This window comes from Silene latifolia, unplaced genomic scaffold (assembly GCF_048544455.1).
Source record: "Silene latifolia isolate original U9 population unplaced genomic scaffold, ASM4854445v1 scaffold_367, whole genome shotgun sequence".
Lineage (NCBI taxonomy): Eukaryota > Viridiplantae > Streptophyta > Magnoliopsida > Caryophyllales > Caryophyllaceae > Silene > Silene latifolia.
In genome coordinates, this window is record NW_027413296.1 from 10386 (window position 1) to 82474 (window position 72089).

The 72089-nt window shown below is 40.1% G+C and overlaps 2 protein-coding genes across 2 annotated transcripts; one reads left to right on the forward strand and one right to left on the reverse strand.

Moving 5' to 3' along the window:
* The first annotated feature begins 884 nt into the window (after positions 1-884).
* Positions 885-13476, forward strand: LOC141639389 (epsin-3-like). The gene is made up of 4 exons (XM_074448528.1): positions 885-1155; positions 12071-12193; positions 12376-12537; positions 12651-13476. The coding sequence occupies exons 1-4, from the start codon at positions 1061-1063 to the stop codon at positions 13216-13218; spliced, it is 948 nt and encodes a 315-aa protein (XP_074304629.1). The 5' UTR covers positions 885-1060; the 3' UTR covers positions 13219-13476.
* A 246-nt stretch (positions 13477-13722) lies between these two features.
* On the reverse strand, positions 13723-16709 carry LOC141639390 (large ribosomal subunit protein eL14z-like). Its single transcript, XM_074448529.1, has 5 exons — positions 16491-16709; positions 16290-16391; positions 15467-15596; positions 15262-15374; positions 13723-13959 (listed from the first exon to the last, which is right to left on the reverse strand). The coding sequence occupies exons 1-5, from the start codon at positions 16491-16493 to the stop codon at positions 13906-13908; spliced, it is 402 nt and encodes a 133-aa protein (XP_074304630.1). The 5' UTR covers positions 16494-16709; the 3' UTR covers positions 13723-13905.
* Between the last annotated feature and the right edge of the window lie 55380 nt (positions 16710-72089).

Consider the following 72089-nt stretch of genomic DNA (forward strand, 5'->3'; position numbering starts at 1 on the left):
AGCATGTTGTCATTCCCTTTCACTTTGTTCGTGAACGCATACGATCTCAGCACTTGCGTGTTCAACACATTTCTAGCAACGATCAACTGGCTTACATTCTTACGAAAGCTCTTCCTCGTTCTCGGTTCACTACACTCTACTCCGAGATTGGCCTGTCCTTCGGAGCGTCCATCTTGCGGGGGGCGTGTTAGTCATTAAAATATTATTGTATATATTTCCGTATCTTTCTACCTTGATCGTTACTCCATGTATCTTTCTTATAATTGTTCTTTCCATATCTCTTGTTTAGCTTTAGGTAATTGTTAATAGGTTTTCCTTATTTCGTGTATATGTACTCCTATATATATTGTATGATATTGAATCAATGAATATACAATATTCAAACCAATTCTCTCAAATCTAACAAAAATAACATACCATACAGTTAGTGAGTCATTCTATTAGTCCATCGTATTCCCTCCCCAAAAACACAAAATTCCCAACTTAGAAACTCTAGAAAACGAAGTCATTGACAGAGTCGGTGTGATAAAAACTAAATCCCATTTTAGTTCGGCTTTAATGTCTTCTTGATCATGCTTTCTTACATTTTGATTACAGGTTTAACAAGCCTTCTTATTCTTAATGTCCACAAACAATAACAAAATGTGAACTATATCTATATTTGAGTCGCTACAGCCTACGAGTAACCAATAGTCGATTTGTGGATCCATCATATATGACCCATCTCGACAATTGAAGATATAACAAACCCAAAATTTATTACAAATGAGCCATCTTAATTTAACTCTCATCTCCATCCTACATTCATATTTTCCCAAATATAAAGCCTATAAACACTCCTCTCAAGAGGCAACATATAACACATGTCCTATCCAAATCCATTTTACTCAAAAATATGTTATTTGCCCATCATATTCATGATTCAGAGAAAAATAATGGATACCCACAAATTAAAAAATTCAATTCAATGGCTTAAATCACATTATTTTTACATAATAATTACATCAACACATCTAATTGCACATTACACAAAGAAAATCTAAAGAATTGAAACATAACCATGGGAACATTGTTAATGAGACAAGCATCAAGTTATCTTCAAGAGAAATATAGAGCTGCTAGATTGGCTTTTACTGATGTTTCTGAAGCTGAATTGTAAGTTTTTTTTTTCAATTTCTTAAATAACCCATATGATTAACAACACATAAATTAACCGAGGATGTCGACTAATTAAACAGAGATATTATGGCTTTTACTGATGTTTCTGAAGCTGAATTGTAAGTTTTTTTTTTCAATTTCTTAAATAACCCATATGATTAACAACACATAAATTAACCGAGGATGTCTAGTAATTAAACAGAGATATTATGGACAATAGGTCTCAGGTTCAAATTCCCCCTCCCCTATTTTAATACGACTAAATATGTGTTTCGTTAGACAAAAGAAAAAAAACACATAAATTAATGCACATCAAAGTTTATGTTTTTTCATCAACTTTTCAATTTTTCCTATAGATATGCGACCTAGTTATAAATGTTTTGGAGGATCTAATGACCGCATTTTCCAATATTGACTACATTTAGCGAGATTGATACTGCGACTGTGACCGATACCGAGATTTAATACTATATCCATATGATCAACAATACTTAAATTAAAAACCATCAAATAAATAGACATCAAAGTTTATTTGTTTGTATCAAATTTTCAATTTTTTCCATAACCCACATGATTAAAGAAATTAAAACCAATCGAATAAATGGACATCAAAGTTTATTTCTTTGTATTAAATTTTAGATTAAGGTCAGCTAATTTAATATAATGAAAACAGAGGAGATTACCTGAGAATCTAATAAGATGAGGATGTGTGGCACCACCGAGAATATCGTGGGTAAATTGTAACAGAAAATAAGATAAATCTGTTTTATCCTATTAGTTCGGTACTTGGGTGTATTTATTGAATTAACCCATTTTACCATATACTACTTGGTTTTAGAATAAAAACCGTCTTATATAAATATTTATTTATACAACAATAACAACATTACTTCAGTGTCTCAATAGCTCCCGCAAATTGCGGGGTAAGGGGGGTCGGATGTACGCAGCCTTACCCCTTATGTTTGCAACACCAAGAGGCTGTTTCCGAATGACCCAAGTATATAAATATTTATGGGAAATTCCCACTTGTATCCCTCTGGTCTGGACTAATCCCACTTGTACAGTTGTACCTCTTCTTTTCATGAAAGTCCACTTGTACCCTACAATTTCCTAGTTATTCTCACTTATACCTTCAAGTATAAGTTAATTTCACTTGTACCCCTACTTTTAAGTAAATCCACACTCCAACATCCTAGTTACATAGAAATCGTGACCATAAGTTCATAATACTAAGCACCAACAATTAAGATGTGAAATGAATTCTCGCTTGTCATTATGAAGTGGAGAAGAAGTGTTAAGTACCGTCAATGCGTCAAGTAAGATGTTAAAGGCTTCGTAAACGATATGAAGAAGCATATCCTAATTGAAATATTTGTTTTCTTTTCAACAAACATCGTTTTTCCCTCCAAATTCATTTTATATGACTCCACTTCATCTTCAACATTCATCTTTTTTCCTTCTTCCCCACTTTATCCTCAACATTCATCATTTACTATACTTAAAGGGTATAGGTGAGAATAACTAGAAAGTTGGAGGGTACAAGTGAGCTTTTTTTAAAAGAAGGGGTACAAGTGAGATTAGTCAATACCAGAGGGGTACAAGTGGAAATTTTCCAATATTTATTTATGAGAAAAACAAATCATTCAAAAAGAAATATTAGTTGCTAGAAAAAAAAAAAGAAAAAAAGATAAACACATAATTGTGAAATTGGTGGTGTAGTTATTGCTAATATCATGCATGTTCGGGAATGGTTTGTGTTTTTTACATACGAATTTTACTTTTTCACATATATCTTTTACAAATTTACCCTTGTCATATTTTTCCACACAACTTTTTTTCCCATCCCTTGTTGACACTATTGTGGCCATGTCCTCAACCTCTCCACCACCACCATGTCAGCTCACCACGAGACAACCACCGCTGCCGACTTGCACCACTTATTCCCGCACACCATCCTCATTGTTGCCATTTCGCACCACCAACCACTGTCTAAACCCACCGCGGTTTCCACCAACAAACCCTTGTCCCTAGCCGCGTACCACCCTCACCACTACCAATTCGCAGCAACAACACACCAACGCACCACCCTCACCACTGCTTAATTCGCACCAAAACTTCAACCAACACACAACCCTAACCACTCTGCACTAGCTTAACCACCGTGAACCACCCTAGCCATTGTGCACCACCTTCCATCACCATTCTACGGCAGTCACCCCAAGAGGTAGACGTCGCAGCAGTCACTCCAAGTGGTAGACGCCACGGCAGTCATCATCAAGAAGCAGGCGCCGTCGCAGTCACCCCAAGTAGTAGACGCTACGGCAGTCACCCCAAGAGGTAGACGTCGCAGCAGTCACTCCAAGTGGTAGACGCCACGGCAGTCATCATCAAGAAGCGGCGCCGTCGCAGTCACCCCAAGTAGTAGACGCTACGGCGGTCACCCCAAGAGGTAGACGTCGCGGCAGGTCACTCCAAGTGGTAGACGCCACGGCATCATCATCAAGAAGCGGCGCGTCGTTAGTCACCCCAAGTAGTAGACGCTACGGCAGTCACCCCAAGAGGTAGACGTCGCAGCAGTCACTCCAAGTGGTAGACGCCACGGCAGTCATCATCAGGAAGCAGGCGCCGTCGCAGTCACCCCAAGAGGTAGGCGCCACGGCAGTCAATACCAGCACAGCTGATACTCGCAAAAGCGATCAACATGCCTTAGGAACGTTAAACACAGTTGAGATACGCACTCTAGACTGCCTCGGCCAGGCCGAGGCAGAAACAAAAGAGGTGCTCAACTAATAACGTAAGAAGACAACTCAGACGAAGACCAGAAAAGACCTCGGCCAAGCCAGAGGCAAAGTGAAAACGTTAAGTACAGTTAAGATGCTCAACTATTAGCGCAAGAAGACAACTCAGAAAAATGAGGCAAAGACCTCGGCCAAGCCGGAGGCAAAAGAAACGAACTCTTATTAAAGATGTTCAAACAGGTTACAAGGAATACAGACGACGGCCGTCCCCATAGGGATAAGCCAAACACTACCTACCAGAGTTTTTACAAAAACACAAGGAAAAGCAAAAGGTTACAGACATAATCATTTAAGCGCCAAAAATGGCAGGGAGGAGAGGCTTAATAGTTGGCCCCCGAACAACTGCAGCTATCCGAGACGCCGGGTGAGCCTGGTGACGACCGCCCGTCTCCCTATGCCTGTTGCTGCTTGCCATCAGCAGCAGTAGCAGCATCATCGTTGATGAGCGACCCAGAAGCTGTCTTGACAGCCTCAGTCTCTTGTGCCTCAGCCTCAGCCTTCTTAGAAGCCTCAGCCTCAGCAGCCTCAGCTGCCTTCATCTTCTCAGCTTCCTTCTTGGCCGCCTTAGCCTCCTCAGCAAGGGCTGCCTTCTCCGCGGCCGCCTCTTCCTCCTTCTTCACCCTTACCGCCTCCTTGGCCCTCTCCTCCGCGGCTTTCTCCTTAGCCTCGAGCTTGTCATCAAACAGCTCGTCAAATTTGTCCCACGGAAAGGAGCCATCAAGAGGGAAGAGCTCCCCAATCACTTCCCTGGCAGCTTCTTCGGTCAGGTCTCGGTATAGGGCGCACATGTTAGGGAGGATTTTGGTTTGGAGCGTCTCAATGTCCTCCTCCCTTTGGGCGATGATAGCATCCTTGTTCCGGACCACCTTTCCCTGGACCTGAAACAAGCCCCTAAATTCGTCCCTCTGCGTACGGTAAAGGTCGGCGTGCTTCTGAACGAGGTCACGCCCCTCCAGCAGCTTAGCAATTTCAGCCGCCGCAGCCTCGGTCTTGGCTCTCTCAGCAAGGACCTCCTTTTCAGCGTCCTCCCTGAGTTTTCTCTCAGCACGGACTGCCTCCTCAGCCTCAGCCTTGGCCCTCTCGGCTTCCTTGTTCGCAGCGTCGAGTTCGAGCCTTAGCCGCTCAAGCTGTGGAGCAGCTTCGGCCATGGTCTTCTCTTGCTCCATAATAAGAGCATCGGCTGTATCAGCCCACTTCGCCAGTGACCTGATCAAACTTAGACCCTCCGACTTAATCTGGAGGGGGGTAGGCTCCGGGAAGGAGGTGACAACGGTGGCACCTTGACCACTTGCTTGCGCAGCTTTCCCCTCGGCACGCCGTTCAATAGTATGACCGGTAGACGGCAGCGGTTGATCTACAAAAATTCAATTAAAGCATCCGTGTCAACATACATGGACATACCAGAGAGCCTGTCATCAGGAACGCCTAATGAACCGGCTAAGTCTGAGCCACAGGATAGATCTGTACCATGCTTAGCTTTCTTGCTCGGACGGCGCATTTCCTCGCCGGCAGCAGTTGTCGCAGTAGCAGCGGAAGCATCAGCAGCAGGGGTAGACCCTTTCCTTTTACGGACAAGGGGAGATCCCTCCGCATCAGAATCCTCCCCATTGGTAATGTCAACGATCACCACCGTCTCCTTCTGAACTGAAGGGATGGGAGGTGGAACTGACGTCGACGCCGTCGCCGCTGAAGACTTTGTTTTCCGCGTTCGACGCGGCATGTTACTAGCAACCTTCGCCTGAGCCGCCTTCACATTCAGGCCTTTCAGCTGCTGATCCATGAGATCATTCGGCGACGTCCTGCGATCGCGAGCCAGAGCCTTAGGATGCAAATCAGCAACGGTCTTATCCTTGTGCAGCCCCATTCTCCGGAGGATATCCTCAGACAGGTCCGGTCCAAAGTGGTCTGCAAAGGAAACAAAGCAAGAGTTAAGTAGAAGAAATAAGTCAAAATTCAAGAAACAGAAACGTTGAAAGCAGAGATGGGCCTCACACCGACCCCACTCACCCTGCGCTAGGGCCGGTATGAGGCCGACATGGCAGAGCAGCTCATCCTGAAGAATGATCTGCGTCGGGGGAATCCATCTTTTCGACATCCCACTCTTGTCCGTCTCGAAGAGCCTCATCGCCAGCTTCTCATCCTCATTAAGGGGGACCTTCCTGGCATCCATCTTAAGCTTTTTCCGGGTGACCCATCTGTCATGCTCCGCCTCAGTCTCGCACCGCAAATTAACTTGGTGCTGGAAGGACCGGGGCAGCGGATAGTCATCCGGCACCTCAACGTACACCCACCGATCTTTCCAGTCCTTGCAGGAAGAAAGCTTGTCGACGGAGATGTAACCCGGCTCCACTTGTACGCTGTACCATCCGACACGACCGGGAAACGACGGCCGAAGGTGGTGAAGCCGACGGAATAAATTAACCGTTGGGACCTCCCCCTTGAAGAGACAGAGCCAGACAAAGCCGACTATGGTCCTAATAGCCAACGGGTGTAGTTGGCCCACGGCGACGTTCATGGCTCTAATGATGGCCACGACGTAATCATTCAGCGGAAACCGGAGCCCGTACTCCAGGTGCCGGATGTATACGCCGGTGCAACCCGGTGGAGGGCAACAGATGGCCTGGCCCTCCTCAGGGATAACAATTTTGTATCCCCTGCCAAAGTAGAAATGGCCCTCGAAAAATGTCTCGCCGGAACAACTGGCGAACTTATGGGCCCAAATCCGGTCAGGGCCGACCTTACAGGCCTCACCGTGATCCATGACGTACTGCCTCCCCTCACTAGGATGAGCCCTTTCAGCATCATCATCGTCATCATCATCAACATCATCATCGTCCTCCCAATCCTCCAAAGCCTTTGGGTCAATTTCGGGAGACGGAGACCTAGGGCCCCCAGACCTTATAGGGATGGCATCTAGCATCTCCTCCTCATCAAGACGCGACGGGGAACCCCCCGGCGCAGGCTTACTAGGCCCGGCACCAGCAGAAGACATGTTTACAACAAAAGTTACAAGTTAAAAAGAGAGAAATTTGTTTGTTTACCTTGAAGAAAAGCACTAGCCGAAGCAACGACTGAAGATTAGAAGAGAGAAGCCCTTGAAAGTTTAGAGAGAAGAAAATTTTAGAGAGAATGAAATTGGTGCCCAATTTCAGGGACTAACTGCCCTATTTATAGGGGCAAGCCCATGAAGAAGGACCAATCAGGGCACAGCCCATGAAACGTCAGCCAATCAGCGAACAGACACGTGTCAGACATGCAACCACGGAATGTCAATCGTTACAACAGTTGAACGTCAATCAATGCAACAGTGACCAAGCGTCTTCAACACGCCCCTTCAAATCCCTCTGCCTACTCATCTTCCTCAACAAAATCCTAAGTATCTGTTCTCCGCCGGCCACACGATCAACCAAGCTTGTCAGCACCGGCTGGGGGCAATCAAAAGCACACGGCGCTCACAACCTCGATCTCGGCCAGCACCACTTTCTTTTCCACATCGGATGCCCATTACACATCCATGTGGAGGGGGGATATGATACGGCCTAAGCAGAACCAAGCCGAGGTAGAAGAAGCCGGGGCAGAAAATTTTCCACGCGCAGAATATACGCTCAACATACATCGGAGCCCATACCACGGCATAGACTACGCTGGGGGCAAATTGATGGGGCATATTCTGCACCCTCTGACCAAGTCAACATATTGAGCAAGGTCAAAGATATCCACAGCAAGTCAACGGCTTAGACAGCCTAACCGACGCAACCCGTCGGCCTGTCTCTTGGGTCTCGGCTAGGACAACTAGCCAGCCGGGGCACACATCCGCGAACTCATATCCAAGACCCCTCGGCGGCGAGTCAACAGGGCCCGCCGGCCTGCCATGGGTCCCTCGGCCGAGGGTAGACCAGTCTTTCCACCTGCTAGCCACTTGGCCACTACGTGACAAAAGAGGAAAGTCTATAAATACTCCTCAACCCTCATTGAGGAGGGGATCCACAAAATTAACCTAAGAATCACTATTCATCTGGTAATATCTTCCTTATCTCTCTACAATACATACTTCGCCAAGAACAACAACTTATCCCACTAAGTTTACTGACTTGAGCGTCGGAGTGAGTTCGCTCGGTCCAAAGCCGAGCCCTCGGTTTGTTCACTGTTTCAGGAGACCGAGAGGAGGATTCAACCAAAGACGTCATTCTACAGGCACGGGTAGTAACAAATAACTGCTCTGGAATTACACCCGGAACAATAATAATTGATAACGAAACATATTAATTTCACTAATAAACCCTTATAATTTTAACGAAAGAAATTAATAATTGTTAAACAACTAATTAAGGGGGCGTTTGGTTCAATAGCATGGAATGGAATGGATTGGAGTGGAATATGAATCCATAATGGTATGAGATTCTAAATCCATTCCCTCATAAACTTGTTTGGTTCATCTTAAAATTGTAGAAGAGAGGAATGGAGTTTGATACCAAGGGGGAAAGTTGGGTATGAGATTCTAGGGGGTTGGAATGGAGTTAGAATCCATTGGGTATCTAACTCCATTCCAAAAGACTCCAACCAAACATTGAAATTGAGCAAATCCATTCCACTCCATTCTAAGAGAGTCAACCAAACACCCCCTAAATTACTTCAATAATTGGAGATTTATGATAAATTGTTTAAATTTTGAGAGCAATTAGATTCAATTTGGGGGAGGGGGGGGGGAATACTTATAAGTGTTAATTTGTTTAAATTTAGGAAATGGTATGATCTGGAAAGTTAATGCAAAAGTGTATGTGAACGAGTAAAATTCATATGTAAAAGAGTAGTTTCAAGCAATTTATGAAATGTTTGTGAGTTTGGAAATTTCGGTCTTCATCTATAGATAGTTAGTTTATAACCCGTGTAATGTTGCAGAAGCATATATAAAGACATTAAAAATACATTACATACAATTAATCTAATTTAGATTTATAATATCATATAAAGAGATCGGCCTTACAGTTTGGTTACAAAAATCAAAACAACAAAATTACAATGAAGATTCAATGGAGTATTTATAGGTTTTTCTATCTTATCAAAGGCTAAAATGGTCAAGTTACGAATAATTTTGATGTCTTACAACAATAAAAGTTCTTAAAGTTTGTGTCATGAAGATCAGTGGACATTGCGCAGAAATTTAAGAGTTACCAAAGAAAACATTATCATGTCTTACTTGATCACCTCTACAATAATTGAGACATCTTAACCCATTTTAATAGTAATTTTATATGTTAAGTTTATTGATATCTAAATGATACTTAGTAGTAAAATTGATTTTGATTGTGCATAAAAGCCTTTGCGAAGAACACATACAACACGAAGCGAATATAGCTACTTATTGCGCCTTTGTTATAAGAACTTATTCCAATTGATTCGGAAAGAAAGAAAAGAGTGGATTACATGAAATCGAGAAAAATAATTAAGAGAAACGAGACGAGAGTAAAGTTAGCATATGGAAGTATGGAAGAATTAATGAAGAGATTTGTAATCATAACATAAATAATTAGTTGATCTATTTCTGCAATGACAGACATTGACAATTCAGTTTAGGAACCTGTGAATCTTCGTTCAATTTTGGACAAACTAATATTTCATTCTTATACGCGTGTTTGACAAAAAAAAATATATAGAATATTTTGTATCTCATATGACATAACTCATATATCGCCCACTTTTGATTCTAGTAACCAAATATTAAAGGAGGTTTTTCCTATCAAAAGTTCAATACCTTGCATATTAAGATTAGGTTGTATATTCAATTTGTTAAGACACGATGAAACGTACTACACCCATTCATATACCAAATCTTGTCAAAAATATAAGGAAATTAGTGATTAACAAATAAGTATTGTACTTTTAAAGGTATTGACCATTACACTAAAAGATGACGAATTAATTTTAAAGTCAAGAATTAATTACAATATTCAGTTTCAAGAGATTGAAGCAGAAGTGAAATTGAACGTTTAATCTAAAAAATTGTACTGTTAGAAATATAAGGAAAATCTATATAAAAGCAAACGTTTGATAAACAGCAAACAAAATTGAGAGATCTTTCATCAAGCAATTTATATGATGTTGTAAATGAGTCTATTACCTTCATAAGTGGAGAAATTTGCGGCTAAATTCGTCGATGTTAAATACATGTCTAGATTACAAATGAAGGAATATATAATGAGGATATGGTATCATATAGATTATGGAAGCAATAACTATGAAGAAAATGAAAAATGACGGCGGGGAAGAAGTAGAAGAAAGCAGTGAATAATAGGGGTTCGCCCTTTTTTCCCTTTCCTATTAATACTGTGGGTCATTGAATTAGTGGGCCTAAACGCAGAAGATTGGTAAAATAATGTTTTGTGTGAGATGTAATACTTTTGTGGGAAAACACATGTGAGTAGTTTGTAATTTACGGAGTATTATTTTATGTAGATATAGGTAAATAGATAGATTAGATACTCTCCTAATCTGGAAATATAAACTCCCTCTATTCCCTAATATAAGGAATCGTTTGGTTGATCAAGAAACTTCAACTTCCTAGGAACTTGCAATTCATGGGAATTAAGTTCCATCATCTAATTCGGATGAATTTTGCAAAATTGTTTGGTTGCCCATACAGGAATTAAATTCCACAGGAACTTCCAATGACCAGGGAGGAATAGGTAAGCCACCTCTCACATCATATAGGCATTGAAAGTTCCTGAGAATTTTCAATTCTTACATTCTCCCCAAAAGTTGGCAACCAAACAACCTTATTTTTTAAAATCATGAGATTTTCTAATGCATGTATTTTTCAAGTGGTAACCAAAGTTGTCTTAGGTACACGGATTAAGAACTATTGGGAAATGTGGTATTATGTAGTATTCGTTAGGTGTTATAGATGCTCTTTGAAAATAGAAAGATTAGTTCATAAGAATCTATTTGGAATTTTTCCCTAATTTTGTAATATAAATACTCCCTGAGTTTCTTGATATAAGTCGTTTTAGATTATTTCACAAGAATTAAGAATTTATTGGGAAATGTTGTATTATTTTTTTGTTTTTAAAGAAAAGAACAATTCATGAATAGAACGTCATACGGCACTTACAAATGATAGGTATAATCGCAAACCAATCTAATGGAAATCAAAGAAAATAATTTTCTTATATACTAGGGATCTCAAAACATGATCTCACAACCCGGCTCGTCGTATTATCACTATCTTCATGTAACTTTTGAGGGGATCTTTCGTTTGATTCATTATGAGATAAAATTTACCCCTGACTGGTTACAAAGATCGTTGATAAATCACTTGTACCCTTTGAAAGAACACGCTATGAATCATCAATGAACTACTCTTGACTATATTACTGTGAGACTAAACGCACGAAAAAATAGAAAACCCCGGAAATAAGGGACGGAAAAACGGTTCTCAACAAAAGTGAGACTTTTATAGTTTTATTAAATAGAAGATATATATATGCATTCTATTGAATGAGATATGACACAATTTTGGGGCTTACCATCGATTGAAAATTAATGAAAGCCCCGCGTATAATTGGAGGTTAGGGTTTTTAGAGGGGGTTTTTTAGAGAGAGAATAGATCATGTCCGAAAATGTTGTATTATTAGTTAGGGGTTATAAATGCTCTTTTCATAACCAATAAAATGGGCTTAAATTACCTCTTTTTTCCTAAAAAGTAGTTATACTAAGGAACGGAAAGAAAAATATTCACACAACAAACGATTTATAATTTCTTAGTTTCTAAAGAGATTATTTATGTAGAGTACGTTAAACAAGAACTCGTGTTTTATTTTGCAGTAAATATAAATACGTGACCGCACAAAGACTACCATCTTGTTAATATTGTGAATATCTTATTTTATTTTATTTTTGTTCAAATGAGCGCACTTATATCACGGGTGAGAAGATAACCTCAATTTTAAGGTTAGAGTAAGAAAGTTCTTACCATTTGAGCTAACAATTGTTCTTATTGTGAATACCTTATTAACAAGCTATTTTTTACACAAATTTTAATAAGAAGAAATGTGTAGTTATGATATTGTGTAGAAGGTTGATGTAAATTTGCATCTACATTTTGTTAAATTGACAAGGTTTGCCGAACAAGTGACTGATAATAATCCTTGGAGTCCCGATACCAAGACAATGACCCTAATAGCCGAGGCATCCTATTACTTTGATGAGTACTTGAGAATTGTTGAGGTCCTCCATAAGAGGTATGCTTAGCCTACTACTTTTCGTCAATCATTTGTTTTTTTCTTTTTTTATTCGTATAAGACTAACGTTATAAATGAGATTTAACAATACTTATAAGATTTTATAATTTCAAAAAGGCATATGCTCATTTGAAGTTGAGAGCAACTTATACAACTATGACAATAGAGACTTATTTATGTAGATTTGCAACCATTAATTGGAAGAGATGGAGGCAATACTACAACTCTCTAATATTGTTGGAGTTTCTAATTACGCACGGATCCGAGGATTTTGTAAATGAGTTTAAAAGCGATATTGGGATCATCAAAGAACTCGGGACATTTGAGCACATCGATACTGACGGGTAATTTCATAGCAATCATTTGTCATACTCCTTGGATCAAAATATCAGTCAAAATCAACATCGTTTGATTAGTCAATATATATACCAACATATTGTCGATTCGATTGGACCAGGGTAAGATGGGGAATTTATATGAGGAGCAAAAGTGAAAGGTTAATAAAACTACTTCAAGGAGGACTATCACTTCAAGAAGTGCGTTCAAAGGCAATTAAACTAACAAATGAAATCCATGGATTTGGAAGTTCACCTACTTCATCATCTTCATCTTCTTCTCCAAGAGGGTCATGGACATCATCATTCGATTCATATTCATCTTCAAGTCCGTCATGGCAAGACATGCATGATAGTCCAAAATGTGAAGAAACAAAGCAATCTTTTGAACAAGACACTTTAAAAAACTTGCCAAAAAAATTTGCCACACATACTATGCCCATCAATTTCCTTGATGACAATGTTGATGTATACGAATCATTAGATTGGAATACGATTCAAGAAACATTCACTGATATTGATTTGAATGACGAGGAGGAAAAAAAGGTGGGTTTTTTCCGAGGATTTTGCTCCAAGCATATTGGTTATAGTCCATTGAAGAATGATGGCGAAAAGAAGTTGTCCAAATCAGTTTCTGATGTTAAGGATGAAAAGAAGAAAATGCTTCTTCATCAACATTCGATGTCGTAAAGAGGCGGATCTATAACTTGGACTTCTATTCGCTAAGTATGCATTCAGATATGAAATAAGTGAATGTAAATCATAGTTTACTCTTAAATTGGGCGCAAATAGTTGTAGCTAGTACACTTTGCACACAGAATACCTAGGTGAATTGATGTATAAGTTTTCGGTAATAAACTCGACAAGAGTACCTCATACGAAATGCAAGCATTAATCGATTATGCCAACATTGCAAGACTGATTTCTATGCAACAATGGTTTTCCCAACGGTTTCTTCAAGACTAATAATTTGCGAGTAATAACTACATTCAGCATCGGCAAAGCTAATCCTGTCGTATTTCAAGTGACCATTCAATAATTATAAACACGCATCTTTGATTATAATGACATCACAATCCACATGGAATTGACTGACCGGAGATTTAACGAAATGGAGAAAACAGGGGATTTTGATCTTGGAATCTGTAATACGGTAAAATTACAAGAAATTGGTTGATGGGCACTTGAAAAAAGTTGATCCAACAAAAAACGGTAGATTCATTACTTAGGCAAACAAGTTCTTGGTATAACCAAAAGTAGCACAAGAAATCCTCGACAATGGGCATCTGAACTGAAATATCTTCGTACAAAAATTCTCTAAAGCTGACAGGCGAAGGTCACATAATTAAAACAAAATATTGCATTCTACAAACCAACTTATGCAGCTTGTTTCTTCAACTTTGTAAGCTCTTGCCTTACTACTCCAGCTTTCTGCAGTGCATCGTTAAACAGTCAAAGATCAGGAAATCAATATGCCGCTTGTATAACAAAACACAAAATCGCGAGTAAACCTTCTATTAAGAGGGTATTGCAATTAGGATGCAACCTCTAGCTGGCCTAACAAATCATGGACTAGTTCAAACATAATTCATCATGGCAAATTGGCACTTGCTTAATGTCTCTATGTATACCTTCTAATAAAGGGATACTGCAACTAGGATGCAGTAATGCACATGTTTATTTTAAGCAAGCTTATCAAATAGAGACCGGCAGACCATTTCCAGCAAGCCATATGGCATCAACTGGCATACAAAAGCAGAAAACTATAGATCTTCTCATCTTCCTAAATCCTACCACCCAGACCATGAAGAGAAACAGGATGTGTAAAATTGCATACATGAGAGTTGCAAGTTCCATATTAATTCCAAGACGACTTTAACCCATTTACCCAAGTAAGGACGTTGATCGCAGAGACCAATTTCGGGTAATTACGAAAGGGAATGAAACTCCCCCATTCCCTTTGTAGGTGTTTGTCTAGCACTTTTTTCTGTTTCCCTTTCCCCCAATTCAGGAATGGGTTTACCACTTTAACCCAAATCCCTCTAAATTGATTCCCCACCTCCCCAAAGGTTTCCCATTCCCTTTCCCTACTATCTTCATACACCACAACTCAACCACATATACTAGTCATCAATACCCACCATCACCTATGACGCCGGCACCAACCACCACAATTCTCACGCGACCACCTTGTCTCATATCAGCCCTCTTCGAACCCACCAACAGCCCATCGGAGTTCCTTACCGCATGATTGGCCACGATTGGGACGTAGTGGTGGCAGGTGATGTTGGGTCATAGTGGCGGTAGATGTTGGTGGTCATATGACTTGAGGATGGTGCAGGAAGAGGAATCCCTTTCCCTTTTAATTTTATAAACCAAAGACATGACTATGATCAGGGTAATCCCTTTCCCTAACCCCTTCCCTTTGTTGAACAACAGGTCGCCTAAGTCATTTCGTTTATTCAGTCATACAAAAGCCAACAGAAACGGACAGATTGGCTGGCTGGAATTGGAAATGGAAATGTTCTACACTTCTATTCACGGCTATGTGTGAGAAATTACCGAAACCTATTTTTTACGGTTAAATTCAACTCAAGCATGGGTGGCCTTAAGGGGAAAGGATATATGACTTCAGGTGCCCAAAACTAGTTACATGTACTATACATGTGATCACAACTGAGACACCCAAAAAAAGGAATTCCGTTTAGATTAATTCGAATCAAGAGCACAAACCTTGATCTTAGCCAACATGATCTTGAATCTGTCGAAGTCATTTAGGGCAGCTCTCTTCCTCTGCACAATCAGCTTCCTTCCCCATGAGCTGTTTTCCCACTTGTTCTTAACATCTGCATATATATATAGCCATTTAAGATTTTAAGCAAACACACCACATAAATCACAGCCAACAGAAACTAGCACAAGGAGCACGTTGCAGTACCAGCAGCTTCCATTGCAGCAATCAAAGTGCTCTTCTTAGGGACCTTCTCAATCTCAACAGTGATATCGGTCAAAGAAAGCCTCTTCAAATTCATTTGACCTCTGACCATATCTGGGGCATCGACAAGAACCTGCAATTCAATATCAAAAAGAAACCACATAAGCAAAGTTGAGCAGAAATCAAAATTCACATTAGCAGGATAAAATAAGACATCACATTATCACAGATTTACATGAATCATCCTCAGCTCGCACATCCGCTAAAGATGTTATTAACAGACTGTATTAACTTATTTTTAGATTCTAGCAAAAGCAAATGAGTCAAACCTAATAATTGGTAAAGCTTTAAATCGATAAAATCAGTTTACTAACATGAACAAATCGGCATCTTTAACTACCATTCCAAACATCAGGTAAACAAAACAAAATAATCATACAGGTGTATTATCTTATACACCACAAAACTATCCAAAACCTAACTTCCAAGTTAACACCATTATTCTTCCAACTAAAATTAGGATAAACCAAAAGTATAATGGAGGCAGTCGCGTAACTAGGCGGGCGGAGGCTAGCAGGGAAAGTCAGCACCTATACAGTAGAAAATTTACAACTTCCAGTAAAAAAATCTCTAAAGTTACTATATTGTCCCCTGAAATATTTCGGCCCACCACCTTCAAATCTTGGTTCCGCCATTGAACCGATGAGCACCAAAGTGTAGCTTACTAATAACAAACCGTTTGTGGGGCGTATTTTAATCAAAGGTAAATACTGTAAAAGATTTAGACGGAGGGAGTAGATAAAAAGGGAAAAAGAAGAAAAAGTACTCTGTTTTGGTCAATGACGTCGACGATGACGACAAGGCGGCCATAATCTTTACCGTAGTTGACAAGTGCAACTCTTCCGACCTCCACGTATCTCTTGAACGGCTACATTTAATCCGTACAACATTAACAAAAAAAGTCAGAGAATGTAATGACGGCAAAACGATGTCGTACGCGAAGTTAAGGAGAGAGAAGAGAGATTACCATTTTGGAGAGCTATGGAGGTGTTTGGCGGCAGTAGCTGGTGAAGGAGAGTGATGAGAAATTAAAATGAGAATGAGGCGATTAGGGTTTTGATCACCTCTTGACTCTTGTGTTGTTAGTTCATATACCAACCGAATGGGCTATTGGGGCGTTATGTAACCAGCAAACTCTCTCTTTGAAGAGGCCCCGTAGTTTCTTGTTTGGCCCAATCTTGTGGGTGTGAGTTTTCGTTAGATTCAATTATTTATCAGACTCACACTTATTTATCCCGACCCGAATATTTATTATCGGAAACTAATGGTTATTCCTAAATTACTTAAAAACAACCAATCAGAAAATCAACCGACACAACCCAAGCCAAATTCTTGCAAAGCCGAATCCGAATTTTCGATCCGATTGACCTATTTGCCAGGTTTAAATTCAATCAAGTGGAAATGATCTTGTTTAGTGGTTAACAACTTAATATGGATTTCTCAAAAAAAAAAAAAAAAAAAAAAAAAAAAAACTTAACATAGAGGTACCCAAAAAAAAAAAAAAAAAAAAAAAAAAAAAAAGTTTATATATAAGTTTATATATTTCTATTGTATTGTTTTAAGGCTCATTTAACGCTAAAAAAAACATAAGTTCAATCAAAAATAAAAAAAACTTTAAAAGAATATTTCAAAATTTGTTTTACTGACAAATTTTGTTAAATGTTTTTTTATAAACATTTTGTTTAATTAGTATATGTATATTTGCTAAAATAAATTGTGTCTTTTAATTTACAAAGATGAATTAGAATTGATGATTTTCATTGTCATGAGTCATGGTAGCTAATTACTGAAGCATAAATAAGAGTAATGCAAAAGAGAATCTATATATATAACGTAGGTGTGGTATGGTGAATATACTACATATAAATAGTAGAATTGTCCCGCATCAAAAGATTAGTATAAGGTGATGTGATCCTATGATTATAAATAGGAGGCATATTTGGAACTTATGTATCCACCCAAAATTTTTTGAGTCTCATAAATATTGTTTTAAAGAGCTCTTAAGATTTTCTATCATTATCTACGATATGATATATGGAAATTGTGGGGAACTTCCAGGGAAAGAGTTAAGAACATGAACAAGAAAATCAAAAAATACAAAACTAAAGGTTTTACTAATGGTAGTCTCCTGACACAGTACAAAACTAAAGATTTTACTAATGGTTATCTTTTGAATGCAGTAATAGAGCGTTAATGAGTCGTTATATGTACGATGTATAGATCTCTATCTAATGATCGAGACTAAGTGGTTTTACTTTCAAAGAAAAATAATATGTATACAGTAGTGGTTTTTTTAAGAAGAGACATGTACTTCTTGGTATGTTATATCTTTCACATTGAAAAATAATGTAGACATGATGAACATACTACGTCTAAATAATTAAATTATGTATCTCACATCGAAAGAATAGTATACGGTAGGGTGATTCTATAAATATAAATAGGAGGCATCCTTGAAACTTAGATATTAACCCAAATTTTTTTGATATAAAAGATATGTACTTTTAAGTATGTTATATGTCCCACATTGAAAAATAATGTAGGTGTGGTGAATATATTATGTATAAATAATAGAATTGTCCCATATATATACATTTTCTATATTATATTAAAGTGAAGTTTATAATTTTGATATAAAAACTTTATATTTCGTTTGACAAAAAAGTATCGTATGAAAATTATATAATTAGATTGTGACAGAAAATGCTATAATTAGAGTGTAGATTGTATTATATTTTCTCATTATTAAATCGGGTTGATGTCAAATTAAGTGCGAAAAAAATGGTGTACTTTAATACCCGTCCTTTTAGGGACCCGTTGACCGACGTTGACCGACCTTAGAGGCGTGTTGTCACCTTTGGGAATTCGTACAAGCGGTGTCTCGTGTTGTGATAGGCCTTGGGATGAGTGGTACACGATCTAGTCGAGGCTACTCGATCGAGTAGCTTGGGTAGGCTACTCGATCGAGTAGGGGCCGCTAGATCGAGTGAGTTGGTTACTCGATCGAGTAGCGTCTTTTCAGCGAGGGTTTATAATCGTGTTTTGATAGAATCGCAAATCATTTCCGCCTCTTTCCTTCAGACCTAGATGTCGCCTTTCTTCATTTCCTTCACCATAATTCCTTCCATGGGAGCCTTTGAGGATGCTTGTGCCTTGGGGATAGATTGCTTGAGTCGGGTAGCGGTCTTGACGCCGATATTCTATGCGTAGGTATGTCATCATCGTCATCTTTGTCATTGTTGATTCTTATAGGGTTGTGGTGATAGTAATAGGCGGTTGTACTGTTTTGAATAAGGGTTTTACTTGCTTGGTCGATGTTATGTGAATGGACGAGGAATCGCTGTGGTTGGTTAAAGGTAGGTTCGCCTACTCAGTTCTGTTGGTGGTCTAGTGTGTCTTTGGTTGTGATTCGATTGTTGTGTCAGTGGATTTGGTTGGTTGGTATGGTTGGTTGGTGTAGTGTGATTGTGTTATCATGGTTGTGGTTCAGTTTTCTGTGATTGGTTGTCTCTGGTTCTCGAGGTGCGTCCTCGGCTGAGTGGAGTCACTTGCGGGAGTGGCTTCACGCCCTAGTTTCGCCCTCCGTGGAACCTGCCACGGGAGGGGATGTGCACATTAATGGGACAGGGTTATCGTTCAGTATGATGAGCGGGGCTTAGGTGGGAATGGTTGCGGTTCCCCACTGGCAGGGCTGGTCCAGTGGACAGTCGGTGACGGTGATTGATCGAAGATGTGGTGTGTGTGTGTGTTTTGTGTACTTGTGTAGTGTCTGTGGTTGTTGGTGTGTTGCCTCAGTTACTGACCTTGTGTGGTTTTGTCTCTATTTGTTCTGTTGTGTCTGTCGTGATCCCTTATGGTGAGCAGTCAGTCTTAGCAGGTGATGTCTTGGATGATAGCTGGATACTTGGCAGGATGGGTCTTTCGCAAGTTACGTCAGTGATAGTTCACATAAGGATGTCGAGTTGTATCTTCTGTTTTGGTAGTTTGGTTAGATCACTTGTAATAATTGTAAATGTTCTTTTATCGACTTTTGATCATTACTTTACTCGGGTAACCGAGATGGTAACACCTTTATATGCTAGGGAAGGTCTTATTAAGGCTCATTGGTATATGGGGGTGTTACAAAGTGGTATCAGAGAGACGATTTTGGAACCTGTAACAAATGAGCCTAATGAACGTACTGAGTCAAATAAAATGAACCTAGTGTATGTGTATTGGGAGCCCCTGCTGATGCTAGATTTTGGGTGAGTAGGCGCCCTCATTTCAAAATCATGGCCCCATTATGCTTAAGCCAGTCACCGGGTATGGGGATGTTGAGTCGACAATTATGTGCCTAATGTGTATAATGGTTATGCTAGAATTGTTTGTGATGAAGCTTCTGTTGAAGTTAGCATGTGTGTGATGATAATGAGAAACGTGAAGGTTTGTGCACGAATAGAAGTGTGTGTGAAAAGAGTAGCAGTGGTGAAATCTTTATAGTACGAGACAGTGTATAGAATGTGGTGATGGTAGTGTTTGCTCCAAATAGTTGGCATTAGCAGTTGATATAAAGAGTTTGTGAGTCTTGTAAGTAGTAGTAATAATGATAGTTAGTAAGTTTTGAATTTGTCGTGATGGCTATCAAAGCAGTATTGGAATGGATGTGATAAGTGCATGATTGAACGCTCCCACGATATGACAATTAAATTGAGTAAGTTAATTGTTAATTGTTGTAACAATGTTAGATTATTAGTAAGCTTGGCTGATAAAGAATGGTTTAATGTTAAATGTATGAATAGAGTGATGTGATTAGAAGTCATTTCGTTGAATTTACAATTGTATGATTAGAAATAAAAGAAACATATTGAATGAAAGTATACGTGAGGAAGCTAAAGGTGTAGTCTCTTGGTTGCATAATTATGGTTATAGGATGAAAATGGAAAGTTGAATGAGGTAATGTAATTGTGAGATGATACGTTGCAATTGTGTGATAGTAATACGATGTGAATGAGTACGTTAATCTGTGCCGATGTCCGAATTCGTTTTGGAATCGACACGTGTTACTGTTTTGCAGGGAACTTTAATCAATCTCGTATTTCCGACCGTGTATCTAGCCTTGCTTGACCGAGTACAAATGCCTACTAGACCGAGTAGACCTCATTCGATTTAGTTAGGAAGCTATAACGTCGAGAAAGTTGGAAATTCCCTACGGAAACTCGACCGAGTAGCTCCAACTCGATCGAGTGGAGGCCACTCGATCGAGTACCATACTTACTCGATCGAGTAAGTGCTACAGTACCTGGAAATTTGCGGGTTCATAACCCTTTCCTTTTGTTCTTTCTTCTTATTTCTCCTTCTATTTCCGCAAACCCTAACCTCCTATCCCTCTCAAACTCTTTGATTCTTGTGATTGTGGTGCTTCAACTTGGTGATTTTCTTGCTTGAATTCGTTCTTTTTACTTACTAATTGATCAAGGTATGAATGCTCACTCTATTTTGATGTTTTTAATTAGTTAGAATCATATAGGATGTTGGAAAGTGTTGAAAAGTCGATTTAAATGTGTTAAAACTTGCTTCTAATTGTTGCAATATGATCTAGATGCTTTCCTTTGATGATTATTGTGGATAATTATGCAAAAATCGAAGCAAATTGAATGATGATGTGAACCAAAAATTTTAGAGTTTGAGAAATTAAATTGATTTTTGGTTGTCTATTGTATGTAAGAGGATGAAAATTGGGTAATCTATGTCGTATATATCATGTATAGAGTTGATTTTCGTGATTTTCACTCAAAAATTTGTCTTAAAACTCCGTCTTAAAAGTGCCCCAAACTGAAATTCGTCTCATGTTATTGTGACTTGGGTTGTATATGAAGATGTTTTGAAGGTTGGAGTCCTAAAAGTAGTAGTGGTTAAGTTAATTCATGCTAAATATGTCAAAAATTTTACAGCTGTAGAGACCGTCTGATTTCTAAAAATTGAGAATTTTGCTTATAATTTTTTGGATTGTCGGTGAAAGTGTGTACTTAGCTATTTTTTTACATGATAATACACGTATGTTCTATGTGGTTTTCTAGTATATGTGTGGCTGTATATTGAAATTGTATGCTGAAACAGCTGCCGAGACCTATAGTGGGGATCAGACAGAATAAGAGGGGTAAGACTTCTGAGCCCGAAATTGGGGAGGGGAGTGGACCGGTAGTCCCGGCTGTACCCGAATACCCGTATGTGGTATTTGTGGATTCACACAAAGAAAGAAGTTTGTGGCTTTACAGACTCGTAAGATGAGACCGACCCGCTGCATTGACACGACCCTTTTGGATGATCTGGGTTGTAATACCCGTCCTTTTAGGGACTCGTTGACCAACCTTGACCGACCTTGGGATCAGGTGGTATCACTTAGCGATGCGTGCTAGAGTTACCGTTTGCCTTGTTTGCCTTTCTATGTGGGTGGTGCTCGATAGAGTAGAGGTTACTCGATCGAGTAGCTTGGACACTCGAGCGAGTAGGGGCCACTAGATTGAGTACGTTAGTTACTCGATCGAGTAGCGTCTTTTCAGCGAGGGTTTATAATCGTGTTTTGTCAAAACCGCAAATCATTTCCGCCTCTTTCCTCTAAAACTAGATGCCGTCCTTTCCTCTTCCCTTCACCAAATACCTTCCATGGGAGCCTTTGAGGGTACTTGTGCCATAGGAGTGCATAGCTTGAGTCGGGTAGCAGTTCCTTTGCCAGATTTCCACATGTAGGTATGTCGTCAGCATCATCTGTGTCTTTGTGTTTTCAGTTTAGGTTAGAAGGGTAGTGATAGAGGATTGTATTGTGTGTATAGGTTTTGCTTGATTGCTGGGTGTTGCGTGTGCGGACATGGAATCGTTGTAGTCACTTAAAGGTAGGTTCGCCTACTCAGTTTCTGTTGATTGTCTAGTGTGTCGGTCATCGTTATACCTTGTTGTTGTGTTCATGGGATTGAGTACATATGGTGGTTGGTTGTGCGGTTTCGTTGGTTGTTGTTTTGCAGTTGTCTGTGATTGTCCGTCTCTGGTTCTCGAGGTGCGTCCTCGGATGAGTGGAGTCACTTGCGGGAGTGGCTTCACGCCCTAGTTTCGCCCTCCGTGGAACCCGCCATGGAAAAGGATGTGCACATTAATGGGATAGGGTTATCGCTCAGTATGATGAGCGGGGCTTAGGTGGGAACGGTTGCGGTCCCCCACTGACAGGGCTGGTCCAGTGGACGGTCGGTGACGTAGAGTGGTGGAGTGGTTGTATCTGGTGTGTGTGCTTGGTTGTGTTTGTAGTACACTATTAGTCGATGTTGTGTCTCACCTCAGTTACTGACCTTGTGTGGTTGTCTTGTTTATCTGATGTGTCTGCCGTGATCCCTTATAGTGAGCAGTCCGTCTTAGCAGGTGTTGTCTTGGATGGTTGTTGGAGTCCTGGCTGGGATGAGTCCTCACGGGGCATGACAGAAGTAGTATATAGTTGAAGAGTTGTATCTTTATTTAGTAGTTTGGCTGTAACACTTGTAAATAACTGTAATTGTTCTACTATCGACTTTTGATGATTACTTACCTCGGGTAACCGAGATGGTGATGCCCTTATATGTTAAGGAAGGTCTGGTTAAGGCTCATCGGTATATGAGGGTGTCATAAAGTGGTATCAGAGTGACGATTTTGGAACCTGAACAAATGAACCCAATGAACGTAGTGAGTCTAATAAAACGAACCTGCTGTATGTATAATGGAGCCCCAGCTGATGCTAGATTTTGGGTGAGTAGGCGCCCTCATTTCAAAATCTTGGCCCCATTGTGCTTAAGCCAGTCACTGGGTATGGAAATGTAGAGTCGGTAGTCATGCGTTTAATGTGTACGGTGATTATGTTGAAATTGATTGTGGTCGAGTCTCTGTTGAAGTTAGCATGTGCGTAATAGTTAAGTTAGAAGTCTATATGGTAAAATTTTGTTGGAACTTATATGTGAGTGGGATGATAATGAGGATCGTGAAAAGGTCTAATACGATAGAAGTACGTGAAAGAGTAGAAATGTGTGATGTGATCTGGAATGTGGTAACGGCTATATTTGCTTCAGCTTGTTGGTAATGGTAGTTTCATACAATTTTATAAGTTCTATAATAGTGCTAATGTTAGTAATTAAGATAGTTATAGAATTGTAATGAGAATTATAAAACGTTAATGGATGAATGTGATACATGTATGGCTGAAAGTTTCCGCGTATAATGTGATTAATTTGAGTAGATTAGTTATTTAGGTTGATGCATAATCATGTTGCTAGTACATTTGAATGATACCTGTAAATTCAATGTTAAAGGAGCGATTAGAGTAATGTGTTTATAAGTTCGTTGGCGGTATGGTAGGCAAAGGTTTAATGATAAGGTAATGCGTTAAATGTATACAGGAATGATTTAATAATGTGGTAAATAATGTCATGTGAAGTTCGTTGTAGAATAATATGATATGAATCCGAGTGATGAAACCATTGCGATACAATTGAGTAGTAACGGTATAATGTGTATGAATATGATAACAAGTGACGACTTCCGAACTTGGTTTGGAATCGGCACGTGATATTGTTTTGCAGGAATCTTTAGTTAACCTTGTAATTCCGACCGTGTACCCAACCTTACTTGACCGAATGTGAGTGCTTACTAGACCGAGTAGACCTCATTCGATCTAGTTAGGAAGCTATGACGTCGAGAATGTAGGAATTTCCTACGAATACTCGATCAAATAGCGCCTACTCGATCGAGTAGAGGGAACTCGATCGAGTACCCTAGACACTCGATCGAGTAAGCTACAGTACCGGAAATTATACGGGTTCATAAACCCCTTTTATTCCTCATTCTTCTTATTTCTTCTTCGCATCTCGCAAACCCTAGCTCCTAAACCCCTCTCAAACTCTTGAATCCTTGTGTTTTTGGTAATTTATTTGGGTGATTTTCATTGCTTTTGTTTGCTCTTTTACTTCTTATTTGATTAAGGTATGATTTCTTTCTTATTTTAATGCTTTTTATCAATTAAAAGACAATAAGGTTGATAGAAAATCTGAAATTTCGAGTTATATGTGAAGAAATTTATTTGTAATCGTTGTAATATGATCTAGATGCTTCCCTTTCATGATTATTGTTGATTAAAAATACAAAACTCAAATAAAAATTGCATATGTTAATGACCGAATTTCTAGGGTTTGAGAAATCAAATTGATTTTTGGTTGTCTTTTACATGTTGAAGGATGAAATTTGAGTAATGTATGTTGTATATGTTATGTGGGGAGTTGATTTTTGTGATTTTCACCTCAAAATTTGCCTTAAAACTCCGTCTTAAGAGTGCCTCAAATTGAAATTCGCTTCACATAGTTGGGATTTTGTGTTGTACATGGAAGTAATTTGAATGTAGGAGTCCTAGAAATTGTAGTAGATGAACTAATTCATGTTGATTGTGACAAATATTTCGCATCTGTAAAGACCATCTGAACTTTGAAAATTTGAATTTTACTTGTAAATTTGGGAAATTGTTGGTGATAGTGTGTACTTAGATAATTCTTTCATGGCATAATTTGTGTAATTAGCATGTTTTGGTGCATACATGTTGGTGTATTTAATTTATATGTTGAACAGATGAGGAGACTAAACTTGGGAACCCGACAAAGTAAGAGGGGAAGGGCTTCTCAGCCCGAAGTTGGGGAGGGTAGTGGACCAGTAGTACCGGCTGTACCAGAGTACCCTTTGGTAGTTTTTGTAGACTTTAACCAAAGGAAGAGGTTTGTAGCTTTACATTCTCGGAAGATGAGACCAACTCGTTGTGTTGACATGACTATCTTAGAGGACCTGGGTATTGAGACGAATGTCCGTCACATTTTCGAGACTTTGGGGTTCACTGGGCTATATCGTCTACGGAAGCATTCTTATACTTTTCTGACCCTTGAGTTCATGAGCTCGTTTAAATACAAGCCGGTTGAGCAGACTGTACAATTCCGTCTTATGAACACCAGTTTCCTTTTAACCATGGACCTGTTTGCCTCCCACCTTGGTTTGGCTAAGCCTCCCAAGGGATCTCTCCGTGACATTGCAGCTGAGTGCGGGGTTTGCCGCCTTATGCCCTGCATTACCGGGAAATCAGCTCCCACCGCTAGTGACATGTTGATTAACGATGTGCAACATGTTACCTTGAGGATCTTCCTACGTGCTGTGTCGAGCCTTCTTTACGAGAGGTCGGATATGAGTAAGTTGAACTCTCACGAGTTGTTGCTTCTGATGGCCTATCTTAACCCGGAGCGGACCGAAAAAGTGGTCTTCAATGCTCCCGCTATGGTTTGTGCCAGCCTTGCCTTGATGGCCTCTTCTAGTACCAGGTACCTGAGTTGCGGTGCTATTGCCACCCGGTTAGCTGAAAAGCTAGCTTCTTTTGAGGCTTCCTCCGAGTACGTTCCCTTAGCCACCCCAGTGCCTACCATGGATAGAGATTACTTCCTCGGCCTGAAATGGTTGAGAACTTTGGCGGATGGTAGCCTAGCATGGAAGGTGTGGGGTATGAACTGGATGAGGATACCGGCTCCTGAGCACCTCCCACCGACTGAGCTGTTAGATGCGGTAGTGGTAGCTGCTGATTCTGATGAGGAGGAGGATGAGGATGTACCTCGGACGAGACAGACGTACCTCATAAATGATACGATCCTTCAGGTTATGCCCGAGCCGAGGAAGGGGGAGAATGTGAGATCGGCGGATGATAGACCTAGGTTAGGGAGGGGACCACGTCGTGTGAGGGAGAGGATGGCCGAGACCCAGCCACAGCCGGCGGCACCACCACAGCATCCGTTTCCTTGCTACCCCTACCTTAATACCCCGGCGACGCGTGACAGCTACTTGGCAGAGAGAGTGTCCTCTACCTTGACACTCCAAAACATGCACGAGATGGCATATGCTCAGGGTATTGGGACCGAGGGACTGTATCCCGTGTGGTGGAGGGGAGTTGGTGACTACAGCGGGGTTTTCCACTCCTACGGGGTGGACATGACTACATGGGGAGCACCACAGTCTTATCCTTACGGTGGTTTGACCCCATGGTATGTGAGTCCAGAGGTTGGAGCAGGGGATGGTGCGGGTCTTGGGGCTTCAGGGACAGGTACTTCAGGTGGTGACGGAGCGGAGGATTACGTCATGGAGGAGCAGCAACAGCAGGACGAGGAGTGATACTCCTTTCTTTTTATATTGGTTATGGTTGTTGGTTATATTGGATGTTGGTTTATTCCATTTCGCACTTATTACGTTGGTGTGTATGGGTGGCCATAAGGCCGTATTTGCTTAGCTTAGACTTGTTTACAGGATTTTAGGTCGGGTTATCATCCCGACTCGCGGTTATGCGATATTATACATATATCTTGTGTGATGTTAGGAAGTTTTCGAGGAGTTTTGACCTGTGGCCACTCGACCGAGTGCCCCTCACTCGATCGAGTAGCTGCAGGTGTGACAGGTAAGGAGTATTCTGATCTCGGGCTACTCGATCGAGTAGCTAAGACACTCGATCGAGTAGAGGGCACTCGATCGAGTACCTCATACACTCGATCGATTAGCATTATGTGGACAACGGGGGGCCCACGGGGGCGCTTGGGAGGAAGAGAACAAGCGTTTGCATTTGTTGGAGTCGCCACCAATTTTTATGGGAAATTGGAACCGTTCGAATACCTCGTGTCATGTCAAGACACAAAGTAGAGACATGAACACAAAGCAATCGTTACCCTTAGCATTCTATGTCTAGAATGACTCTCGTGGATGCCAATGAACACGGGTGTTCACAGAGATCTGGAGTAAGGGGTGAGGGTACGTATTAGGAAGCTCTTTTGATTGAACACCTAATCCCGCCCGCCTCGATAGCGGCCTCTACTAATGATTAGGGACATCATCTATACTCGATATATCGTCGATTATATGCATGCAATGCAACATCCAAGTTTTAATTCTAGCATGTGAGAATTAGACTAAGTTGGTGAACACATAGTTTAGCATACAATTGGGTCGAAGTAGGATTTAATGCTCAATTACATGTGAAAACATACAAATGATACAAGAAATACGATAAAGAAAATTACATAAAAGAAAATTACAATAATTACATCGGGTTTCATTGATTTATGTCGAAAATACCTTTAAAACGGATAATTTGAGAAAAAGAATAAAGGAACGAATTAACGAACAGATCAGTAGGTGATAATACGGTTAATAGTAAATTATACGTGAGCTAATTAAATTAGGTCAAGCAACAACGGAGTTCGAGGTAAATCATCTGGAACAGCGCGAAGCAGATCGCGCCCTCTGGAAGAGGCGCAGCGATTCTTTGCGTCTATTCCAAGGGTGGTGAGTTCTGTAGGCGAATCGAATCGCAAATCGTTAATGTAAATTGGTGATTTTAATGAATTGATTAATATATTTACTCGGATGGAAGTGATTAACAGGTTATTTACATGTGATTAATGGTCATAAAAGCAATAAAATATGGATGAGACGGAATAAAGACGGATTAATTACATGAATGAACGATCGATTAATGACATGGGTGAACAAATAGGCTAAACATGATGAATGAATGACAAATTAACGACGAATATGACAAAAGACAGACGAAAATATATCAAAGATCGAATTCCAGAAACCCGATATGAACAAATCGAATTCCTACAACCCGGATTGAGTTTAATGACAAAACCCGCAAATATTGGATTACTTGGGATTTAAGTCGGATTTAATGATGAATTATACGTATGAATGAATGATAAACAATATACATAAAATTATTAGACTATTGTATCGAAGAATTAGAGAAAACAAATCAAACAAACAAAGACGAACGAATTACAGAGGACGAAGGAAGAAGAAAAGAAGCAGGAACTGCGGCAGCCTCACGAAGAGGCGCAGGAGGAACTGCGCTCCTTCGAAGAGGCACAGCAGTTGCTGCATCCTTTCTCGACGGTTTGTCTTCTGGAAATCCGTAAAAAGAGATTTTAAAGCACGGTTTTAGAAATCGGTTTTAAGAGGTGTTTTCGACATAAACCTTACATTAGTGATACAAAAAGTAAATAACAATAAAAAAAAGAGATTATACACCCTCAGACTTACATGTTTGACGAAACAAGAAGAACTAAGTTATCGATTAGTGATGCTCGACTCGAATGTAGACGAAAGTGCCCTCGTAAGAGGAAAACGATTAGATTAATTAAGTTGATTGATGTGGAGTGGGTCAAATTGGTCGGTCATGCAAATGAGGCTGGTTGTGACACCCTTAAATTTAGCCTTAAATAAACACGTAAAACCTACGGAAAAACTGACAGGATATGTTTGTAATTGGTTCAACTAGACAAAACCTGTAATTTTTAAAACTTTCCTAAACCAATCACAAACATTTCCAACATTCCCAAGAGGAGGGTGCCAAAACCTGCAATGCTAACGAACTAATTTACATGCCATAGCTAACGATAAGAAAATATAATGATACAACCCAAAGAAAAAGAGGGAGACATATGTCCCTTCAAAATATATACAAAACCAAAAGTCGAAAGGTTTACTATAAAAATAGCCAAAACTAGGTCCAAGGTTCCTTTTGCTCACTAGCTGTCTCGTGACCCCATCTAAATCTTCAACTTTGTCAATCGCATTTTATACAAACACGAAAGCCACAATTCAAAGTGGGGAGTAACTTCGAGTCCTCCCACCACGAAACGTCATATTTAATGTAACATGTAGTGAAACATGTAAACAAAGATGATAAATCATTTAATTATCAAGTATTCTAACATATGACCCCTAAACTGACCAATTTAAACTATCATGTGAAACATATAACAAGTAGTAATCCAAACTTTATCAATCAGAACCGCTTACATCTCACCTATTACGATTCATAAAGTCACCATACAAGAAAGGGCAATATATCAAAGACAGACATAAGTTCTTAGCACCGTCAATAGTCACTCAGAACTCGAGTCTATACCACGAGGTAGGGAAGGTAATCGAACCGGTATCTTGGCTCGGCGGTTAATATTAATAAAACATGGCCAAGACACAACACAACCCTAGCCTAAAATCACAAGAGACCTAGACATGCGGATACACACCACCGCACCCAAGACCCACAATTTTTCTAAAACAAAGTGAGTACCCTAAGGAGTCCACCAAAGGGTTGACTAGTACTTAAGCTGACCACTTACTATCAAAATAAGTAACTGAGGTCATGCCCCAACTTGGATATAAATCCACTAGTCAGGAACACAAAGGCTATCAAGCAGTGAACATATACTCGTCAAAGACTATAAAGACCTATCTATGATGAAGGCCGAAATACTCACCTAGGACCTAGTCCCAGCTAGTCCCAGCTTGAATACTTTAGCCCACACCACACAAGACAAGTAAGACACCCACTTAACCATAAGAGGGCAAAGAGTCCAACTTACCAACATAAATGCTAACATTCTATCATGTGAAAGGCTATATAAATGTCTATTCAGCAGACAATCCAACAATATCCTCAATAAGTATTCAATACCAATTTCCAATTCTAACAATATTAACCATATTAAAGGTTTCGGGGAATCTAGGGCCGTTTCTACAATATAAGAAGCTACTTAAATCAACTAACTACACATGTGAAATAAAAATATAATAAATGGCCTAAAACAAGAAAAAGGCCGATTATCTAATTCATTCAAAATTTCATCCAACCGAATTTTTACCCGCAACCCCAGCCCTGCGACAGGTACGGGTTAAATTGCGGCTGACCAATCACACAATTGACTGACATCGAATCAGTCAAAGGGACCAAGGCTCAGTTTTCGGCATAATCATCCAACATTACAATTATCGCTATATAATTCATTCTGAGCCTATTCTTTACAATTTCATTTTCTAACCTATACTAACATGTGCAACTACCAATATAAACATAATTTTTACCTTTAACATAATTTTTACTACTAATATGATTTAATTCTAAAGTGTACTCATACTAACTATGACATTAATAAACCCGAAATGACAAATATTGCATGGAAAACCGCGAAACATGCAACGGACCAACCCGGGCCAGCCGTGGGCTCGCTAGTGGCTCGCCGCCAATCCCACCCCTCCATTTCTCCATTTTTGTTCAGTATAAGACCGTCTGAAACATAATTAATCGTCCCCAATACTAACATGTTAACTTAAACTAACAAAAATACATGAATTAGCCATGCATGCAACCATTTTATCATATGGAATTAACTACTTAAATAAAAATCACAAAACATACAAAAACAACAAAGATTGTGACGATTATTCGTCGAGTAACTCGAAATATGTTACCTTAAGCTAGAAAATGAGCAATTAGCACCTTAAAAACCAAACCCTAATATACACTAGCCGCTATCTTCCACAATATACGAGTCCCCAAACTCGTCTTCCAATTCTTCACCTAAATAAACAATAAAAACACAACAATAAGTATAAATACCGAGATTATGCCAAAATTCGTCTTAAAACAACTTCAAGAAAACTGAAATTAAATTATACCAGGTTATAGATCTCGACAAGGGGATTCCGGAAATATAAATTTCGTGAAAATCCGATAAGAAATGAAGAGATTATGATGAAATTAAGCTTTGATTTTGTATAAAATGGTGTTTGTTGATTTTGGGAAATGTTAGAGAATGAAGAAGGAAAGGAAAATCAGAAAAAAAAAAAAGAAAGGGGAAGGGGGATGCCGCGGGTAAGGGAGAAAGGAAAGGAGGGAGACGGGTTTAAGTCGGGATTTTACGAGTCGGTTTTGGCTCGTTTCGATAATAATTAGAACCGCTTGTCAAACGAAAATTCCGACAAGACCAAAGTTCTTAAACACGAGATTACAAGAAACTTGAATACTCACACGACCCATTTCCAAAATCGTTTGCCCAATTTTCAATAGAATTGTCATTTTCCCCGAAATGCCCTTATTTCGAAATAAAAAGTTTTTACACGGTTTAAACTATTTTTAAACATCTCGAAACTATCAAAATAAATACTTTACCTCAAAATATAATAAAATTATATTTCTTTGAATTATTTTTACTTTAAATACATTAATATCAAATTTTATTTGATTACTAAATTATTTTCAAAATATATTAACGGTCCGAAATTACGGGGCGTTACAATCACCCCTCCTTTTAAAAAGTTTCGTCCTCGAAACTCAGAAGGAGAAATCATAGTATACAACATCTTAATAATATAGTTATATGAAAATACAAGTATCTTTTCAATGAAACGGTGATTCTCTCGTTGATCAGACAAGAACATCCACATTCATATCAAGATATAAAAATATTTTTACACCAATAAATGAGAAAACCCATTATTGGGACGTCACCAACAACGAGATTAAACATTCACTAATGTTAAAATCATTAAAAATCATAAAAGCATTTTCAAACTTTTAGTTTAAAATTCTATAATAAGAATATTATCTTTACTAATTATGATTAAATACGGCTTAGTAACTCGGAAAAAGAGTAAGAAAAGGAATACCTTACAAGAATAATTCAGGATATTTAGCTAACATAGAAGCTTCAGTTTCCCAAGTCTCTTCTTCGACATTTCCACAACGCCAAAGAACACGGACTAAAGGTACAACTTTGCTCCTAAGTTGCTTATTGGCTTTTTCAAGAATCCGAATTGGCCTTTCTTCAACCACCAAGTTAGGCTCCAATTCAAGAATCTCTTCTTGGATGATATGGCTAGGGTCACTAATGTACTTTGTGTTCCTGACTAGTGGATTTATATCCAAGTTGGGGCATGACCTCGTTACTTATTTTGATAGTAAATGGTCAGCTTAAGTACTAGCCAACCCTTTGGTGGACTCCTTAGGGTACTCACTTTGTTTTAGAAAAATTGTGGGTCTTGGGTGCGGTGGTGTGTATCCGCATGTCTAGGTCTGCGCAGATTTTAGGCTAGGGTTGTGTTGTGTCTTGGCCATGTTTTATTAATATTAACCGCTGAGCCAAGATACCGGTTCGATTACCTTCCCTACCTCGTGGTATAGACTCGAGTTACAGAGTGACTATTGACGGTGCTAAGAACTTATGCCTGTCTTTGATATATTGCCCTTTCTTGTATGGTGACTTTATGAACTGTAATAGGTGAGATGTAAGCCGGTTACAGTTGATAAAGTTTGCATTACTACTTGTTATATGTTTCACATGATAGTTTAAATTGGTCAGTTTAGGGGTCATATGTAAGAATACTTGATAATTAAATGATTTATCATGCTGTTTACATGTTTCACTACATGTTACATTAAATATGACGTTTCGTGGCTGGGAGGACTCGAAGTTACTCCCCACTGAATTGTGGCTTTCGTGTTTGTATAAAATGCGATTGACAGGTTGAAGATTTAGATGGGGTCACAGACGAGCTAGTGAGCAAAAGGAACCTTGGACCTAGTTTTGGCTATTTTTATAGTAAACCTTTCGACTTTTGGTTTTGTATATATTTTGAAGGGACATATGTCTCCCTCTTTTTCTTTGGGTTGTATCATTATATTTTCTTATCGTTAGCTATGGCATGTAAATTAGTTCGTTAGCATTGCAGGTTTTGGCACCCTCCTCTTGGGAATGTTGGAAATGTTTGTGATTGGTTTAGGAAAGTTTTAAAAATTACAGGTTTTGTCTAGTTGAACCAATTACAAACATATCCTGTCAGTTTTTCCGTAGGTTTTACGTGTTTATTTAAGGCTAAATTTAAGGGTGTCACACTGGTACTCAGAAGGATCCGAGCTTACATGGTCGAATGTTCAAGCACGTAGACGCCAAAAAGTAAGAACAAAGGTCTAGAATGCAAAGGGAGAAGAGAAGGGCGGACACTCGCGTGAGAAATATGAGGAGCGAAGTCTCCTATTTATACTAATCACGTGAAGGAATAGGGTTTCGGAGAGTCTTTGGAAGTGAATCTCGGAAAGATATGAAAAAAGATACGAAAAAATACGCAGAAAAGGACCTGGGAAGAGGCGTAGCAGTCACTGCGTCTCTTGGAAGAGGCGCAGCACCTGCTGCGTCTGTTCCCAAGTGGTTTCCTCCTGCAGAAGAAAGATTTCCGTGTTTGAGTTATAGAAGGACGGAATAATTTGGTTTTCCTTAATATCTTGTATGAATATTTCGGGAAATTGTTTACCAAAGATTAAAAGATTGTGAAATAATTATAAAATATGGAATAGAAATATCCGGAACATTCCAGAACATTCCGACTCGGGATTTAGCGGTTATCAGAAAATGAAGACGGTTTTAGGCCCGGACTCCAAATGTACTCTAATTACTGTCAAAACGACCATATCGGCACGTAGATGACAACTAAGAGGTAGACATTAATATTTGAGCAATCATTTGACGAATAACTTACGAACTGTCACAAATCGTTCCGCGTAGCAAACATGCGGCCTAATCATCACCAGGTGGTTTGCGAGAGGTGCAGAAATGAGGTATCTACAGAGCCCCCACTTTGACTGAGGCTTAGACAAGGCGAAAGTCAAAGTATAGCCATCAGGTCAATCGAAGATTACAACCTGACGAATATGGCAACGCGAGGCGGCTCAAGGGGTCTGAGCCAAGGACCTGTCGTCGGGAACATTTTAGAGTCTGTCGACTATCGGGGAGGGTCGTTTAAAGTCTATTAGACTACGTAAGGAGGCTCGCCAGCCATAAAAAGAGATCATACCTGAGACTTCTGGACGAAACGGGACTGAAGGCGCTTCGGCAAAACTCTTGGGCCTGAATATAACTTGGTGTCTGAAAATACGAAGGCTTATTCCTGAAGAGGGGCATCTGAAGGATATGAGGAAAGACAGCAGGACACAGTCCGGAACTGCTGGGAGAAATTTGCTTGTGTTCAGCTTCAAACAAACTTCGGAAGAATTCGGGGTTGATGTTGATCTCCATGTCTGGAGAGGGAAAGTCTATCCACTTACTCTCGTTGGGGAACATAATCGGAAACTAATCTCCATGTCTCGAGAGGGAAAGTCTATCCGCTTACTCTAGTTGGGGAATATAATGAAGGCGTGTCGAAACACCTGTAAAGGAATAAGTGCTCGCTGTGACAAGCAAGGTCTTGGAAGCGATAAATAACGTATGATAGTCTGCTGCTGGCTTAGAAGTGCGGGACTGAACGAAAGATAATCATCAAACGGACTAAAAAGATAAAATAGCATGGGGAAGAGGCGCATCAAAGATGGGCCCACAAATAACGAACTCATAACGAATTTTTGAAAACTCGTATGGAGGGAACACCAGGAAGAGGCGCAGCAAGAGTTGCGTCTCTTGGAATAGGCGCAGCGCCTGCTGCGTCTGTTCCCAAGGGTGCATTTTCTGCGTAAAAACGCGATAAACAGAGGGATTATTTCATTTGTTTCGAAACATAAATCACACAATACTCTCTCAAATCTCAACCATTTACGCCAAGGTTTGATCCAAAAGCTTGCATTAATCATGACTAATCGAGGTATGTGTCTCATTCTTGCATTAATCTTCTATATTTGCTCAATTTGGATCGAAAAAATTAGGGTTTTCAACCCAATTATTTCGAAAATTTGGGGATTTTCCCCCAAATGCATTTGCCTTGTAAAATTGACACTAGAAATGGATAATTGGTAGTATAAGAAACATAACCATGTATTTGTTTCGAATTTTCGTTGAGTTTTGAGCATTTGAGTGAAATTGAGACGGTTTCACAGCTAGATCGTAAATTGCTTCGAAAATAGCCTTAAGATTGCCCATTTGCGATGAAACTTGATATTTGGGATCCTTGGATGATGGGTAAACTTTCTACCATCTCGGAATTTTGGTTTGTGACGGTTTTTTCATGACACTTTTCTAGGGCATAATCGCCGTTATAACGAAATGCTGCCGAAATTTCGACTCGAACCCGGAACTAGGCTTCAAATTAGGCTTAACTTGACCCTAATTACCACATGAGTGATCGGGTTTGTGAGAATATGGCCAAAGATGGCGAGAAAGGAGCGATTTCAGGGCTTCCAAAGGCTAGAAAATCCCTTAACCAAGGCTCGTCGTCATGTGACGCGGCCTAAATTTGCTTTAATGTTGCAGGTGATGAGGCTTCTACTTCTGGGAGGACTCCCATGGAGATAGACGCTGCTGTTGTCGAGGAGGCTTTGAAGCAGGCCTTCACCGCCGCGGTGATGGCTGCTGGGGACGAGGTCCACGAGAAGGAGGCTGTTGAGGAGGAGGAGGCCCCGAGGCGGGCCAACGTCGGACGAGGAGGTCGTCAGCTGAGGGGAGCGCCCGCGTGGGCCGAGACCTGGGAGAGTAGGCACCTGCTCTGGGCTGCAGAGGGTCACCTGTCCTACAGGACGGTGAAGAGTTTGGTAATTTTGAATTCATTACTCATCACTCACCTTCTTTCATTTCATTTGCTCATAGTTTTCCAACTTTCATTCAAAACTAAAGATAGCTTTTGTTTCAAATCACAATAGGAGGCCGGGAACATCAGGTCGTTCTCGGGTTATACGACAGCGATGGAGTGCTACGAGCGGCTGTCAGCGGAGGAGCGCGCCATGATCGAGCGTGGAGCGTTCGGTGCCTTGGTGCAGGCCTGGAGGGATATCGCGGAGAGGAAGTTGCGGGCTAACCTTAGCTTGGTCCGCGCTTTCTTGGACCGATTCTGGGACACGACTTCCACGTTTCACATGCCTTTTGGTGAGGTGGGAGTCACTTTGGAGGACTACGGCATGATTTTTGGTCTCTCGTGTAGACTAAGGCGGTGGAGTGGCCGGAGACTGCCATGAGGGTGGACTCGGCCGAGGCGAGGAGGTTGATCGGCTGGAACTTGTCGCCGAAGGCTGTTACAGTGTCGGGCTTGGTGCCCAGTTCCTACGTTCGAGACTACTTTGCGGGAAAGATCCCGGCGCTGGTGACGATTGACGGGAGGGAGACGGCTCCTCCTCCCTGTACTGCTGAGCAGAGGGCCCGCTTGTGGCTTTGGTGGTTTATGTCTTCGATTTACCTCGGAGACAAGGGAGAGAGGCTGTCGACGAAGCTTCTTCCCTTCCCTTCTGACCTGAGTTCCCTAGGGCGTTGGGACTGGGTCACTGCTGGTTTTGCGGTCCTCATTCACTTCATGAGGGCCATGGTTCGTCCGGAGTTGATGGAGAAGGGGACTTCTCCTGGTGCTGTCGGACCTGGACTGTTGTTGGAGGTATGAACCTTCATTGAGACTAAAATCAATTCTTTTCCTCATCTAATTAAATCAATCAAATTACGAAAGATCGTTTATTGACTATCTTGTTTCACAGGCGTGGGTGTACTCCTACTTTCCGAGCCTCTCGCCCAAGAGGACGGAGCCGCTAGAGAAGGCATATCTCGTCGTGAGGGATTGGGTGATGTGTAGGACGAGGAGCAAGCGTTCCTCTCACGGTGTTTACCGGCGGGACGTGAACGCTCTTCAGCTGGACAGTGTGAGCATCTCACTTATATTCGTTTTGCTTCTATATTGCTTTTAATCGATCATAAGAATGATTCCTTGTTTGTCTTGTCCCAGTGGGTGCCCGGGCCTTGGGCGGAGTACGCTGGCGCGCCTCCTTTTGTGGATGAGGTCCTTCGACCTAGGAGCTCGAGCCGGCTGCTGTTGAGGACGTCGATGGGTCCTGTGTGGTACTTGGGCGAGCGCTTGGCTCGTCAGTGCTCTCGGGACGTATTGACGGTTCCCATCGATCCTCCTAGGACGATGTTCAGGGAGCCTTCCGAGGCAGAGAGGGAGGCTGACCTGGCTGGCGTCGGTGGTGACGCCCTCCTTCTTCCTGGCGAGGACTACTCGGCGTTCCTCTACGGGAGGTTGGCGTACTGGCCGGTAGTGATGAGTATCTCTACTCTTCTTCTTTACTTGATTTTAAAACTACGATGAAAGATCACCGATTGATGAGAAATATTTGACTTTGCAGGAGGTTGAGGCGGCGGGCATCGAGCCCCCAGAGTACCCCGAGACCCTCGAGTACACTGACGCGACTGGGAGGACGACGATCTCTGAGCTGCGTGACTTTGACGCGGCTGTGGCGGATCCGGCCTCGGACGATCGGCAAGATTCGATTCGGAGGGTGAGTCTCTAATTTACATAATATTTGTGTAAGAACACATTTGATTGAACTTATTCAATTATTGAGAACTGAAGGAAAAGTAGATCTATATACTTAACATATTCATATATGTTTTATGTTAATTTAATCATAAAATTAATTGGTGATCTTATGCATGCAAACTATAAACAATATAAAGAATAAATCTTTATCTTACATTGGAATTTCGGTTTATAAGGGCACAAGAGAGATCTCCTTCTCTCTTGTTCTTGTGCTTTCCTTAATGGAAGAACTAAGATCCAAGTATAGGATCTCTCCCAAAGTATAATACCCAAGGCACACTCTTAATAAAATTAATATTATGAATACTAGTACAATATTAATTTAGTGATAAAATTGACCCAAAAATCTTTGGTTTTGGACTCTTAAAACCGGTTAAGAGGAGAGGAAGAAGAAAAAAATATTTTATCTCTCTAAAATGAATTTTTGATGAATGAATTGAATAATACACAACAACAATTATGTTATGTATTGTATATCAAAAATATAAGGCAAAAACCCTTTGCTTTTCTTTGTGTAAAACCGGGTGGAAGAGGGAGAAGAAGGAGCCAATGCATGCTTGAGTTGTTCTTCACAATGAACACTAGGGTTGCATGGCTAGTCAATTAGGGTAATCATCATGCTTACCACTCACATAATAAACACAATATTATCCTAAATCCTCCCTTAATTTCGGTACATATGTAAAATGGAATCCATTTTATTTTTGTCAATTTGTCTTATGTCACATGTCATATGTTTACATAAATTTGTTATTTATTTTTAACATATTAAAAATCAACGTATTAATAAAAATACGTCATATACAAAAATCGACTTAGTAATTCGCAATTACTTGTACCAAAATATTTTACCAATTATAAATCACAATAATTTGTATTTATAATAATTCATTCAATTTTAATTGTTTCCTTAAACAATAATTTCATCTGAGTAATGAAACAATTCGACATTTCGATCGTATCTCATTTAATCAAATTTCAATGAGACACGTAAATATTACTTCCAAAATCGTCCGTCAATTTTAAATAATTTAATTGACTCGTAACGTTATACGATCAATTAATTGATCAATTAAGAGTGTTACCCTTTAGGTATGACCTAGGGGATCAACTGATCACCACCGTCGCACGACAGTAATGTCAAACCCTAGTCAGCCAATCATTACCGATATGTGTGGACCAGTTGACAGTAAAAATTACTTCCCAATTGTATTCTTTATAATGAGACTTAAACATGTGATCATCATGATCAACAGTTGTGTTCGCATTATTGTCGGAGGACACATATTCCAACAATCTCCCACTTGTCCTCGACAAGTGTGCGTCACCAATTCTCTTGTCCTATTACTATCTCCCACTCAATGCAAGGTGTCTTTCAGGTCGTACTTGCAAGTGATCATATCGAGAGTGGTTTCCTCGATCTGGAGAATAACTGATTGACCGGATTAATCCACCATGGATACAATCCGAGCGTGGCCACGCATTTCCAGTTCATTACTCCTCGAGTGGCCCTGAGATATTGTTATAACCCTGACTAGGGGTGGACAATTCCTATCGCACTCATTCCCTTCGACTAGCCACAACCATCATAACCCAAAATATGCCCATTTGACCCCATTTACGAAGGTCGTAGTAACACAAATCAAAGTTAATATGAAACTGTGCCATCTTAGGTGAATAGTCTTTAGTCAAAAGAATCGACTCACTAGAATACTATAGCAGCTCTCGCCACGACCAAGCTATATAAATTTGCCAGAACTCTATAAGCGGTCATTAGGCTCGACAAAAAGTTCCTAACAGTCTGCCTATGTGATCGACTAGTCATCTCACATGACTCTATGGCACTTGAACTTGCCATCAATCGCATCACACTCTAGTCACTTCGAGACGTCACCTCATACAAGTGACTATGGGCAAATACAATGCTAATCCATGTTCACTTTAACGGGGTTCAATTGTCTCCACAACCTGTTTGGATGTAACAAAGTATATGGTGAGTTAATAATAACTCAAACGACAAATGTCGACATCAGACTCGGGTAGTCAATGCAAGATTACAACCTTGTGATGCATATCGTAAGTGTGTAAACACTTGTTGATTTCAATAGAAGTTTAACATGTTACGTGTCCATGTGTTCAAACTTCTTAATCGTATTATCCTTTACATTCATGTTATCACTCATAGCATGAACCTTACCAAGTACACATCAAGGTTCCCGACCTTGGTTTCGGTTCTTTATCTTGAAAGAACTTCCTTATCGATTATCACATAACGAACGAATTTGTGGTGAATGATATAACTTGTACTGATCAAGTGCTCCATCCACACACAATGCACTAGGTATATGTTTTGTAGAGTCTTTCAACAATTTGTCAAGATGATTAGTCTAGCATTTCTCACAAGTCCTAGCATATTAGGAAAGATTAGTTTTGAGCAACTTCTTATTCAACTAAGTATCTTTCCAAACTTCTTATTTCTCGTTTTAGCTTGAAAGACTTAGGATTCTCATAAATCCTTATATGTGCTCGGATTTTCATTAATATGTGCAACCTCTTGTCACATAACAGAGCATTCTATCAAACACAGAAATCGCTCATCGGATTCTACTCGAGAATTCATGACGTTTCTATTATGGCTTACCAATGAATCATCATGCTCTTATGCATATGATTCACCATTGGACATGTGCATGATTATTCTAATGGCGGAAACATTAGTTACTAATGATTATGAGATCAACCGTTCTTAGGTTCAATGAACGACCATGACTACTAATGGCAATTCCATTTTCATTTACATGAATAACCTATGTGTATGTTGATACGATGTGTATTTCTTAATACTAATCCAATATTTCTTGATGTAATTGGATTCATCATAGTCCATATTCATCCAGAATTGAAAACTCAAATACTTCTTTGTGAAAGAAGATATTAGCTCGTCATTCCTAATGAGTAATGAGTTGTAAACATTCAAAGGATGATAGCTCCCACTAAATTCCATCTCTTCACATGATAATTTCTAAACTCCCACTTAATTCCACATGTTTCGAAATTGATTACTCAATCGAAAACTTTTCAAAATTGGAATGTATGTTGCTTTGCAAAGTTATTAAGATGAAGCCATATATGTTCCCATCATATCCTTTCAAAATTCCTATTTTGAAGAGGTCTTATCTTAACCTTATGGAAAGAGATTTTAATCTCTAACTCACACATGTCATAATGATGTGTAGCAATGTCATTATTCAAATATAAATAATAACTAATACACGTCCTTCAAAATATCTCTTTTAGAAGGAGGTTTAACCAATTTATTTTCATAATGTGGTTAAGTAATGACATCTGCGTGGTTAAAACTTGGCTATTGAAGATATCGGTATATCAATCCTTGCAACCTCTAGTCATAAATCTTGTTTATTTACTAGGATGTTACTTTGATTCATTTAGGCTCTTAAGTAAAGTTTGAAACTATTGGTCAAAATTTTATCATAAACTAGTCAATTAAGACTTTACATTAGTCATTCTTGTTCCAAAACTTTCTTTTGGTCTCCTCGTGTAGTTATCTTGAGAACATACTCTTATGATTACTTCACTTGGTCTCTTTAGTCATATAGAACTTACTTGAGACCATAGATCTCATCTATTGGGTATACTATATAAATAGATATACCTTCATTCAAATCATTCTACCTTGCGTAGTACTCATTTACACAAGTACACAAATTTATCTTGCCTCGTGTGTTGTGTCTCATTTTTCTCCCACTCTATCTTTAGAATAAATACACTATAGATTCAAAGATAGCATATGAGACACAAATAATGAATTTGAAGTATAAGGAGAACTATCTCATAGGTTGACTAATAGTTTTAGATATCGTAAGTGTACTTGGTGATTGACATTCCTTTAAAAAAGTTCATAGACTCAAAATCACTTTGTAAATGATCATACACAAGCCTTAAGCATGTGGACATATAATGAATCCCGTCATTATATTTGTCTATTAGATCACTTTAAGTGAATAATCATATGTTTCTAAGAGCAAGCATTTAAATACGAATTTTAGAACAAAGGATAAAATGATAAAACGGGTGACTTGGGTTGCAAACCAAGTCATCATTATCCAAAATACAACCAATTATCCAAAATACCTTTCCATGTCGAACACGGAAACTTAAAGGTTCTAAAATCCAAAACATAATTAAAATAAGACAATAAAAAGCGAAGCTCCATGAAAGCTATTCCTAGCCTCTTGATGGTTACTCAGGCTTGCTTTTCTTTTCCCTTGTCTTTGCTTGGTGGAGGCCCTATTTACAATAAAAAGGGAGATACATTATCACAACTTTGTATCACAATACCATAGTTGAATTAGAAACATAAAAGAAAGGATAGTCATTAACCTACTGGAGTGATCTTTCCAGCCTTAATATCACCAAGGTATTTGGAACAATTTCTTTTCCAATGTCCAACACCATTACAATAATGGCATTTATCAAGGACCCTTCTTGATTTTTGAAGTGCTAGCTTCATTAGTCTTAGTCTTGGTGAAAGTGGGAGCTTGTTTCTTACCCTTCCTCCCATTCTTCTTGAACTTCCCCTTGCTCTTAGTGCTTATGTTAAGCACATCCTTTGGTGGGTTCACATTTAACCCCATGTCCCTCTCGGCTTGCACAAGTAACTTGTGCAATTCTTCAAGAGACACATCCTTGTCTTGCATGTTAAAATTCACCCGGAATTGAACATACGCTTTGACTTTGGATAAGGAGTGTAGAATCCTATCTACAATGAGTTCTTTGGGGATTTCAACCTTTTGAATCTTCAAGGTCTCGACTAGCTCCATAAGTTTGAGCACATGAGGGCTAACCTTTTGGCCCTCTTTGAAGTCGAGATCAAAGAATGCCGCGGCCGCCTCATATTGGACGATCCGCGGAGTTTGTGAAAATATTGTCACAAGTTTGGAGTAAATCTCATTAGCGGTACCCATTTTAAAGGCTCTCCTTTGGAGATCCGCCTCCATCGCAAAGATCAACACATTTTTCATTGCGGCGGACTCCTTATGGTAAGCCTCATATGCTTCCCTAGTAGCGGCGGTCGACCTAGTAGTAGGTTCAGGTGGAGAGGTCTCGGTAAGGTAACGAAGCTTGTCGTCACCTTGGGCGGCTAATTTGAGTTGGGCATCCCAATCGGAGAAATTTGACCCATTCTTTTCAAGTTTACATCGATCCATGAAGGATCGGAGCCATGATGAATTAGCAAGAGGCGTGGCGTTAGGGGTTGGTGTTGCCATTTGTTATGAGAAAAAGAAGTGGTCTACAAAACAAAAAGAAGGAGTAAAATAAATGTCGTTTTAATAATAACACTCGTAAAAATGTATAATTTAAACAAGTTTTATGCATTTTTCTAGTGACCTCTACCCAACTAGATAAATGATTCCAAGACCCAAATTCATATCGATTTAGGCACGGTAGAGCCGATACATCCTTTATCAATATAACTCAGTGGATTAACGTTTAATCGATTCTACTTTTAGAACTCTTGGTCGATAAAATTACTCTAATAATTATCTATAGCCCGGAACACATGCGACTACGGTCACGAATACTTCCGTTGAGCTCAATCCAAATTTCGAATAAATGTGTCCATGATCCAAATCCACATCAACTTGGGCACGGTAGGGCCGATTCATCCCTTATCAATATGAATTCGGTGGATAGACATTTATCACCCACTTCCCCTACGTAACAAGTTTTGTACCCCGGTAGAGCCGAGTGCACTCCCTCGCGAAATAGGTTTTCATGGTTTCTACTATTTGGTAAGACTATGTCTCAATTGATTATTTTAGCGAGAGGTCATGTCAATTTATTATCTATCACGTTTTAAGTGAACTAAAGCGGTGAACTACGATAATTTTAATTGACACGGTCGATAAACTCGATAAAATGACAATGCATGTTTTAGTTATGGCGATTTAGCGATGCATGCGACATATAAATAAATGCAAACATAAAATAAATCCTAGTATGGCCTTCCTAAAATATAAAAACTATGTAACTATTACATATTCGGAAACCAACTCCATTGGTCCCTTGAACTTCGGTTGTGGCACGCATCTCGAGGTAACACCGTCTTTATGTATCGCCATCTTGAAGAAATCCGTCTTTGGGAACTCCGAAATAAATAAAATTATATAACAAATTACATAATTTCCTATTATACATTTGTAACTAAAATAAAATAAATCTATTAAATTACAAAACGGTGATACGAGATCACAATAAATTACAACCGAATCGATATTCCCATACATTTCGGGTAATACCAATTAAAAACTAAGGCCATACTAAGTAAAATTACATAATTCAAAAATTACATAAAATAAAATTATGACAATCATAAATAAAATGAAGCATTATAATATGTATGAACATGCCCAATTTTATGCTAAATCGCCTTTAAATAGCCAATATCGTATATTACTCGGTTTTTACGGATTTGCGTGATTCAACATTTTATAATCACAAAAATTACATAAATTCATATTTATGCATAAGTTAATTACCCTAACCTCTTAGGACTCAAAATTTAGTCTTCACTAATTATTTGACCATAATTAACTCATATTTCTAAAATTTGTTCATTAATGGACCTAAAATTATAAAAATAAGCTATAAACTTCAAATAAATCACAAAATTTCAAATAAATTCAAAATTTGAAATTTAAACTCATGAACATTCTGGAAAAATACCATGACACTCATAATGTTCAAAAACTTAGGTTAAAAATTTCGAAATTTATCCGGAAAAACAATGTTGCGGTTTATAGGTTTTAACAAAATAATCATAAAAACATGAGAAAAATTATATTCATCAACTTTTCAATTTTAGATCTGAAAAAGATAATAAAATGCAACATATGATGTTTTTCCTTAGTCATAGAGTATGTTTTATTAATATTTCACTAATTAAGTCACTATTTATGCTATTTTTCTTCAAAAAATCATAAATCATGCATAAAGACTTCAATATAGCCTATTATTTTACACACATCTTGTAAAATTGCATGTGACAACATACTAAATTTCTATGACCAGATTCGAAATTTATCTCATATTAACCTATTTTTCATCTAAATCCGATTTTAATAATGAAAAATCCATTTTTCGAGCATAAGAAGTCCAAAAATTATGAAAATTTACAATTTATCTCAAAATAATATATGTGACAACATATCCAAAAATCACTGGAAAATTCGAAGTTTAGCTAATTTTAGTCCGAAAATGACATTTTATTCATAAAATCATATTTTAATGCCATTATTATATAATATGAACAATAAAAATCCATAAATTAACCAAAATATCCTAAAAACATTTTAGGACCAGAAATTTTAACATGCATAATATTATTTCGTGATATATCATAATAACACAAATTAAACAAGTTTTATATGTTAATCGTATAACTCGGAAAAACTTTTAACCGATTTGCATGCAAACAACCATGGCTCTAGATACCGATTGAAGGAAAAGTAGATCTATATACTTAACATATTCATATATATTTTATGTTAATTTAATCATAAAATTAATTGGTGATCTTATGCATGCAAACTATAAACAATATAAAGAAGGAATCTTTATCTTACATTGGAATTTCGGTTTATAAGGGCACAAGAGAGATCTCCTTCTCTCTTGTTATTGTGCTTTCCTTAATGGAAGAACTAAGATCCAAGTATAGGATCTCTCCCAAAGTATAATACCCAAGGCACACTCTTAATAAAATTAATATTATGAATACTAGTACAATATTAATTTAGTGATAAAATTGACCCAAAAATCTTTGGTTTTGGACTCTTAAAACCGGTTAAGAGGAGAGGAAGAAGAAGAAAATATTTTATCTCTCTAAAATGAATTTTTGATGAATGAATTGAATAATACACAACAACAATTATGTTATGTATTGTATATCAAAAATATAAGGCAAAAACCCTTTGCTTTTCTTTGTGTAAAACCGGGTGGAAGAGGGAGAAGAGGGAGCCAATGCATGCTTGAGTTGTTCTTCACAATGAACACTAGGGTTGCATGGCTAGTCAATTAGGGTAATCATCATGCTTACCACTCACATAATAAACACAATATTATCCTAAATCCTCCCTTAATTTCGGTACATATGTAAAATGGAATCCATTTTATTTTTGTCAATTTGTCTTATGTCATATGTTTACATAAATTTGTTATGTATTTTTAACATATTAAAAATCAACGTATTAATAAAAATACGTCATATACAAAAATCGACTTAGTAATTCGCAATTACTTGTACCAAAATATTTTACCAATTATAAATCACAATAATTTGTATTTATAATAATTCATTCAATTTTAATTGTTTCCTTAAACAATAATTTCATCTGAGTAATGAAACAATTCGATTACTCAGACTGTATCTCATTTAATCAAATTTCAATGAGACACGTAAATATTACTTCCAAAATCGTCCGTCAATTTTAAATAATTTAATTGACTCGTAACGTTATACGATCAATTAATTGATCAATTAAGAGTGTTGCCCTTTAGGTATGACCTAGGGGATCAACTGATCACCACCGTCGCACGACAGTAATGTCAAACTCTAGTCAGCCAATCATTACCGATATGTGTGGACCAGTTGACAGTAAAAATTACTTCCCAATTGTATTCTTTATAATGAGACTTAAACATGTGATCATCATGATCAACAGTTGTGATCGCATTATTGTCGGAGGACACATATTCCAACAAGAACTTCTTTCTTGAAAATGCAGGTCGCGCCGTCTCGGTTCGTGGCGTTATGGAGGGTGGCCAACCGGCTGCGAGCTACTGCCGTCGAGGCACTTGTCGGCGGTCGAGGTCGTCGGGTACGAACCTTGTGCCTAATTCATTTTTGAATTTTGATTTCCCTTGTAATTGCTTGAAATGATTGACATGAGCCAATTTTGTTGTTTTAGAGGGACTGTGAGCTGGAGCGAGAGTTGGCCCAGTCTCGGGAGGAGACAGCTCGCTTGTTGAGGGAGCTCGAGGTTCGAGATGCCGAGATTGCTGCTCTCGCGGCGAGGGTTGCGGAGCTGGAGGGCGACCGACAGTAGTTTTTTTTTTGTTTTTATTTGTATTTTGCACATTTTGTACATTTTGACCTTCATTTCGGACATTTTGGACTTTGCTTGGGGCTCGAGCCCCCAGTTTGCTGTACATTTCCTTTTCTTGGTTGTATATATGACGGCCTGAGTGCCTTTGCTGCTGGGTTGTGTTGCTTGTATCTGTAGGTTATCTTTGAACAGGTTTGGTAGATGACGGTTTACGCCGTCATGCTGTGGACATGGGCCACGGGAGCGCTTGGGAACGAACAAGCGTTTGCATTTTTGTATGGAGTCGCCACCAATTTTTATGGGAAATTGGAACCGTTCGAATACCTCGTGTCATGTCAAGACACAAAGTAGAGACATGAACACTAAGCAATCGTTACCCTTAGCATTCTATGTCTAGAATGACTCTCGTGGATGCCAATGAACACGGGTGCTCACGGAGATCTGGAGTAAGGGGTGAGGGTACGTATTAGGAAGCTCTTTTGATCGAACACCTAATCCCGCCCGCCTCGATAGCGGCCTCTACTAATGATTAGGGAAGTTATTCGTACTCGATATATCATCGGTTATATGCATGCAATGCAACATCCAAGTTTTAATCCTAGCATGTGAGAAATTAAACTAAGTCGGTGAAACACGTAATTAGCAAACAATTGGGTCGAAGTAGGAATTTAATGCTCATTTACATGTGAAAACATACAAATGATAAGAAATACAATAATTATAAATTATAATAATGAAAATTACAATAATTACAACGGAATAGGCGATTTATGTCGAAAATACCTTTAAAAAGGATAATTTGAGAAAAAGGATAAAAGAATAAAAGGATTAAATTAATGAAATAAACGAACAGAAATTAGCGATATTACGGATATTAGTTAGTTAATTACGTAAACTAAACAAACTAGGTAAAGGCAGAAACGGAGTTCAGGGACAGGAATCATCCTGGAACAGGCGCAGCAGATCGCGCCCTAGAAGAAGAGGCGCAGCGATTTCGCGTCTGTTCCAAGGGTGAGTTCTGGCTGTGAAGCCGGAACTGCGAATCGTTAATTTGAATTGATGAATTTAATGATGGATTGAAATATTTACTCGGATGGAAGTGATTAATAGGTTAATTACATGTGAATGATGGTCATAAAAGCGATAAACATGGATAGGATGAATCGGCAACGGATTATTTACATGAAATTACGATGAAAATATTAATGAGTCCTCTATTGAAATAAGTTGATTAGACTAAATACGACGGATATACAACGAATATGCGACGAACATGCGAATAAACAAGTTAAACTATATCAAAGATGAATTCCAGAAACTCAATATGAACAAATTGAATCTCTAAAATCCGGGTTTGAATTTAATGACGAAAACCCGTAAATATTGGATTATTTAGGATTTAAGTCGGATTTATGATGAATTGAACATGCTAATGATGATGATTAAATACATGCGAATTATATGCTATTACAACGAAGAATTAACAGACGAAACAAGCAAAAGAAAGATTCGAAAACGAATTACAGAGGATAAACGAAGAAGAAAGGAAGCAGAGGCTCGCGGCCTCACGAAGAGAGGCGCAGCAGAGGCTGCGCTCCTTCAAGAGGCGCAGCGATTCTTTGCGTCCTTTTCTCAGCTTATTTATCGGAAATCCGCAAAAACAGATTTTAACAAAGGGTTTTAGAAATCGATTTTAACGGTATTTTCGACGTAGATCTTACAATGGACGATGATACAATAATTAAAATACAATAAATAAATAAGGATTATACACCCTCAGACTTACATGTTGACGGAACGAGAAGGACTAAGATATCGATTAGTGAATGCTCGACGCGAATGCAAAGAAAGTGCCCTCGTAAGAGGAAAACGATTGAAACAAATTGATTAATTAAGTTGATTATTGTGTAGTTGGTCAAATTGGTCGGTCATGCAACGGAGAGAGGTCGGGTACCGGAAAGATCCGAGCTTACGTGGTCGAAAGTTCAAGGACGTAGGTGCCAATAAGTAAGAACAAAGTCTAGAATGCAAAGGGAGAAGAGAAGGGCGGACACTCGCGTGAGAAATATGAGGAGCGAAGGCTCCTATTTATACTAATCACGCGACGGAATTATGGTAAGACTAGGATACGGAAGGAAAGATCCGGAAATAACCGACTTAGGTTAAACACGGAAACTTGGACAAAAAGAAAGCCCTAGGAAAAGGCGCAGCAGGTGCTGCGTCCCTTGGAAGAGCGCAAGCACTTTCGCGTCCTTTCCGGGTAGGTTCCTCTCGCGCGTAGAAAACGCGTTTGATGACTGTCGTATTTTAGGCATAACTTTCTCTACAAGACTCGGAATAAGGTGATTTCGGTGGCGTTGGAAAGCTAATAAAGAGATCTAGAACTTTCTATGAAATAGGCCTGACCCAACAAAGTTGTTATCACCTCGAAAAGTGGGCCTAAAGGTCGGGTTGTCAATTTAACTAAATGAAATGCACATTTTGTAATGTAAACTTTTAGTTTAGCCTAAAGAAGTAACATGGGACTCAAAATGAGATATAATCATGACATTTTATGACATCCTAACCTTAGGTAGACAAGCACATTGCTTTGACTCGGGATTTGACGGTTTTAGGAAATGAAGACGGTTTTTGACCCGGACTCCAAATGAACTCTAATTACTGCCAAAACGACCGTAATGACACCTAGATGACAACCATGAGGTAGACATTAATATTTGAGCAATCACTTGACGATAATCTTATGAACTGTCACAAATCGTTCCGCGTACCAAACATGCGGCCCAATCATCACCGGGTGGTTTTGCGGGAGGTGCGTAAACGAGGTGTCTCTGAGCCCCCACTTTGACTGAGGCTTGGACAAGGCGAAAGTCAAAGTATAGCCATCAGGTCAATCGAAGATTACAACCTGACGACTATGGCGACGCGAGGCGGTTCAAGGGGTCTGAACCAAGGACCTGTCGTCGGGAACATTTTAGAGTCTGTCGACTTCCGGGGAGGGTCGTTTAAAGTCCATTAGACTACATAAGGAAGCTCGCTTGACCATAAAAAGAGACCATACCCGAGATACCCCCGGGTGAAACGGGATCAAGACGCTTCGGCAAAACTCTTTGGTCTCGAAGATAACTTGGTGTCAAGGCATTAGGGGTCTGGGGATTTCAAGAAAACTTAATACTTCTGAAGGCTAACTCTCACTGAAGGAGAACTCTCTTTAAAGGGAAGGCTGAAGGATAATTCTCTCTAAAGGGAAGGCTGAAGGATAATTCTCTCTAAAGGGAAAGCTGAAGGATAACTTAACGGAAAAGGGGTTATCTGAAGGTTACTGAAAGGATCAATATATGAAGGATTATTTTGAAGGGATAAGGCTGCAGGAAGGATTATCCTGAAAGGGATATCTAAGGAGTTATCTGAAGGGTATCTGAAGGGATAAGGCTGAAGGAAGGATTATCCTGAAAGGTTATCTAAAGGGTTATCTGAAAGATTAAGGTAAGTTTCTGAAAGATCTGAAGGGTTTATCCTGAAAAGAGTTACCTAAAGAGTTGGGTGTATGAACCTAAAAGGAAAGGAAAGGCTTGTATGGGAACTTAAAGGCTTGTGAACCTAAGAGGATTTGGGATCCTAGGGTTAAGTTTAGGAACTTACTGTGTTACTAATTCTTGTTTTGAACGCATGCACTTAAGCTTTCTGAGGGGTACGAGAACTCCAAAAGGATTTATGGGTTTATGAACCTAAGGACGTTTGGTATGGGATCTTAAAGGTTTACGAACCTAAAGGAGGCCATTTGGGATTTAAGAATCTAGGGATAAGAATCCTAACTTTGGGTTTACGAACCTAAGGAAGGAGGCGCTGGTTTGGGAACTTCTGGAGAACAACACCTTTGTCGAACTCCGCGGGGAAACAAGAAAATATAGTGGGGGTAGCAGGACGTCGGTAGAAACTGCTGGGGAATCTGCTTGCGTCGGTCTCAAGCGAACTCTGGCAAAAACTTGAGGTTGAATCTGCTTGCGTCGGTCTCAAGCGAACTCTTGTTGGGGAATATATTGACGATTAGGAACATCTTGATCGCCATGGAAGAAATCTTGAGTGAGCAATCTGCAAAAATCTTTGCTTTACTGGGACAAATATTTTGACGACTAGGAACATCTTGATCGCCATGGAAGAAATCTTGAGTGAGCAATACTGCTGCGCTGGGGACAAATATTTTGACGACTAGGAACATCTTGATCGTCATGGAAGAAATCTTGAGTGAGCAATATCGCAAAATATCGGGCTATTTGGGAGAATGAAGACTTGGGTGAAGCCCCTAGTCGGAGCGAGCACTGCTTCTGATACTTACCTGCATGGATATTAGCCACACAAGAATGCAATCTAATATGCAAATAGAACATAAACACATATGCACGTAAGCAATTATCACATGGACCTCGAATGAGGAAACATATAGATTTTGCAAAAGTTGTTTCTTTTTAAAAGTTGTTTAAAACTTGTTCAAAGACGTTTGTCGTTTGTAATGCGTTATGCATATTCAAATGGGCTTCAAACATAGGACTTGACATGACACAGACCTACTAGGACGCGATGCGAAATGTAGACTTAGGTTTGACTGACGCGGCACTACTTGAATTCGACGCGACACAGGGATGACTTTGACAGACTTCGCCTAAGTATGCGCAACCCCTAGCCAAGTGTGGGTGACAATGCGTATCGATTCCAAAGGTAGAATAATTGCAAGGATGATGAAGGCATATTAAAGGCAAGGCATGAGCCATGGATAATCTGTCTACTAGGACTTCTTTCACCACCGTTTGCTGTAAAAGAGACCCCTCTTGAGGCACGATGACTTGGAGAATTGATCTAAGATCTTTGTCATTGTCCGGACCGAGTACTAGCTAGACTTAGAGGAATAAAGGAAGGGTGGCATCTTGGAAGAGAAGCCCCCAGGATGAGAAGATGACTCTGGACTTTGGTAAAAAAGAGGCTGGGCGACAATAAGGAGCCCCCAGTATAGAGGTGTTGTTTGTGGAAGGGATGTTAATTGAGGCTGGAAGGTTGAAAAATGGAAAGGGATGGTTGAAAGTTGGGATGGTTAATTGAGGTTGAAAGTTAGGATGGTTAATTGAGGTTGAAAGTTGATGGTTGAGGTGGTTGATAATTGAGATTGAAAGTTGATGGTTGAGGTGGTTGACTAAAAATTGAGGTTGGAAGTAAGGATGGTTGTGTCCTTGAGGACTGCCAACGTATTCACGTGAAGTGAAATCAAACCAGATCGTAGTTCTGAGGTTTGGTTAATTTTGTTTGGGTGTTATGGTTGTATCCTTCTTGTGTAAGAAAGGACTGCCTACGTATCCACCTGAAAAGGTGAAATCAAACCATGCTCGTAGTTCTGAGGTTTGGTTAATTTTGTTTGGGTGTTGCGGTTGTATCCTTCTTGTGTAAGAAAGGACTGCCTACGTATCCACCTGAAAAGGTGAAATCAAACCAGATCGTAGTTCAGGTGTGTGCCTAAGCTATGTTGTTAGGGCCTTAAAGTGCTGGGGTAAGGAGAGTAATTTCCTTTGGTGACTCGAAGAATCGATTTGAGATAACTCCCTCTGATCATAGACCAAAGAGGTATAACTTATTTTGTAAAAATTTCCTTGTTATGTGTGCACACTTAGTGGACCCTAAGGATGTTGGGTATGTCCCGTTCTGAGTAGCAAAGTATTTGAAGACTTCGTGTTTGGGTCAAGGTGAAACTGGATTGGATATTTGGAATGTGGAGCTCGGTAATAAGAGGCTTTGATGAACAAATCTCTGGAGCTTGATTTTGTGCAGTTAAGGCTTAATGGGATTATGGCTTGTAATATGGCTTGGAAATGGAGTCTATTGGCTTGATGTAGCCTGAGCACATAAAGGTGGGTTAAAATGACGTGGGATCAAGTTTCCATGTCTTGGCCCTAAAGGATGGGTATATTTGACGAGCTTGAGAGGATTCTCAAAATTCCTAACTATCTCCCTGTAACGGTCTCGAGAAGGACTTAGGGTGTGCGATATGAAAGGCTAAGTGAGGGTGCTAGCTGACCATCTTCATTGATGTCTCGATAAAATTCAGCATTATTCTGTTCAGCATTTGATTTCAGGCTTGTTCTTGATTCAGACTCAGATTCTTGGTCTAGAACATATCTTGGCTTTTTGCTCAGATTTTGAAGGATAACGTTGTCTTTGGATATTGACATTGGCATGCTTGATTGAGCCTTGTTCTTTTGACTCTTTTGTCTTGGATTACGGGCATAACTACGGCCTTGGATATTGACACCAGTTTCTCTTGATTGGGCATTTTGTCTCTGATCATGGCTCGTATCGTCTTGTATTTGCTTGCTACCATGTATTTGGGTCAGACTAGCACATTTAGTGTGAAACGGGTTGGTCTTTGTAAACAGGGGTTGTTTATTGTGGGGAATGGGCTTGCCTTCCGTCATGGATCACTAACAAGGAGATGGTCTGGATTTGTCCTAGAATCTCTTGAGATAGGCTCGTCCTAAACTAGGGTTATATTGTGGTTTCTATTGCCAGACATGGAATAGGTAAGAAAAGAACACGGAGTTTCTAGTCCTCTACAACTTAGAATGGAACATTATCTAAGTGCACTCACATTGATTGACATGCGTTGTTGTTGTCATTTTAAAAAATGTCTCAAACCAATTCTTGTTGTCACAGGAAATGGGATAGAGGAAGAGACATGATAGAATATGTGGATTGAAAAGTGTGCTTTTATTGAAATGAATAATGAATGCATTTAACATAAACTCGAGAAGACACGTGACTAGAGTTGGCATTGGGCCGTGCTGGGCCGGCCCGCGTGCCAGCCCATCGTGCCTTCCCCAAAAAATGGCCCGGCCCAGGCACGGATATTGGGCTGGCCGTGCCGTGCCGTGCCTGGCCCACTCACCCAAATCCCCGCCGCGGCCCGCTCCTGGCACGCCCAATTTCGTGCTCGGGCCATGCCTGGCCCATGGGCTAATCGTGCCTAGCACGTGGGCCGGCCCAATAACCTTAGTATTTTTTTTCTAAATACACTTTTATTTATATAAGTAATGAATATTAACGATTTAAATATATATTTTATTAAATATTAATGTACTTGATGTCTTGATTAGTTGATTACTTGTATTTTTAATGTACTAGATTTAATTAAATAATTAAAAAACGATATTTAAAAATGGAATTTAATTAAATAATTAAGAAATGGGCCAAATCTCGGGCCGTGCCGTGCCAGGCCCGTCGTGCCTGGTTCGTCTTGGGACCCTCCGTGCTTAGGCGTGCCGTGCCTAGGCACGGGAATTTCCAAAAAATGCAGCCGCGGCCCGCCTCAAACCCGTTCGTGCCGTGCCCGTGCCATCAGTATTATTCATCCGTGCCGTGTCGTGCCCGTGCCGGACTCGTGCCGTGCTCGTGCCGCCCGCCTTAGCCCGGCCCGGATTGCCATCTCTACACGTGACTCGTGGGACAGCCCCCAGGTTGTCACTAGGAATGAAAATGGACACGAAGAAAGACACTATGATAAAAATTATGGGATAGAAAGCCTAAGACTCGGACTCGGACTTTGACGTGATCTCAGACCCAGACTCGTAATCATCGGCCCATGCTTGAACATTTTCTCTTCCAGCAACTGGCTTTGGCATCTGACTTTGAGCATTCACCCATTTGAGCACCTCATCCTCATCATTGGGAACTTTGGAAGGATAACAGTCAAGAAGAGTTTCTTGATAAGTGGTATATCCATGAGGATTGCCTAAGTTGTCTTGTGAATTAAAAGTTGAGAGGGACAACTTCCCGCTTTCGATCATATCCTGAATGGCGTTTTTTAATTTGTAACATTTCTCTGTATCATGCCCTTTGCCTCTATGGTATTTGCAGTAGGCATTTCCATCCCAGAATTTGGATTTCCTTTCTGGTTCGGGTGTAGGTCTTATAGGCTTCAACATTCGTTGTTCCATGAGTCTCTGAAAGGCATCGGTGTATGTAATACCAATGTTGGTAAATTTCCTAGGAGGTGTGCCCTTATTTTCGGAAGCCTTTGTAAATGACCTTGGAGGGTTGTTAGGTTTCTTTGATGAAGGGTCCATGAGGATGCCTTTATTGATTTTGATTCCCGGATGAGAAGAACTAAGAATAGGTTGTCCATTTGTTGCTTTCTCCTTAGGACTGTCAAGTTGAGGGTTTGTCTGGACATTTTTCATCTTAAGAGGTTGGGCATCAAGTTTCTTACCCATTTCGGCGAACTGGTTTTCTATGTTGGAAAGCCGAGAGTTTAGGCTATCAATAGCTCCCTCTATTTTGGAAAATTTGTTGTCGAAGGCCATAGAAAGCATGAGCATTCCATTTTGTATATCTTCGTCTTCAAGGACATTGATTTCTTTGTCATCATGACGATCGAGGAGATGAGAACAGTCTAGAGATGATTCTTCACCAGGTTTAATGATATTGGACCCAAGAGGGTCGGTCTTCTTGGATTTCTTGGCGGAAGGTGGCACAGGAAGCTTGCCATCCTCGATCATATCCTGAATAATATGCTTTAGACAAAAGCATTCCTCCGTATCGTGTCCCCTACCTTGATGGTACTGACAATAGGAACTGCCCTTCCATCTAGGGAATATCTTTTCGAGTGGTCCAGGGGGTTGGACCAATTGGATGAAGTTTTCCTTGGGAAACCAACCTTTGTAGAGCTACTTCATATGTGGTTCCGAGGTCATGGAATTCCCTATGAGCTCGTCCCGGCCTTCTGGGTGGATTTTGCAAGAGGTTAACTCCCTTGCCTTCATTGGCCTTCTTAGATGGGTGAGTCGTGTTGAAGCTATGCCCTGGCATTGGGGTGTGAGAAGATGGTAAAGGTCTCATCATATCTATCTTGTTTTCCACATTGATGACACGAGTGCTCAAGTCTTCGACGGTGGCCTGAAGCTTAATGATTGCAGCACTTAGTCCCATACGTCGACAGATAAACGTCCTTGAACACTTTCATTGGAAATTGCGGAATTCCTACCAAGAAGAAAATGATGCGCATTACAATTTGATTTGACACGGGATCACGCATACTAAGGCAACAAACAAAGGACATGGACAAGATGACAAATCTAGACTTGGCTTGTGAATTCGTGAAACGTCGTGAGTGACTTCTCGTGTTTGAATTCACGGTGCTTGACGTTAATTTTAGACTCAAGTGTGGACTTGGACGGGGTGACCCTAATATGATTGACCTTATTGACGGGATTGATGACACGTGTTGATTCTGGACTCGAGGTTTGCTTATAGGTGTTAAGAAGACTTGTAGTTTAGACTCAAATATGAGGCCCATTGAGACTCGTGTGTTGAGCCTCGAAACGTGTGACTCGATGTGTCGAAAATGCTTAGATCCTAACTGAATTGGGGTAGGGGCGCCAAAATGACGGCGTGACGCCTTAGGACTTGACTTGAAGACCCAAAAAAGTAAAGGAAAACGGTTTATGACTCGACAGAGTTCCGACTAGGACATAGTCGGTTTGAACTTTGACTCTAACTTAGCCCAATTGAATTTACATATTTACATTTACATTGTTTGAAAATGTTTTGAATAAAACGTTTTTTTTTTTTTTTTTTTTTTTTTTTTTTTTTTTTTTTAAAAACGTTTTTTTTTTTTTTTTTTTTTAGAAAAACGTTTTTTTTTTTTTTTTGGTTTTTTGAAATGGGTTTGAGGCCCGAAATTTGACTTGATATTTGGACAGAGTTTTGACTCATTTTGCGCTATTTTGAAGGCCTATTTCGAAATTTTGTTTGAAAATGGGTTTTGATTTTTGAAAACTCGTCATGGTTTTGTTTAGAAGTGGTGATCACGCAAGGTACAAACATTTATACAAGCATTATAACGGGATGCTGAGTGCAAAGATTAGTGAATGCTCGACGCGAATGCAAAGAAAGTGCCCTCGTAAGAGGAAAACGATTGAAACAAATTGATTAATTAAGTTGATTATTGTGTAGTTGGTCAAATTGGTCGGTCATGCAACGGAGAGGCTGGTACCCGGAAAGATCCGAGCTTACGTGGTCGAAAGTTCAAGCACGTAGGCGCCAATAAGTAAGAACAAAGTCTAGAATGCAAAGGGAGAAGAGAAGGGCGGACACTCGCGTGAGAAATATGAGGAGCGAAGGCTCCTATTTATATTAATCACGCGACGGAATTATGGTAAGACTAGGATACGGAAGGAAAGATCCGGAAATAACCGACTTAGGTTAAACACGGAAACTTGGACAAAAAGAAAGCCCTGGGAAAAGGCGCAGCAGGTGCTGCGTCCCTTGGAAGAGCGCAAAGACTTGCTGCGTCCTTTCCCGGGTAGGTTCCTCTGCGCGTAGAAAACGCGTTTGACAGCCTGTCGTATTTTAGGCATAACTTTCTCTACAAGACTCGAAATAAGGTGATTTCGGTGGCGTTGGAAAGCTAATAAAGAGATCTAGAACTTTCTATGAAATAGGCCTGACCCAACAAAGTTGTTATCACCTCGAAAAGTGGGCCTAAAGGTCGGGTTGTCAATTTAACTAAATGAAATGCACATTTTGTAATGTAAACTTTTAGTTTAGCCTAAAGAAGTAACATGGGACTCAAAATGAGATATAATCATGACATTTTATGACATCCTAACCTTAGGTAGACAAGCACATTGCTTTGACTCGGGATTTGACGGTTTTAGGAAATGAAGACGGTTTTTGACCCGGACTCCAAATGAACTCTAATTACTGCCAAAACGACCGTAATGACACCTAGATGACAACCATGAGGTAGACATTAATATTTGAGCAATCACTTGACGATAATCTTATGAACTGTCACAAATCGTTCCGCGTACCAAACATGCGGCCCAATCATCACCGGGTGGTTTGCGGGAGGTGCAGAAACGAGGTGTCTACACATGCTGCCGAAATTTACATAGAAATCACGCAAAATAGACATTTGTATATACATATGGCCTAAATTAGCGCAAAATGAATGACTCAACGGAATGCAAAAATGAAAAAAGTAAATGCAGAAATGCAAAAAATTTGCCGGAAATGAACGGACGGTAGGGAGGGTTACCCCCTAAAAAAAGAAAAAATAGAACCCTATAAGTTAGAAATGAAATGGTGAAAAAGACGTAAAAGAAATATATAAATGAAATAAGTATATAAACTTTGAAATGAATGAAAATGGAATTGTAAATTATTTCCTAAAATGAAAATGTAGAAGTGTGATAAAATGACGAAAATGTCGATATTGCCTCGAGATGCGTGCCCGCGGAATTAGGAAATACAAAATATATTAATTTCCTCGTATTTACCAAAACAATAACCCGTAAGAATAGGAAATTATTCGTCACGGAATTAGGAAAGATCCAACGCTGAAAATCACAGAAACCTTGGTGAGGAAGAGGCGCAACATGAGCTGCGACCCTTTGAAGAGGCGCAGCAGGTGCTGCGCCTGTTCCCAGGTGTGTCTGCTCTGGCAGATTTTAGGAAACAGAAATTAGTATAAATAGAGACGTCGATAGAGCTTTTATTCACACAATTCTTCCGTCTCTTCTTCGTCTTATTACATAAAATTCTCAAAACAAGCACTCATCATGAATACTTTGGAGATTCGCCTAAAAGAGTGGACTAATGAGTTTTCCAACATCGAGAAACATGACATGGGCGCCTATAATCTTGGATCATTATTGAGTTTGAAGCTTATCAAGGTTGTCAAACCGTTCTTGGATGCTTGTCTTGATTACTGGGACCCGAATTATCATGTTTTTGCGTTCCCTGGAGGCGATATTTGCCCATTTCCTGAAGAAATTGCTGTGATTGGTGGGTGGGACCCTGAACACTTGCCTGTTATTCCTTCTACTTCGCAAGGGTATAAAAGCAAATTTAGAGATTTGCTTGGATTGACTAGACTTGAGGTGGACCGTCTAGTGACGTCGAAAGGAGTGCGAATGTTGGACTTCATTGACCGATTTATTAACAGGGCCGACCCCACCGTTTCTTATGTTGCTAGGCGAAGGGCCTTTGGATTTTGCTTGTTGCATGTATATGTCCTCCAAGGGCATGTTGATGAAGACTTGAGAGGTGATCCTCGTCTTTTGGGCCTTGTTGAGCAAATGGAGCTGCGCAGGAGCCCAGCTTGTTTATGCTTAGGAGAGATCTTGTTGGGCTTGGATAATAGGAAAGCCAATCGTGACCTACCGTACTTGGGAAGTCCCGTTCGTTATCTTGCAGGTAAAAGAACATTTTCTTCTTCCTTTTTTTTTCTCGTTTTTCTTTTCTTTTCTTTTCTTTTCTTTTCGTTTTTTCGGTTTTTTTTTCGGTTTTTTTTTTTCTTTTTTTTTCTTTTTTCTTTTTTTTTTGATGTCTAATACCTGCTTTTGGTAGGTCTAGCTCATGGAATGACTTCGATTGATCGAGCCCCCAGTTCATGTTCCTTCTTATCATGCTCGTTCGATTGCAATGAGGACCAGGTTGTACATGGTGGACTTCACTCGAGTCTGCGATTACTGGAAGAATAAACTAAAGAGTGATGATGGCCCCTTGATTAGGTGGATTGTACCATGGTGGCACCTCAAATCTGTCACTGGAGTGTCTTCTTTGGATCCTACCCGATCTGTGCGCATTCCTGGCTTGGAATTCATGGTGTGCATCTTCCCGGAAAGGCTGATAAGACAGGTTGGACTAAAACAGACGATCCCGAAGCTTGATACCGTCCCGCTGACCGCTGTGGCGCTTACTACTGACAGCCGAAGGGAATGGGCCATTAAATGGGCCCAAAGAAACATGTGGTTCTTGAATTCTTCTGGTAATGCCTTATGGGTGTCGGATTCTTTTCTGCGATGGAGGAAAGCTACTACTCCGGAAGAGCGCGAGAGATAGAGGAAGCGCGAGCCCGTTGATTACAAGGTGCGCGAGGTGGTAAAAGAGAAAGAGAAGCATCTGATCGAGGGAGAGGAAGAAGCCGGGTTTCGAGTTGTTCATCCTTCGAAGAAACCGAAGGCCTCTCCTGCCGTGGAGATGGTGATGGGTAAGAATGGTAAGGCTAGGCCTCGAGAAAGACCGTTGGTGATTAGGTCTGAAGTGGCGCAAGAGCGTCCGGCTCGAGGTCGTGACAAGAAATATGACAAGAATGACAAGGGCAAAGGGAAGATAGAGGAATAGCCCTAGTTTTTATTATTATTTATTATTATTTGTTGTAATAAAAAGGTGGGGATTTTAGAATCCTAGCCTATTTTATTTTTATTATGTAGCGTATTATTATTAGAAAAAGGATGAAATAAAAAAGGTTAAATGGTTACGAAACCGTTGTGATTTTCTATTTCATTATTCTTGTCGAATTCCAAGTGCAATGCAAATGTCCTTCTATTTACATTTTAAGATAATGGGTTGTATCCGGTGAAGGATTACCTACATATTCATTAAAAAAATGAAATCAAACCCTTGCGCGTAGTTCGAGTAAATGTAAAAGAATAATTGTTCTAAGCAAGAGCTTGTAATGAACTTAGAAAATAAGCATGAGCTTTTGCTTACTCTGAAGGTGCAGTTTTAGTTTATTTGATGATATGAGGATGACAAATTTGTCAATATGCAAGAGCAGAGTGACATTAGCTTATTTCAGCTTGGCCAGGGGCTGTTTATTTAGTGCCACAAGAGCGACACGTGAGGTTATGCAAGGCGCGTTTTTTGTTCCTATTCTAGGCATAGTACCGTTTCAATTGGTCAAGGTTCGTCGGGTTGGAAAACTCATTCCCATCTAGGTCTGTGATTCTTACCGCACCCCCTGGAAGTATGGATTTGACTAGAAATGGTTCGGCCCAATTAAGTTTGAATTTTCCCCGTGGGTCAACAGGTAAAAGAGCTCTAACCGATTTGAGCACTAAGTCTCCTTCTTTGATGTTCCTGGGCCTAACCCTTTTGTTGAAAGCGCGTTTGATACGTGCTTGATATGTTTGGACATTGTGCAAGGCACGTAGCCTACGTTCATCCAGGAGGATGGGTTCTTCATATCTATCCCTCTTCCAGTCGGCTTCTGGGATTTGACTTTCTAGTAAGATGCGCAAGGATGGTATCTCTAACTCGATTGGTTGTACATCTTCCATTCCGTAAGTCAAATAGAAAGGAGTGGCCCCAGTGGGCATCCTAACAGATGTGCGATATCCTCACAAAGCAAAGGGTATCTTGCTTGGCCAATCTCGATAGTTGTCAATCATTTTCTTGAGAATTGTGACAACATTCTTGTTTGCTGCCTCTACCGCGCCATTAGTCTGTGGTCTATATGGCGAATAGTGGTGATGTCTAATTTTGTACTTGGCTAGCAATTGCTCAGTCTCAGCTTGGAAATGTGATCCATTATCACTAATGATCTCATGTGGGCAACCATATCGACAGATGATGTTGTTTTGTATGAATTTTGCCACGTTTTTGGCTGTGAGACTAGTGTAGGAAGCCGCTTCTACCTATTTGGTGAAATAGTCAATTGCCACTAGGATAAAACAGTGACCTCCTGTTCCAGCTGGAGTTATCTTCCCGATTATGTCGATTCCCCAGGCAGAAAATGGCCAAGGAGATGTCATTGTGTAGAGCAATGAAGGAGGGACATGTTGTACATTCCCGAAGATTTGGCAATTGTGGCAATGTCTTACGTATTTGATGCAATCGGATTCCATTGTGGTCCAATAGTACCCCAAACGTGTGATTTTCTTTGCCATCATGGGCCCACTCATGTGAGGACCGCATTCTCCATCGTGGACTTCTTCCATCACTTTCCGCGCATGTGAATGATCAAGGCAACGTAGGATTACACCAAGAGGTGTTCTTTTATACAACTCTCCTTGCATGAGAACGTATTGGGAAGCTAGTAGGCGTATAGCACGTTGTCCCCTCTTGTCCATATCCGGTGGATAGGTACCGTTGAGCTTGAAATTTAGGATTGCTTGGAACCAGGGTTCCTGTGCAATTTCCCCTTCGTCGGTGATTTGGTGGACATAAGTCGCTCGACGTCGTTCGATACATAAAGGCATTTCCACCATGTCGTCTGGTATATTAATCAAAGATGCGAGTTTTGCAAGAGCATCTGCAAATTGATTTTCTTCCCGAGGTAGGTGTAGATAGGTCACGTGATCAAAGAATTGAGCAACTTGGTCTATTCTGGCTTGATAAGGTGCTAAGCTCTCGCTTCGGATTTTCCAAGATCCCGTAACTTGGTTGATGATCAGGGATGAATCCCCATGTACTCGGAGGTTTTTAATGCCTAGCTCACTGCCGCTTGTAGTCCAATGAGACAAGCTTCGATTCTCATAGCGTTATTTGTCACCTCGAAGTCGAGTTTGACAGAGATTGGTGTATGCTCACCTTCAGGAGAAATGAGCAACACTCCTATTCCAAATCCTCTTAAGTTTGATGCTCCATCAAAGTAAAGGTCCCAGGAGTCTACATCATTTTGGAGTATATCCTCGTCTGGAAATGACCAAGTGTCTATTGTTTGTGCATCATTGATGGGATTCTCTGCGAAGAATTCGGCGACGGCGCGTCCTTTTATTACTTTCAGAGGCACATACTTGAGATCGAACTCTGAGAGCATCAAAGTCCATCTTGCTAGACGTCCGTTGAGGACGGGTTTTTCGAAGAGGTATTTGACTTGATCCATTTTGGAGTATATTTTGACGGAGTAGCTAAGCATGTAATGGCGTAGCTTCTTCGTTGCCCACACAAGAGCGAGGCATGTCTTTTCGAGTTGTGAGTATTTGCACTCGTAATCCAAGAACTTCTTACTAAGGTAGTAGATAGCCCTTTCTTCACTTCCTACAGTTTGAGCTAGCATGGCACCCATGGCTGTTTTGGTTACTGTGAGATATAAACCAAGAGGTTGATCTCGTTGAGGTGGCATGAGCACTGGTGGTTTAGCCAATATCTCCTTTATTCGATCAAATGCCTTTTGACAATCATCATCCCACATGGTGTGATCCGTTTTCTTGAGCTTCTTGAAGATAGGCTTGCAAATCATGGTGAGTTTTGATATGAATCGACTTATATATTGCACTTTTCCCAGGAATCCTCTGACTTCTTTTTCAGGTTGAGGTTGTGGCATTTCGATCAGAGCCTTGATCTTGGAAGGGTCTATTTCTATACCTCGTTGGCTAACGACGTATCCCAGGAGTTTGCCAGATGTTACTCCGAATGTGCACTTCTGAGGATTGAGCCTCATGTTGTACTTTCGTAGCCTTGTGAAAAATTTGTGAAGGTTCGCAATATTCCCTTCTCTATCCTTGGACTTGACAATCATGTCGTCTACGTATACCTCAACTTCTTTGTGCATCATGTCATGTAAGAGTGTAGTTGCGGTGCGTTGATATGTAGCTCCGGCGTTGATTAACCCAAACGGCATTACCGTATAGCAATAGGTTCCCCATTGAGTGACAAAGGCGGTCTTATGCATGTCTTCTATGGCCATCTTGATTTGGTTATAACCCGCATACCCATCCATGAAGGATAGTAATGCGTGGTCTACAGTATTGTCCACCAATATGTCGATATGTGGTAGAGGGAAGTCATCTTTAGGACTTGCTTTGTTTAAGTCCCTAAAATCAACACAAACACGGATTCTCCCATCTTTTTTGGGTACAGGTACTATGTTGGCTACCCAGTCAGAATACTCGGAAACTTTGATGAACCCGGCTTTGAATTGTTTTTCAACTTCTTCTTTAATCTTGAGAGCCCATTCCGTTCTCATTCGGCGAAGCTTCTGTTTCACAGGCTTGAAACCTGGCTTAATCAGAATTCTATGCTCGGCGATATCCCTGTCGATCCCTGGCATGTCTTTGTAGGACCAAGCGAAGATGTCTTTGAACTCGTTTAAGAGGTCTATGAAATCGGCCCTTTCGGTAGATCTCAAAGTAGTCCCTATCCTAAGTTCTTGGGGTTCTAGTTCGGTTCCTACATTGATGGGTTCGGTGTTCTCTATTACTGGTCCCCCTTCCCCTTCCTGTAGTATTTCTTTGGCTACGTAGGGAGATATTTCAATTGAGTCTGGGTCTTGGTCATCCTCAGTATCATCGTAAAAGAATTGCACTCAAGATAACACAAAGAGTAAGCGAGAACCCGATTTATTCATATTAAAGTTTGAGAAAAGTTGAAACAAAGAAGCCATCGATCGTGGTCGGTGGCGGTAAAGGGACAAATGGTTGGGACATTTCCGAACTCACATTACTACTCGAGGCTAGGCTAGGAGAAACAAAGGGAATGGGGATGACGACATGAGGAGACTCCCTAGTGACTTCTCTAGACTCCGACTCTGACTCTGACTCGAATTCATCGTCTTCTAGTTCTCCTTTGAACATCTCTCTTTCTCCAGTGGTGAGCTTGAAGAGTCTTCCTTGATTGTTGGTCCACTTGATTGATTTTCTCCATCCTTTCTGTTGATTCGCGTTTGTTTCTGTGATTAACGCGGTAGGGCTGAAGTGATCATCTTGAAGTATCATGGTAATGATCTCATCCTGCGCGGCTCTAACAAATCGGTCCTCCCCAAACAATAGACTTAACATCTTGTTTGTCTAAGCAAGGTGTTTGACGGGTTTTGACGGTAGGAACCGTTTCTGGAGGGATGAAGTAGCAATCGTGAAAGATCTCGATTCCGGCTAGCTTCCTCTCGAGATAGTGCCAAGGTTCGGGAAATCCGTGAAAGAGTTCTAGGCTTCCTTCCTTAACGAAGTATTCATTTAGGGTAGGGAGATAGGGTCGCATTTGGACTCCCACGTACTTACGGTTTTGAACTTGAGCAAGCATCTCGAGAACTTCCTCTTTGGTGGGTTTGTACCCTAGTCCAAGTGGTATCCTTTTTGAGTTGCCTTCCTTGTATGGTGCGAAGGTGTTTCTTCGGATGGGGTTTAAAGGCATTCCAGGGAAGTATCCCTGGGCTTTGAGTATGTGGTTGACCACCAAGTTGGAGTAGGGATCGTAGTATAAGGGTGCCAATTCACTTTCTATGACATTTATGCTTTGGAAGCCCCCAAGTTCATATACTGGATCCACAAGGACTTGATTGTTTGACTTCTTTTCGATTATTGCCTTGATGGGTGACGAAGTGATCGTCACCACTTTGCCATTTAGTGGGATCTTGATCTTTTGATGAAGGGTGGATGTCACCGCCTTGGAAGCGTGAATCCAAGGTCTTCCTAGAAGTATGTTGAAGGAAGCTTCAATGTCCACTATTTGGAAGTTAACCTTTCGCTCAATTGGCCCTGTGGTTATGGTTAGGTTAATGAGTCCTACTACCTTTCGTCGTGTACCATTGTATGCGCAAACACCTTGATTGGTAGGGTCCAATCCGACTCTTTCATGCCTAATTTGTATGCCGTTTTGAGGGGTATGACGTTGACCGCGGAGCCATCATCTACCAAGGTCATTGGCACGTTCTTCTTTAGACAAATGACCGTGATGTAAAGAGCCAAGTTGTGACTAGCGCCAAAAGGTGGCAAATCTTCGTCTGAGAAAGTAATAGAATTACTTAGCTTCGGTGATTCTTGGAAGACCAAGTTGACTACATCTTCGGGTGTGGAGTTATGTGCTACATTTAGTTTGGCCAAAGCTTGCAGTAAAGCTTGGCGATGTGGGAATGAGCTTGCTACCAATTGCCAGACTGAAAGATTAGCCTTTGTCTTTTGTAATTGCTTGAGCAAATAATCCATGGAGTCATCTTCGTTATCATTTGGTGCGACAACGTTGGTTGGACCATTTTGAGTAGTGCTTTGATATGGACGGCCCGAACGAGTTAGGTGGTCCACATCTTGGTCTTCGCCATTTTGGACTATTTCTTTGACTAGGGAGTTTTCAATGAGGTACTCGTCCTCGTCGTCATCGGCCCATACTCCGTTGATTGTAGCTAGTTCTCTCATTCTCATTATCTCGTGTTCTAGTCGTGTGATTTGGTCGACTAGTTTATCAACCACGGCGACTATTTCTTGCATAGTAGCATTTTGAGAGAAGATTAGTGGCACATGCTCCTTAGGTGTCGCGTTATGTAAAGTTGTCACCACATTTTCTAATTCCCAAACTTGTCTATCCACACTCCTTGCCCACGTGATGAAATCGAAAATGGTAGAGGAGATAGTAGAGTAGAACCCTTCATTCTCAATTGCGTGGATCTCGTATTCAATTGGAGAAATGAGGTGTGAACAATCTAAGGTAGATTCTTCACTTGTGATCACTAGAATCCCAAGAGGGTTCTGAGTGTTGTTGGGTTTACCTCCCGGCGGTATTGGTAGTCGACCATCTTCAATCATGTCTTGAAGCACATTTTTCAATTTGTAGCATTTTTCTGTGTCATGCCCCTTGCCCCTATGATATTCACAGTATGAGTTCTCGTCCCAGAATTTGGATTTCTTTTCGGGTTCGGGAGTAGGTCTTATGGGTTGGAGTTTGCCTTACTTCATTAACCTTTTAAGAGCGTTGGAGTAAGTATTCCCAAGGTTTGTGAATTTCCTTGGTGGAGTACTTTTCTTGGATGGCTCAAGAAGGTTAACTTCATCGGTCTTGCTAGTGGAGCCGTATGAACGACTTGTTGAGCCTTGATACCCTCGACCTACCGTTTTGGACAAGAGCCCTTTACGGATGTCATCTTCTATCCTTGTACCTAGTACGGTTAAGTCCTTGAAAGTTTTGATGTTTTGATATCTCAAATGATTGGCATAGATGGGTTTGACATTATCTACAAACTTCTCCACAAGGGTAGCCTCATCTGGGCGTTCAACTAGTTGGGTACTAGTCTTCCTCCACCTACTTAGGAAGTCGGTGATTCCTTCTTTGTCATTTTGGGTAAGAACCTCTAGAGTGCGCATGTTAACTTGGATCTCGGCATTATCCGCATATTGCTTAGCAAACTCGATCGCGGCATCTTCCCAAGTAGCGATCTTCTTGTGTTCTAAAGAGTAGAACCATTGCTTTGGGATGGTGTCAAGAGATGAAGAAAAGATCCTTAAGAACATCTCGGGTTTGATGCCTTTGATAGACATGTAATCCTTGAAGGCACGAATGTGGTTCAAAGGGTTTTCATGCCCCTTGAATTTAGGGATATCCGTCATATTGAAGTTGGTTGGCAATTTGGAATTGACGGTCTCGTACTTGCGGTTGTTCTCCCTATAAATGTCATCCCCTGTAAGGTACATCAATTGCTCCTCTAAGTATTGGAGTCTTTTCTCAGCTACAGTCATTCCCATGAGAGGATTTTCGTCCTTGGATTCACTCGCGAAGTCACCCACTACTTCACTCTCGTGAGGAGGCAATCTCCCCTCTACGGCATAGATCCGTCCCTCGATGGTGTCAAGGCGATCATACACTTGGTCTTGAGTAACTTGGATCTGAGCTAGTGCGGCTAGGATTCGATCATTACCATTTTGAAGTTGGTGGAGGTTCGTGTCACTGGTTTCAGGCATCTTGAAAACTGGATAAGAGATCGATGACGAATCAAAACACGATCGACCATTCTAACACACTTGCAAAGAGAAGAAATGTTTTGACTCTTGAAGTGGGTGTGTGCCACTTGTGTTGAGTGAGCTTTGAAGGAAAGACGAGGTTTTGAAAATGTATATCCTAGTCAACTGTAGTGTAGTTGTAGGAGTGGACTCGAAGTGAGGTTTTGAAATGGGCTTGGGCCCGAATTTTGACTCGACAAACGGACAGAGTTTTGACTGGGTTTTGCGCTAATCAATGGCCTTTTTTGAAAATTCTTGTTAAAAAAGGGTTTTGATTTTTACAAAAATCGTCATGGTTTCGTTTTAGAAATGGTGATCACATAAGGTACAAACATTCATACAAGCATTATAACGGGATGCTGAGTGCATTTAAAAGGGTTTTGGTTTAAAGGGTGGATTGACATACCGAACAATCAAACCCGAAGTCTATGGAGAGGCTCGTACCAAACAAGAGTAAGGCCGATTCCTAGTCCATTTCCTCAAGTAGTGAAGGTCCTTGATACAAACAAGAGTAAGCATCATGGTATGGATGACGTCAATCGTTATCCACCCTTAGGCCCAAATAAGAATTAGGACCGTTTAGACGGGACGATTGGTCGAATGGGTTGGGTTGGGCCTAGGAAGGCCGAATAAAACGGTCTAGGAAGACCGAGTTATGAAAACCGACAATTGTCTTGTACAAATTATTCCCTAACCTTGTTCAAGTTTCACCCTTGTTACACGTAAGTGTAATATACCCAGCAGAGTCGCCAAACTGTGGACAACGGGGGGCCCACGGGGGCGCTTGGGAGGAAGAGAACAAGCGTTTGCATTTGTTGGAGTCGCCACCAATTTTTATGGGAAATTGGAACCGTTCGAATACCTCGTGTCATGTCAAGACACAAAGTAGAGACATGAACACCAAGCAATCGTTACCCTTAGCATTCTATGTCTAGAATGACTCTCGTGGATGCCAATGAACACGGGTGTTCACAGAGATCTGGAGTAAGGGGTGAGGGTACGTATTAGGAAGCTCTTTTGATCGAACACCTAATCCCGCCCGCCTCGATAGCGGCCTCTACTAATGATTAGGGACATCATCTATACTCGATATATCGTCGATTATATGCATGCAATGCAACATCCAAGTTTTAATCCTAGCATGTGAGAATTAGACTAAGTTGGTGAACACATAGTTTAGCATACAATTGGGTCGAAGTAGGATTTAATGCTCAATTACATGTGAAAACATACAAATGATACAAGAAATACGATAAAGAAAATTACAAAAAAGAAAATTACAATAATTACATCGGGTTTCATTGATTTATGTCGAAAATACCTTTAAAACGGATAATTTGAGAAAAAGAATAAAGGAACGAATTAACGAACAGATCAGTAGGTGATAATACGGTTAATAGTAAATTATACGTGAGCTAATTAAATTAGGTCAAGCAACAACGGAGTTCGAGAGAAATCAACTGGAACAGCAAAGAGATCGCCCTGGAAGAGGCGCAGCGATTCTTCGCGTCTGTTCAAGGGTGAGTTCGGGCCGAAGTTTTAATTGCAAATCGTTAATGTAAATTGGTGATTTTAATGAATTGATTAATATATTTACTCGGATGGAAGTGATTAACAGGTTATTTACATGTGATTAACGGTCATAAAAGCAATAAAACATGGATGAGACAGAATAAATACGGATTAATTACATGAATGAACGATCGATTAATGACATGGGTGAACAAATAGGCTAAACACGATGAATGAATGACAAATTAACGACGAATATGACAAAAGACAGACAAAAATATATCAAAGATCGAATTCCAGAAACCCGATATGAACAAATCGAATTCCTACAACCCGGATTGAGTTTAATGACAAAACCCGCAAATATTGGATTACTTGGGATTTAAGTCGGATTTAATGATGAATTATACGTATGAATGAATGATAAACAATATACATGAAATTATTAGACTATTGTATCGAAGAATTAGAGAAAACAAATCAAACAAACAAAGACGAACGAATTACAGAGGACGAAGGAAGAAGAAAAAAGCGCAGAATCTGCGGCGGCCCTCACGAAGAGGCGCAGCTTGATTCTTGCGTCCTTTCTCGACGGTTTGTCTTCTGGAAATCCGTAAAAAGAGATTTTAAAGCACGGTTTTAGAAATCGGTTTTAAGAGGTGTTTTCGACATAAACCTTACATTAGTGATACAAAAAGTAAATAACAATAAAAAAAGAGATTATACACCCTCAGACTTACATGTTTGACGAAACGAGAAGAACTAAGTTATCGATTAGTGATGCTCGACTCGAATGTAGACGAAAGTGCCCTCGTAAGAGGAAAACGATTAGATTAATTAAGTTGATTGATGTGGAGTGGGTCGAATTGGTCGGTCATGCAAACGAGGCTGGTACTCAGAAGGATCTGAGCTTACGTGGTCGAATGTTCAAGCACGTAGACGCCAAAAAGTAAGAACAAAGGTCTAGAATGCAAAGGGAGAAGAGAAGGGCGGACACTCGCGTGAGAAATATGAGGAGCGAAGGCTCCTATTTATACTAATCACGTGAAGGAATAGGGTTTCGGAGAGTCTTTGGAAGTGAATCTCGGAAAGATATGAAAAAAGATACGAAAAAATACGCAGAAAAGGACCTGGGAAGAGGCGCAGCAGTCACTGCGTCTCTTGGTAGAGGCGCAGCACCTGATGCGTCTCTTCCCAAGTGGTTTCCTCCTGCGGAAGAAAGATTTCCGTGTTTGAGTTATAGAAGGACGAAATAATTTGGTTTTCCTTAATATCTTGTATGAATATTTCGGGAAATTGTTTACCAAAGATTAAAAGATTGTGAAATAATTATAAAATATGGAATAGAAATATCCGGAACATTCCGACTCGGGATTTAGCGGTTATCAGAAAATGAAGACGGTTTTAAGCCCGAACTCCAAATGTACTCTAATTACTGTCAAAACGACCGTATCGGCACGTAGATGACAACTAAGAGGTAGACATTAATATTTGAGCAATCACTTGACGACTAACTTACGAACTGTCACAAATCGTTCCGCGTAGCAAACATGCGGCCCAATCATCACCGGGTGGTTTGCGAGAGGTGAAGAAATGAGGTATCTACACACTATTTTAGGGACATTTCGATAATTAAAATTGTTTTAATGCTTATATTCTTGCATGATTCGATGTTTAACGTGGTTGCTAACAATTAGTAACATGTCTGGACCGTTAATTTGATATGTTGGAAGACGTGCTTGGATTATGAATGCAGATTTGTGACGAATAGTGACCTAACTTATTTATTTTACATCTTCAACGTCTACTAGCTTAGTAACCTAACTTATTTATTATCGAAAAGACTTGTTATTTATTTCATAGAATTCGCATTTTCCTTTATATACAAATTGATACATACCCGTACTCATGTTTGTTGCTAAACATTTGAGTAATGTAGCGGATGCATTTATAAATCCATGTTTGTTATGATTAATGAGTAATGTCGACAAGGAATTATAGGTGTTGGGTAAATGACAAGAAATAAGTATTGGTAATGTGGGTAATAACTCGGTGGTGAACTTCGGGGACGAAGTTCCTTTTTAGAGGGGAATAGTAATGTCGCAAAATAAAAAGGCCGATATTATAATAATCTTGTTACTTGTTTATAATGTTTTCTATTGTTCCTGTTGTATTTCCAGCATGAAGTTATAATTATTTTCATTGTGTGATGAGTAAATTGTATGTTTAAGTAAAAAGTTGAGTAATTTACTATAAAAGGACGGTCATAGAGAGATAAGTATGTCAGAACAGAAGTAAGTAGTACAGCTTTGAGTCATGCATTGTAATAGGATCGTTTGGTAACATGTTTGTGTTGTGTGACATATTTCGTGTCGGTAATCATGGGCTAGTGAGAGTATAGTTCCATAGTTGCGTGGCTAAAAGTTTGGAGTAGTAGTATGGTCGTTAGTTGTGTTAGTTCATGTGGTGAATTTGGTAATTAACATTGTGATTCTTAGAAGTTGGTGTATATGGTATTAGACAGTTGGTGATGATGACATGGTGGGTTAGTACTTCAATAGAGTAGCGACCTGTGTCGGAAGAACGGTGGTGTCGACCTTGTTTTCGTGTCTTGTGCTTTGGGGAAGGGTGAGTTGAACTTTGGGGACGAAGTTCTTTTTAAGGGGGGAAGACTGTAATACCCGTCCTTTTAGGGACTCTTTGACCAACCTTGACCGACCTTGGGATCAGGTGGTATCACTTAGCGATGCGTGCTAGAGTTATCGTTTGCCTTGTTTGCCTTTCTATGTGGGTGGTACTCGATAGAGTAGAGGTTACCCGATAGAGTAGAGGTTACTCGATCGAATAGCTTGGGCACTCGATCGAGTAAGGGCCACTCGATCGAGTACGTTAGTTACTCGATCGAGTAGCGTCTTTTCAGCGAGGGTTTATAATCGTGTTTTGTCAAAACCGCAAATCATTTCCGCCTTTTTCCTCTAAACCTAGATGTCGTCCCTTCCTCTTCCCTTCACCAAATACCTTCCATGGGAGCCTTTGAGGGTACTTGTGCCATAGAAGTGCATAGCTTGAGTCGGGTAGCAGTTCCTTTGCTAGATTTCTACATGTAGGTATGTCGTCATCATCATCTGTGTCTTTGTGTTTTCAATTTGGGTTACAAGGGTAGTGATAGAGGATTGTATTATGTGTATAGGTTTTGCTTGATTGCTGGGTGTTGCGTGTGCGGACATGGAATCGTTGCAGTCACTTAAAGGTAGGTTCGCCTACACAGTTTCTGTTGATTGTCTAGTGTGCCGGTCATCGTTATACCTTGTTGTTGTGTTCATGGGATTG

Coding starts and splice junctions, on each gene's coding strand:
- LOC141639389 (XM_074448528.1), top strand. CDS start 1,061: ATGGGAACATTGTTAATGAGACAAGCATCAAGTTATCTTCAAGAGAAA. Junction 1,156..12,070: donor GATGTTTCTGAAGCTGAATT/GTAAGTTTTTTT, acceptor TAAATTGACAAG/GTTTGCCGAACAAGTGACTG. Junction 12,194..12,375: donor GTTGAGGTCCTCCATAAGAG/GTATGCTTAGCC, acceptor TTATTTATGTAG/ATTTGCAACCATTAATTGGA.
- LOC141639390 (XM_074448529.1), bottom strand. Junction 15,597..16,289: donor ACGTCATTGACCAAAACAGA/GTACTTTTTCTT, acceptor ATTGAATTGCAG/GTTCTTGTCGATGCCCCAGA. Junction 13,960..15,261: donor TCATGTTGGCTAAGATCAAG/GTTTGTGCTCTT, acceptor GATGCACTGCAG/AAAGCTGGAGTAGTAAGGCA.